Genomic DNA, 72,089 nt, shown 5'->3' with positions numbered 1-72,089 from the left:
GTGAATATAATGTAACCCTTCTATTAATTATAATAAAATATATGAAAAAAGAGAAATGATGAGACTCAGGGTAAACTAATTCAGCAGTGAAACCCACTAAGCACTTGCTGGAAATGAACTATACAATTTGGGGGAGGGGAATTAGGAGGGAATAAATTTGGAGAGGATGAGGGCGGGGTGACATTGTTTAAAAGGAAATGTACTCATTATTTGACTTGTACCTGTAAGCTCTTTTGTACTGTCTTTATTGTAAGTTTTTGTTAAAGAAATATGTTTGTTATAGTAGAAGATGAAGTAAGAAATCGATAATATTTTGATAGCATTCAAATTGATCAGTAGATATAGAGTGAGGGTGATTATCACTGATCTATTTCTTATGCAGATACAACAGATGTTTACTTAAATCACCTCAAAAATGTGTTTCCTGCTGAAGCACACAATCAGTTTTGAAAAGAACAAAAACTTGTGAAGAATGCTGCCAGTATTTCTGGCCATCTCAGATGAAAATAAATTAGCATTTCCAAAGGTGAACAAAATAGCTTCATCAATTTGTTCTTGGACTGGTTTCCTAGATAGGAGCACATAATCTTTATAGTAACAATTTAAAAGTGCATGAAAGAAAAATAAAAATAGTGAATGTGCCAGGTTTTATAGGCTTCATGCTGTCTCAACAAAATGGGTAAGCAGCTAATTAATTCTGGTAATAAATCATTCTAGCTGAGCTGGGCACTGGTGGCTCATACTTGTAATCCTAGCTACTCAGGAGGCTGAGAGCTGAGGATCTCAGTTGAAAGCCAGGCCAGGCATAAAAGTCCATGAGACTTTTACCCCTAATTAAATACAAGAAAACTGGAAATGGTGCTGTGGCTGAATAGGTAGGGTGCTAGCTGAAGAGCTCAGTGGGGCAGAGCCCAGGCCCAGAGTTCAAGTCCCACAACCAACAAAATAAACATCATCATAGTTGAAGTAGCTAAATCTAATATAGTACTTTAAAAACAAAAACAAAAGTTAAATGTAAAGGCGATGAACACAAGAGCTATAGTTACATATGTAAAGTAATGAGTATTTTTGAATCAAACATTGTTGCCCCCTCCCTTGTTTTTTTGCTACTTTCTCTCCTCCCCCCATCGTCTCCCTCCCCATGACTCCCTTCAAGCATTAGAGTTCATTTCCAACAGTGTATTGCATTAGTTCATCCTTTGTCCTTTGCTCACCATTCTTTTTCTTCATTTGGGGCTTATCACCTCAGCTGTTCTGCTGCAACTGAACATCCAAAGTCTATCACTCATGATCAACCTTTTTGTTTTGGTGCTTGAGGGTGCAACACCAGGGGGTCTGTTTCTATAGCCAGAAAGGGTTGTATGGCATGGGCCTCTCTGCTCTAATCAGGGCAGTCACCTCCTGCCAAAGAGGGAATGTGTTTATACCACTCACAGGGACTGTGTGTATACTGTGAGGCCTCCATCAGGAGTGCTGCCCTCCTCTGCTCTCCTCTGCTCCCCTCTCATCTGGATGGAAAAGCTGGAGAGTCATGTAGAGGCTTGTGAGGGCCAAGGTCTGTTTGCTGGGACCGTGCTTTTAGGAATTTTGGTTGTGCTTTAGTAGCAAGCATCTCTGGTTGCCACATGGCTTTGGCAAGGTGCTGGTGACTTTTCCAGAGCAGCTAGGGACATCAGGAGGACAGTGTGGTTGTCTGCTTGGCTAATAAACCTCTATAAAAATTTCCTGGCTCTCAATATTTTAACTTATATAAAGAAATGAAATGAACCTATGAAGAGGGACTTACAATAAAGGAGTATCATTAGCAGTGGTCTAACAATATTCGAGTTCTCTTCTCCTGCTCCAGGGAGAGGCAGGTCTTTTCAAATGCTCTTAGTGTGGATCTGAATCTGGACACCGGAAATCAGGATTAAGATGTGCTCATAAAAGACAGAAGCACTCATTCTATCTTCTTAGGGGGAAAGTTCAGAGGAATACTTTATTGCTTCAGTTTTTCCTGTACAGAGCAGGTTTTCAATCATAATTTGTGGAATGAGGTGAAGAAACTCACAGGCTTTAATCTGAGATGAAGGCTCAGGATACGGAAGAGTTCTGAGTCATATCACTCTTAAAAATTTCAGGTCTACTTAATTGGGTGTCTGCTCAGTTTAGAAGTATTCAATATATATTTTAATAATAAACTTAAAACAGTGGTGGACACACAATATATTAAAAAGAGAAGTATCTGCCTTGGATGAGGCTAGAGGGAGAGGGGTCTTATATCAACTGACCCATTCATGCTTCTCTTGCTTCCTGTCACCCTCTGCCCTATTCCATCTATAAGGGGCAGTTGGTGCTAAACAGAACCAGATTGCAAAGAAGGGGTTGTTACCTCAGATGTCTAGGTTCTAAATCCTACTGAGTCCACAAATGATAATCTTTTAGAAGTGAGCCCATTCACATTAAATTGGGAGAAAAAGAAAAAAGAAACACCCAGACACTACCCTTCCCAGTCAGGGTCTGGGAATCTGGGTTCCTGTGATCTGAGCTATCACTTTGGAGGGAAACCACATTAAACAGGTGTTGGAATAGAAGGCCAGAGCACTGGGGATGAACAGCCAATACAAGCAAGGAATGAGATGAACTCAGGCTGTCTGATAGAATCCAGGAAGGAACAGGAGCCAAGGTAAAACAATGTAGGGAAACAGAAGGGCTCCTATAGCTTCAGCACTCAGTTAATGCACCTATAAATTCATGAACAGAGTATGTCCCAGTGTCACCACAAAGAAGAGGAATGTGAAGGAAGAGATCATGAGGCATTTTATTAGCACAAGAGGCTTCATAAGTAGCTACCAATCAGGGTTAAAAGGGCACAAGGGTTCATAGGGACAGGTAACAAATACCTGTTATTACCCTGAGCATTGAACAGTGCAGGATACATCTGAGATCTTTCCAGGAAAAGTAGATTTCTCTAGGGCAAAAGCCCAGGTTGATTACTGTGACCTGATGATGACAAATAGGGAAAGCATATAAATCTTAATGTACTATGTTATTTCTCATCTTTTTCATTGTCCCTTGGTTATTTTCATATTGTTTCAGTATCTTACCTTGTAAGATACTGGGGACAAAAACATGAGAAGGGGTATCAATGTGTGTGAAGTAATGCACTTCTATTTGGTGACTATAACTGTAACCCCTCTATTAATTATAATAAAAAAGAAATTTGGCCTTAAGAATATCCTAGCTTAAGTTTCTTATCACAGGTAGCCTCTAACTTTTAAAAAAACATCCTTCAGCCCACCCTTCTCCCACATGAAAGTAATTCATGTTCTGCAAATTGACCAGTTTGATAGAATGAGTGAGCTTGGTTGTTCAGTCAGATATTTTCAGGGACAAGGAGGGATCAGTGCAAGCCTTTACCTTGTTTAACAGTAGAGATTTTGAATTTTTCTCCTCTAGAACAAGATGGTCACTTTTGGGGGATATTTGGGAGATGTGTGTGTGTGTGTGTGTGTGTGTGTGTGTGTGTGTGTTTGAGGGGTGGATAGAGTAGTGACTGATATGTACTATGCCATGTCTTATAACTGTTTTATATAATCTGTTAACACAATGGGTTGAGTACCATCTTTAACTCCGCATTATAAATAACATTTATGGATTTAAGTTTTGCATAATAAGAATTGGTGGAAGCAGGGTTTGGACCAATGACTACCTATTTTTTTTCCTTTTAGCATTATCTTTAAGAGGTTGTACAGAGGATTTGGCATTTAACAAAAGCCATTCATGAATACAATATGTCCTAATCTCCCGACCCGCGGGTTCAGCTATTCATGCGGCTCGAAGAGGCACCTCCTAAAAGAAGAAAACCAATGGGGGAAAGAGAGGAAGGAGACCAGGCGCATAAAGAAAGACAGAGACAATCTGAGTCGCGTCAAGGTCTCATTTATTAAAAGTAAAGCAGGGTTTATATACCCTGAGTGTAAGAAAGGGAGTATAGAGGGGGGGGGATGGAGAGTTTTTGTGATAACAAGAACGGGAAATCTCAAGGTTAGGGGTGGGTCAGGCTGTTCTTTTGGCCGTTGTGCTAACCCAAGCAACAACCTGCGGTTATTCCGAGAAGTATTTTGTGCAGATGACTCAACCAGATGCGATTTGCTCAAGGCTAGAGGATCTTTGCTTTGTTCCGTTTAACTCCTTGGTCTCTGACATCCTAATCAATGTTACCCCTTTTGACACTCTTACCCATTCCTCCACTATTCACCCCTTCCCTGTCTCTCCTTAATTTTGTAGGATAGACATTGGAATTTTGACTGCATTTTCCTCCTCTTCTCCTCTTCAATTTTCTAACCCTGTTTTAAAAGTTTCTGTTGAAATAAAATTCATCTTTTGTTGAGGAAACTTTCTCAAGTGGGTTTTGTTTCATTGTCCTTGTAATAAAACCAATAGTGGTCACAATAACTGGGGAGCTGGGTGTGGTAGTGTAGGCTTGGGCAGGATATTCTTTTGAATATAGTCCTTGTGGGTGTGAAGGTTTGGCTAAGGAGAGGGCGTTGAGTAGAACATTAAACAATCATATAAAAAAACTACAGTTAATAAATAAGTGAATAAATCCATAAAGGAAGGTATTTGTTGGTGGAAGAAAAACACAGGAGGACAGAAGAAACACATTGTGTCACCTTTAGTGATTTGTTGTTACTCAGGGTTCTGATGAAGGAAATCATCAAGATTCCTGCCCTCCTCCTCTCCATTCTTTATATTTGACTATCCATTTGCTGTTCCAGAACGAACAGTGCCTCTGTGTGTGTGTGTGTGTGTGTGTGTGTGTGTGTGTGTGTGTGTGTGTGTGTGTGTTAAGAGAAGGGCTTGTGCATATCTTTGAAATCTTGTTAAAATGTTAGGTTTTTTTTTTGTGGGGGGTGAGCAAGGGCTTGAACTCAATGTCTGGGACTTCTCCCTGAACTTTTTTTCTGCTCACCATTACTTCTGGTTTTCTGGTCATTCAGTGGAGAGAAGAGCCCCCAGGACTCCCTGCCCAGGCTGGCTTTGAACTGTGATCCTCAAATTTTAGCCTCCTGTATAGCAGGGATTATAGGTGTGAGCCATCAATGTTTTACTAACTCAGTTCCTTTTGAAATCATGTCAAACAGGGTTGGATTTAAATGTTAATTTCACAGTTATTGGGCTTCTGACCTCAAGGTCCTTGCTGTCCTTGAACTTCATTTCAGTTCCTTGTAATTTACCAGAATGAGTAGAAAATTGTATAGCATATACACATACACACACACATACATATACTGTGTGGTCCCAGGCCTATTTAATAAAAATAGCTGTCATTTACTATGAAAAAGGAAAACAATAGAATTTTATGGACATGATATGCAGAGTAGCAACTTCTTTCACATAAATTCTGGTATGGCAAAGTCTTAATGTCCTGATTTTTTTAAGTGAAAGGTAGGGACATTTGGTATTAAAGGTGCATGTATTTTCATCTTTGATTATTTTTATTTCATTATGATCTTGTTACATTCTTAGAGATTTCTAAATATTGGCCATATATTCTTGGGGACTTACAGAATCTTGTTACACAGATGGGTTGCTGGTAGACATGAACATACTTACTCACAGATTTAGGAATCCTAATTGGCATTGAGGTAGCCATATGAGTTTGCTGGTTTAATTATAGATGTGGTACATCACAAGAAGCTATATCCTCATTTTAAGAAGAAATGAACACCCAATGAAACTCAAACCAAAAGACTCCTTATAACTCTTTCGATAGTTCTTTCTACATCTTGTGGAATGTGGTTGCTATAGTGACAGAAAGATTGAAATAAAGTACTGTAAAAAACAGCTGAGCTCATATAATATTTAGGAATGTGTGTTCTTTTGATCTGGTTTTGAGATATCATGATTTTTTTCTTGTGATGCAGGCAGGGTTGATAAATCTGGTAAGATTTCTCAAGGGTTTGTAAGCTGGACTGGATATCTAATACATTTCTCTTCCTCTTATCTGTTTCTTTGAAGTACCTGCCATGAAGACTATTTATTGCAGGTAGCACAGAATGTGTATACACAATACATATTAAAGATCTGTCAAGGGAGTTGTTCGAAATTCTGTCAAGCAGGAAGACTGAATTGTAGATATTTTAATGGCTTTGGGAGTAATACATTTCCAGGCATAATAAAGAAATATGACTTGATGTGGGAAACAGATAGTATAAACTCCAACAATGGAGGTCTTTAAAGAACCAGAGAAAGTCAAAAGTCATGAAGCAGCAGTATCAGCCATGTAAAATTCATGTAACTTTGCTTCTTACTTTAATTTTCAATTTTTCTTTTTTTATAGGTCATGGGACTTGAACTCGGCCTGGGCACTGTCCCTGAGCTCTTCAGTTCAAGGCTACCTCCCTATCCTTGAGCCAAGTCCCACTTCCTTTTTCTAGAGGTTAACTGGAGATAAAAGTCTCTGGTCTTTTTGTGCCCCAGCAGGCTTTGATCCTCAGATTGCAGCCTTCCGGGTAGCTAGGATTACAGGCATGAGCCAGAATGCCTGGCTTCTTCTTCTTCTTTTTCTTCCACCTAATCCTCTCTCCAATTTACCTTTTATTCAACAAGTGAATAGTTTTCCCAGCCAGCTTTAAAGGGAAATAAATATGTAAGCTTATGAAAGAAAACTGAGATGATCAGTTTTTACTCTTTCCTGCATAAGCAATATTTTTTTTTTCAGCATGGGACCTTGAACTCTGTGCAGAATGCTTACTATAGCATATACACCTTTATCAGATAAAAGTTTGAGTAAGCTAGAGGATGAATAGTAGTATCTTTGAAAAAAAGTGTCACTTTAAATAATAATAATAATAGCAACAACAGCAATAGCAAAACATGAGACTTGACATACTTACAATATTGAATTTTACTTACAGGTATAGGGAACTTGTCATATCTTGAAACAGAAGGGAGCAGTTCTATGTCATAACTCCTACTTTGTACTGCTATCTCCCTCAGCTAATACAATCTAATTATATTCATGACCTTCTATAAAGTAACATGGTATCATCATAGAACACTGATGAACCTTTCCCTTTTCTTTAGATCATCTCTAGATTATGTAACTGTAATATTCAGGTAATAACAAGAAAACTGTATGTACATAGTCATTAAAGATTGGATTCATTTTTTTTGCCAGTCCTGGGGCTTGAACTCAGGGCTTGAGTACTGTCCTTGGGCTTTTTCCTCAAAGCTAGCACTCAGCCACATGAGCCACAGCACCACTTCTGGCTTTTTCTGTGTATGTGGTACTGATGAATTGAATAGGTTTTTGTGCATGTTAGACAAGCACTCTACCACTAGGCCAAACTCCCAGCCCTGGATTCATTATTTTTATGAATGTTTTTGATTCATAGATATGGAATCCTTACATGTGGAAGGCTAGCTACATAGGTTCAGGAAAAGCAGAAGATGAAACATCAAGCTTTTAAGTCTCGCTATTTTTTTATGCTGGGTGAATTAGCAATTATGTTTCATAGGTCTAGCCATTGTCTTGGATATTGCTCTGAGTGGCTTAGCTAGGCTATGTGCCTAGCCCTGTGTAAATCCTTAGTCCACAGGAGGTAAAAATTCTATTTGGACAGATATGGATTGTAAGCCTATCCCTGAAGTTAGAGGACCACTTTGATGTTTCCAAACCATATGTAATGAAAATCGAAAAAGCAGGTTCTTCGAATGCACACTAAGCTGACAAAATGAATGGAGTTGCCAACTACTTGTATACCTGTACTGCTCATTGTACTTCTAATGAAGTTGCAATATTTAATGTTTAGAAAAGTGCCAGGTTGCATGATGCCAGGAAGTGGCTCAGTTTGTAAATTATTAATTAGATGTGAGTGAGCATGCATCCTAATTGATAGCAAGTTGACTAGCAAATGGCAAATTGGCAGCAAATGTTGCACAGAAGCTCTCAAAGTGTCCATACTTAGTAATGATAAGCTTTAGCCAAAAGGTACACTAAAACACTAAGTATTTCTAAACCTATTCCTGGCCCAGGAAGCTTTCTGTGTTTCTAGTGAGTTTTCTTCACTTTCATTTAGTTCTGACCCCTTCCATAAACTTAAGGCAAAAAACCCTCCCTTACAAACAAAAATCTCTCAAAAATTAATTGAAATGAAGATAAATTATGGAAAGAATTTCAGTGCTACTATATTGCCAGCAGAATATAAGCATACCATAGCTGGCTACATTCCTTTGCATATAACATAATTATCATCATAGACCCGATAGAACTTCCAGAAGCTCAGGAAAATCATTCTTTGCTTAAATGTCACCCATTGGCCTGGGGCAAAATCATATTTATTTTTCCCCCCTCTAGCATCTAGTTCAAAATGTTTGGAGATGAGTGATAAATGAAGCTCTGAGGAGAATATACTGAAATCCTTTAAAAACTTCACCATAGCCATTTTCTGCCTATTTTTATTGTAATATATAGAGGGGTTACAGTTATATTCACCAGGTAGTATGTGCATTACTTCTCACACACTGATAACCCTCCTCATGTTTTTGTCCCCACTTCCCTCACCCACCCCTCCCAATCATCTTTTTTCCCCCTTTCCCTTTTCTATTTCAAATTCTGTCTATTCTTGTAGTTTGAGATCACCAAATCTTTGGCAACCTCTTAGCACTTCAAGCCAATAGAGTCAGGACTGTCTTTTTTTTTTATGTTGTTTGGAACCTGCAATTCTTCCACAAGTATGTTGTAGCGAAACATTTTCCTCTGTCCTCTTTCCACCTGGGGTCAAGGCAGTGTAGACCTCTCACTTTCTGTTATATAACAAACCCCCTAGATCAGCCAGGTCTGGCGCTTTTATTTTCAAAATGTTGTGGTTATAAATCTGGTTGGAGGAAGTTCTTTGGCTCTTTACTAAGGATTGTTATGATTTCCAATATTGAGTTGTAGGAACGATTCAGAAATTGCTGTACCATCCCAACTGCATCACTACTCACACTTTCTTCTGTTGCTTTTATTATCTGATAAACAAATAAACTTAGATCATGTAGGGAAGAAGAAACACTGAGTTATGTACTAGCTGTACTTTTCAAGTTACTCTTTCTGTTCTTGTCCCATCTCTCTGCCCCCATCCTTCATGCTTAGTGTAAAATGTGATGAGAACAAAATCAGAAGAGGGTAGACCATGAACTTTTGAATAGAAAGAAGAGAATATGAGAATGACACCTGTGTGGGGATGACTTTACTTCATTTCAGTGACAAGCATGCTGCTACTTATTTGTATCTGTTTTTTTCCACGCAGCTTCTCCTTAAACGTAGAACCTCCTCACTGCCCTTAAGCAATGCCTTCCTTTTCCTTGTAGCCTTTCTTTCTCCTCTTCCTTAACCAAATACTGTTTTTTGCTCTATATATTACAGAGGGTCTTCTCATACTACATTTATAAGGAAAAGGAGGCTTGAAAAGTCAGCATCAAAGTCCTGCTGTCTGATAGACTGGAGTAATAAGATCAGATTTCAGCAATATTTGCAGTATTAATCCACTTCTCTACAAACTTGGACAAGTCAGCAAATGTCATAGAAATTAAATGTTCTCCAATTTCCTGCAGAATAACAAGTCCATGCCAGCTCCACATGAGTTATTGACAAAATCAAATCTAATCATGTGGGTAATAATGTCTTACAAAACACAGCAGCCACGTTGAGTATAATGAATGGTTGAGCAGTTGATGACTGAGCAGTTACTCCCCATGATTCACATAGCCAGGCTGGATTGGTTAGATATTCAGAGAGTTTCTTACACCAATTAAATATTTACACCGGATAAGTCTTACAATCTTTATTGATGAGAAGAAAGGGAAAACTTCAGTTGTTATTTTACCCCAAGTAAAAGCTGGCTCCATGCAGCCAATCTGGTCCTAGTTAGATTTCCTTCAGTACTTTTCCATTGTATTTTTTTCAGTTATCCATGTGGCTGGCTGTGTTAAGAAAATGTACCTCTGATCTGATTAATCTTGTCTATCAGCAGCCTGTGCAATGATGAGAAAAATGAGATGTCTAGTGGATCTAGCTCCCACTCATTCTCCCACCTCAGAACACTGACATTTGTGCTTTTTAGTTATCTCTAGATTCACAATGTTCAGAAGATCAAAGAGTAAACGTCAGAGTCATAGAAAATCCAACATACATACTTCACATATTTCTAAAATAGGACTAAGGACTAGCCAAAGAGATGAGGATTTCATAATATAGATTTACTCACTATGGCTTTTATTTTGAATACTCAATAAACACTAGAATACACACATACTAGAATAAAAACTTAAGAATATTATAAACTAAAAGTATAAAATCAACTCTCAAGTGTTCATTTCTTAGTTTAGCCTATGAGGTGATAAAATAACAAAAAGGTTATTGAACCTGAGAACAATAAACTGTAGATGAGAAATCACGATCTAGGCCACGAGAGAAAGCCAGATAGCTAAACAGAGACAACAAAGAGGAGAGAGCTATCTTTCTGTCTCTCTCTGTTTCTGTCTCAGTCTTTCTCTCTTTCTCTTGCTGGAATGTCTGGAATTTGACTCCTGACCTGGTACTTGCTAGCGCCCTGCCACTTAAGCCACACTGACTGCCTCATTTTCTAATTTTTTTCCCTAATAACTACATGGGGATCTATAATTATTTAATTTTTAAAAAAGCTTCAACAAACTCAGTATTTATTCTAAGGTTCTTGTTTTTCTCATTGATGAATTTCTGTGATTTCATTTCAGATTCAAGATTTCCAAGTTCTTTCTCCAAGACACCTGTCTTGCTATCTATTCTAGCAAAATAAAAATTTCATCTTACCAATTTGGGTCATTTTTTTTTGCCAGTCCTGGGCCTTGAACTCACGGTCTGGGCACTGTCCTTAGGCTTTCTCAAGCTACAGCTCTACCACTTGAGACATTGCACCATTTCTGGCTTTTTTCCTATGAATATGGTACCGAGAAATTGAACCCTTGCCTTGGTGCATGCTAGGCAAACACTGTACCACTAGGCTAAATTCCTGGCCCTTTCTGTTTTTTATTTATCTCTCTTTCCCACGACATGCTTATTCCTTTATCTAATCATGTTTTAATTTTACTGGACAAGTACTTCCCCTTCCATTAAAAAATATCTCTGGAAGGAAGTATTTTTCTGCCTTTTAAACAATTGTGGCTTTGTTTTCTTTCAGTGTAATGATACTCTGTTCTTTCTGTCTTTTATTTACGTAGTTCTGCATGTATTTTGCATCTTCTACAAAAACAAAAGAAATGTGTGAATAGGCCGTTTTGTTTATTTGTGAAGCACATAAACTCTCAGTGTCACCTAGAAGTGTTTTCGGACATGACAAAATATTATTCCATTGTTTTTGAGTTTTGTTTCAGTCCTCAGAATTTAGTCTATGACATTTTAACTCCCCACTGAAAATTACAGGTATGTAGTGGATTCTCATTTTTATATTGAGATTATCCATTTAATTTTTGTCACTAAATTTTCAAGAGTATTTTGAAAATAATAGAAACCAATTTGCATTATGTTAGAGCTTGACTAAGTTTTCATTTAGCATTCTTAGAAAAATTAAAATTCCTTTTAAGAGGTAAAATATATAGGAAAAGAATTTACCTTTTTTGATACAGAATGAGTAAGACATCATGAATAAAATATATGCAAATAAAATATGCCAGTAGATGTTGCACATTCAGTCAAAACTCAGATAAATGCCTGCGGTAAACATCACATGGTACAAGGCAGCAGTAAAGACCCAAGGAGCAGCAAACAAATAAAACACTGCCACTCATCATTTAGCAACCTTTCAAGTGCCTCAATTTCTCCATGTGTGCCTTTGTAAAATGAAGTTACTGAGCTAGAAGAACACTAAGTTCTTTTCCTGCTCTGACATTTGTGGTTACATGAATGTGGGATGACTGCACAGTGGGCACAAATATTAAGCCCTGTGCCTTCCAGTCTCTTAATCCTTCTCATTGAATTCATGTGGCTGAGTCTCCAAATCAATCAACCGGTGACCAAGAACACTGTGGGTTCCTGCACTGCTTTTGAAAACCAGCTTCTTCTGTTTGTCATTCTCTTAGTTTGCTGTCTCTAACTATTAGCTTAAAGATTATTGACTATGACTAGTAACTGGATAAAGGCAGCTGAGTTCATTTAATTAGAGCAAAGTCTACCTTGGTATTTACATGTATTTACATTTCTAACCTCAACTCTAAGTCAGCTTTTTGGCTCACATTCTCCACCCTTTGTCTTTCTTTGATTGTGAATTCTAACCTTTATCTGACAAGAGTAATGAAAAAAAAAGCCAAGAATAAAAGGGATAGGAAAATCTTCACAGTATGATGGGATTTTAACTGTGATTAGCCTGCCATGTCAAAGGAAGACTAAAATAAGGAGAATGAAGGAAAGAGAGCTAAAGTCAATGTCACAATTTGTTGAGATAATTATTAGGTCAAAATATTAAGTAAATCATTTATACTCAATAGCCATTTGTTATGACTTAGGACTCTTGCTAAACCTTTTACAAACATTGCTTAATATCTTAGAATAGTCCCCAAAGAAGTTATCATTATTTATTTTTTTTACAGATAAAGTAAAACTTAGAAAAATAGAGAAATGTATGCCAAATCCCAAAGCCAGTGAGTACAGAGATTTCAAAACATTGCTCAGTTCCAAGACCCAAAATGATGTAAGTTAAACATTTATTGATTTCAAAAACTCAAAACCTACCACAGACTGTTGTTTGTTTACTATGTGGAAATGGTTTAATAATTGTTTAAATTCATACCGCTAGTGACTATTGAAACCAGGACCTAGCATCTGTTTGATACCAAAGGTCATGATGTTTGCAGCACAAATGCACTCTGACAGAAAAGTACAATTTCTAGGTGGCTAAAGGATTTGTAGCTAATTGTTTTCAAGGTGCTTCTCAGATGTGATTAGACTATAGATAACCTGGTATAAGGGAAAATGTCCAAATAAGTAAGCCAGAAAATGAAATTGGAAAAGAAATAATTAGAAATATGCAAAAAATTATAACATGCACAAAAATGGTTTCCCTCATTTGTCATAATCAGTAGAAACCTTGGGCTCTCCTAGCAGAGATTTGCAATAGAGCAAAACCTATATACATAAGGCCATATAGTATGACGCTAAATGAAAGAAACCTCTAGGATATAGAAACAAAAGCCATATAATGAGTGATTGTTGTCCTTAATGTACTATGTTATCTCTCATCTCTTTTGCCGCCTGTTTTTGTCATATTGTTACAGTATCTCACTTTGTTATCTGATATATTGGATATATTTGTATTTGGTTATTTGAAATTGGATAGGGAAGGGGGGAAAACAAGATGAGGGGTAAAGGTAGGGGGAGGGAAATGGGGACCAAGACATGAGAAAGGGTATCGATGTATGTGAAGTAATCCACCTCCTATCTGGCGAATATAAAGTAACCCTTCTATTAATTATAATAAAAAATATATGAAAAAAAATCACACACATTGTCCATGGAAACGATACGGAGAGTTCATTACCCTTTCCTGAATCATGTGAAGAAATGACTAACTCTCAAATCTGAATTCATTCTGTTTTGAGTTGACAGAAAGAATTTTTTTTTTTTTGCCAGTCCTGGGCTTGGGCACAGGGCCTGAGCACTGTCCTTGGACTTTCTCAAGGCTAGAGCTCTACCACTTGAGCCTCAGCACCACTTCCGGCTTTTTTCTATGTATGTGGTACCGAGGAATCGAACCCGGGTCTTCATGCATGCTAGGCAAGCACTTTAACCACTAGGCCAAACTCCCGGCCGACAGAAAGAATTTTAAAATCATTTCTAACCCCTTCTGTTTCTCTTAGACTAGTTAACAATAAATCCAGTGGTGTATATCATTTAGAAAAGCTATTTAAGAAGGAGAGAATAAAAGGGACTAAAAGAAAAAACTCTCATGAGATTAGACATTTAAGAATATGCATTGGAAAACGAGTGGTTTTTGCATTTCAGTTTCTGCTTAGTTTGATATTCTTTGAGATGAAAACATTTTCGACTGTGGGCAGTGAGGATAGTGAGATCATACTCATGACTACAAAACTGAATTCTTCCTAAAAAAATTCTTACACTTCAACTAATAAGAAATACTTTTCAGCCAGGAATTTGGTCTAGTGGTAGAGTGCTTGACTAGCATGAACAAAAATCCAGTTTCCATTCCTTGGTAACACAGACATAGAAAAAGCTGGAAGTGGTGCTGTGGCTCAACTGGTAGAGCTCTGCCCTTGAGAAAGCCCAAGAACAGTGCTTACGCCCTGAGTTCAAGCCTCAAGACTGGCAAAAAAATACACTAAATTTTCCGTTTTAAAGGCTATTGCCAGTATGTCTTTTATATAACTAATGGGATGAATACAATAATGTCCAGAAATTCAGGATGAGCTAATATAAAACAGATATTTTTCTGTTTAATCCTATAATGTCTTATTTATACAACAAAGATTTAATTTTCAAATATTTAACATTGCTTCTGGTTTTTGTCATGTTTTGTGTTCAACACTCATTGTTATACATTAGAAGATGTCCTGGTGGAATTCTATTGCAATAGTAACATGTAAACCTACTAATTTATTTTCATGTGGTTTTAAACATATCTTTTAAAATGTAGATCCTATTTGGTTTTAGGAAAACTCAGCCCTTCTCTGTATTTAGATATCTTTCTTTCTAAAGATATAAAGAGTTGCAGTTCTGGTGAATGCTTTAGATTTTCTAGTTTCAGATGACAATTGTGTCATAAATCTTACAAGATAGTTCAAATTGGAGATTTAATAGATTTGCATAAGTTTGAGGAACTCAAATTATTTCATATCTAAGATGTGAAAGTATTTCACACATTCTTACATTGCTCACCCTATCTATCAGTCGCCATTACGGTGAGACAATATCAGAGTCACTAGGGCATTAATAACTGTAAAATATTAAAAATAAATAAGTTTATTTTGTGAATGTTGATTTTGCCTTTCAAAGGAATTTTACTAATGTAGATTAGAATCAACTGTATTTCACTTAATCCATTTGTGTATACTTGCATACCACCTTATGTATTCCCTTCCTTATATAAGGAAAAACAGACAGCCTTTGTCTCACTGGTTCTGAATTATTTCACTTAACATAATTTTCCAGATCTTTACATTTCCTCAAATGGGGTGAGATGGGGTCAAGGTATAGGTAAATAAAGAGGAAAAGGAGAGAAGACATCCAAGATGGGTGAGAATGTTGCAAGAGATGACACTGATCAAGATATATTGTATTTATAAACTCCTTTGTTAAAAGGCAACTTCTTTGTCTAATTAAATAACAAGATCAAAATTAATTTATATAAGCTCTGAATTTGGAGTTAAAGCTATTCTAAAGATTACTTAGCTTAAACTTTAAGTGGTTGAACTAAGACTATGTCATAATTTGTAGAAGAATACATAAACCTTCACTTGCTTTTACTTGGGTCTAACTTGCTTCCTGCAGAAGACAGCAGAATGAACAGTCTTTGTTTTGAGGGTATAATAGAAACGTGCAATAGTTAGGTTTACAAACAATGTATGTGATCTTCATATGTGACCACCATCAAAGCATCATTCAGCATCATTCAGGTTTCCTTAATGGTCAAGTGTGTTTAAGGAGGCCAGGGGAAAGATAATCTCACAACTAAGGGGAATTGTAGAAAAATTTATATTAAAACAAAATTCAATCCAACATTTCAATCTATTGCCTGCAAAATTAAGAAGAGAGAGAGAGAAGGAGCAAGTAGGAGAGGGATGGATGAAAATGGTAAAGGTGTGACTTTGATAAAGACAAATTACATTCATAAACACTTTTTTTAATGGCAAATCCTTAAATAAAAAACTAACTTCAAATTAACAAAAGTTAAACAGGTTTTAGGTCTTTTCAGTACCTAGAATATGTTGTTAAAGAAGGGATTATGTTGTATAGAATGATACAGCTGTTTTAAAGAAATGTATCCTGATGGGCTATGTTGCTGTAAACCACAACAACACTTAGGGTAATATCTGGTATAACAATCTTTATTAAACCATTCATAATTACCTAGACTACACTTTATCATTACTCTTTGGGCAGATCACTCAGTCTTATGGTTTATAGAAACATTATTTTGTTTATGCCTGCTATTAAGCATAGTAGGGATTGCGTCTTTTTTCTCTAGTAAAAGAATTCACTTCCATTGAACAGATCACTTAGTGTTTGTTTGTTTTGTATACTATTTCTGCCTAAAGTGACATGGAAAGGCACTGTCTACAAAGGACTCATCCCAAATGTGCACTATTGATTTTCAAGGATTCCTCTGGAAATTAAAATATTTCTTTACCCACGTGAAGAATACTGGATTGGATGTTTATTTTTCAATGCAATTGTATGCTTCATAAAATGATGTTTTCAGTGACACCATAATTCAAACTTTTGTATAAAAAAATCAAACTGAGAAAAAAATCATGCAGAATTATGTTTTATTATGCTTTGCATTCAGATACAGCTAAGTATTTCATTTGAGAAACAGACATGACATTCTACAAAACATTTTGAGCAACTTAATGTGTGATTAATGTGCATTAAGTACATCAAGAAGGCAGGATGGGATACAAAACCTGAAGAACTAAAGATCTTTTCCTATAAGATGATTATTTTAGACATGTAGCTATAAGGGAATGCGTATGAGCTATCTTATACTCAAATCCATCCTTTTTATTTAGGATAGGAATCAGGATCGTAAATGAAAAGGAATACACTACATGGTTTCATGGTTTCAGAATTCACAACATGGTTTCCATGTGTAGTATTAGCACTAGTGATTAGCTATGTTTTTTTTTAATCAAAAACAAATGAGTTTATACTTAAATCTCACTATATTAGTAACTCTAGGATATGCTTAGACATTGAAGGAGTGTCTTTACTTTTGTAGTGGTTCTCTTAGGAATTCTTCTCAGAGATTTTTATGGCAACTGTCTTGACTTCAGTATATTCACGTAGACCATATTCTCCCCTAAAGAGAAGGAAAAATATCTTTAAACACCACTGTGGAGAAAGAGCTAGTTCTCAATACTGCATGTTTCTTTTTTGCTTATTGGGCTACAGACAATGGAAGATATGTTCTCTGTGCAGAGAATTTCATACAAGAGCTAGCTGATCAGAAGTTGTTCTGAGAAACATGAATCTATTTGTATAGGAAACTTCTTTAAAACATATTTCCTCCTAGATACTTTCAGTTGGCTTTCCAACTCTGAAGACCATTCAATTCAAAAAGATTGCATCATTCTTGGATTAGGTTCATTTAAACAAGCAAGAGATAATACAGGGCAATTGGGTTATGTAATCACTCAGCAGTAACACACACAAAAAAAACTGCAAGCTAAAGTGAAGCTTATATTTACAAATTCCATCAGCACAGATTGTAAAGGGGAAGAAACAATGTCACTTTCATGTTCCAAAATGTCTCTCATCTTTTGCAGACATAGTTTGAAGAATATCATTTGATTCACAGCAAAAAAATAAAATAAACCTTAATGCTTACCCATAGGCTTTTATTTCTTTTAGATTGCTTACATGTTTTAAAGGAAAATGAGCAATAAAGATAGCCCTAACTTCTACCTATCATAGTTTTGCATTTTTCCCCACTTTAAATGACCTCTTTCTTCTCAATCACTTTATCATATATCTCTAATTCTATGTCAAGTACCAAAAGTAACATGTCAAGCTGCTGTATCCTGTATCTTCTCATCAGATTTATTCCTCTAACCAGTTTTAGAAAATATGTTTTACACTTCGTTGAAGAGATAACAAGAAGGACTGAGTTCAGCTATCTCCTATATCATTTTGATAAGAAGATGAAATGACATTTACATACAACCTTTCTTAAAAATCATAATAGCAGCACACATGTAGGTTTGCAGAGGAATAAGATCTTGATCCTTTCCCCCCTCTTTCTTTTCGTGCTGTAGCCAGGTATGTTGAAGACAATTCACCCCCCTACACCTTGGCCCCAGAAACCTAATCTCCTTACACCGATTATTTTCTTGGATAATTAAGCTTTAGAAAATACCTTTGTAAAAGCTTCAATGATCATGTTTTTCAAAATAATTAAAGGGTTGAGACTCAGCTCTCTGAAGTCCATTAAAAGGTAGTATTTTATTTCTAAAGGTACATACATTCACCCTTGATTTTTCAACAATAGGTTTTCCATTGTAGTTTGAGTTATAATAACATTGGAGACTTTTGGGAGAGTTATAAAGGAAATTTGTCACATTCATGCTGCCACTAGGTGCTCTTCATTAGGATTCCTGTGCACACATTTTATCTGTGTTGGATCACAAGAACATTTGCTGCCATTTTGCTTTATCTTACTGAGCCTAATTAAGAGTTAATTGTTTTGTGCTCTAAAAGTCACCTGGGACTTTATGCAAAGGCTGATTTGAATTCAGTAGTTCTGGATGAGACCGCATTTCTAATAGGATTCCACTTTCCAACTTATCTCTCTTTTCCCCTCTGTGCCTAGAAGTGAGCTTTGTTAATGAAGAAAGAAGAAAATGGAAATATTTGCTGAACTGAATTTTCAAATATAGACACACAAAATTGCTCATTTGATATCTTCCTATAAACCCAGTTATGCACAACATTACCTTACACTACCTTTTTTGAAAGAAGCAAGGGAAAGTGATAGCTAGCTGGGTGTTGGTGGCTCAGACATGTATATTTCTAGTCACTCAGGAGTCTGAGATCGATCTAGGATCATGATTTGAAGCCAGGCAGGAAAGTTTATGAGACTCATTCTGAATTAAACACCAAAAAGGTGAAAGTGGAGTAAAAGCTATAGGATAGCACCTAAGGTCCTAATTTCAAGCACCAGTTCCTGCACAGGAAGGAAGGAGGAAGGAAGGAAGGAAGGAAGGAAGGAAGGAAGGAAGGAAGGAAGGAAGGAAGGAAGGAAGGAAGGAAGGAAGGAAGGAAGGAAGAAAGGAAGGAGAGAGGGAGGTAGAGGGAGGAAGGGAAGGAGCAAGGAAAGAGGAAAGGGAGGAAGGGAAATTGTGGAAAGGATTGAGGGTCATAAAATTTGAAATGTCCTCCTGGCCAAGCTCAAGTGACTGAAGTTAATCTTCATGAAAATATCAGGATTGTACCAGGGAGTGTTTTCTGTCATTCAGCCCAGAGCAATACTGGGTTAACAATCTTTAACAATGGTTAAAGATTCAAAAGTTGGTCTAGGCCTTCCATATGACCATTAAACACTATAGGATCTACATGCCATTAGTTTTGGCTTCTTCAGGACTCTCCTCACAACTGATGAACTCTGTTTTTATACCTTTGAACTTACATTATAATTTAACTCTAGAGGGTTTGAGGTTATCAGTTAAGTACTGTTTAAATATCAGTAAATGACTGGTTTATTTATTTCTCCAATTTTACCAGGAAGACTCATAGTAGCAATCTCAGTTGGAATTTCTGAAGTAAAAACTATAATTTAATATTTTTCTTTGTCTATTACCAAATGAAATTATTTAGACCAAAATTGTGAACTTTAAGGAAAATATGGATGGCAGATTCCGGCTTTTAGTCTTCCTATTTCATTTTCTTATGACTTACGTTAAAGTCTGACAAAATTCTTTATAACAAAATGGATATATTTTGTCTAATTGTTTATCCCTTTTATATTTTGCCTTTATTCCCAGGGAAATTTGTTAAATACCTTGGCCAGGAATGCATGAAATGCCCCTTGAAGTAATCTAATCTTTTTAATAATGTTTTGTAGAAAGTAATTAGTTCTGTCCAGGAATCCTGTATTAATAGAAAATATAAAGAGTAGCAATGAAGAAAGAAAAGAAAAAAATGTCTTCACTTGAGTAGTCGTAAGAGTAGAAACTGAGCATCTTAAAATCAAAGTGGCATGCAATCTCCATTTGAAATATTAAGAAACAGAGGCTCAAGAGTGAGACAACAGAAACTAGGCCATGAGGTTTGCCAGTGTTTAGTCAAGCCTGAAATACAGTCTCCTATGTCTTCTGTTGCCTGTATGTACACTGCTTACCAGCTGAATTTTCAATAGGAGATATTCATAGCTTTTCATTATTCCCATAAGCAGATCCAAGCCAATTTTTGTGGATTCTGGACTTTCTAATATATTTAACTATCTCTTTAGCTCTCTACCATTTGAGCTTTAGCTATATACCACTTGAACCACAGTGCCACTTCTGCATTTTATTGACTTCATCAACTTTTCTGCCCTGGCTAGTTCTGATTGTGATCCTCAGATCTCAGCCTCCTGAGTAGCTAGGATTTACAAGCATGACCTATCAGTATGCAGCTATCACTAACAATGCATTGTTATTGAAGTTCAAACCAGAGAAATTTTAGCATGGAAAGAATCTCAAAAATTGGCTTCCTTTTTTTATTGTCACATAAGCCTTATCCATCTTTAACAGATGCACATCATGATTGTTAGAAAAATGTTGTATCAATGCTCTATTTATCAGAAGCCAGATTTTCTAACCTTTCAACAGTTTGGACTTTAACTTCTTCCCAAACTTCATGAGGTAAACTAGTCCATTATGACTTATTTCATTCTGTGTGTTGTATATCCATGTTCCACTCTGTCTTTTTTTTTAACCTAGTCTTTCTGCCAACAAAGTGATACAGAAGATAAAGTGTAGTCTCAGGCCTCTGAGATTCCTAGAGCTTTATTCATAGCAAGTACACAGTTAATAAATATTGAGAAGTGGATAGAATATTTTGTCATCTCTCTGGCTCAAAACTAAGATTTACTTTACTTGCTATTATCAAATGGTAAGCATTCCTTTGTTTGATTTCATATCTGACTACCTCTTCTTTCCTTTATGGTTTCTTCATTTATTTAGTAAAAATTCTAAGAGCAGAAAGGTACATGCACATTAAATACAATGGCAGTGATTTTTTGTGTACATATGAGTGTGTATTTTAAGATATCTATATATCTTGGTTTCCAAAGCAACCGAAGGCTTATAAAAACATTTATGTACCAATATTCTTAATCTAGTCATGACCATAAAATCAGTTTTCCTGAATCAAATTTTCCTCTGGATTTATATTGATTTTTTTTTAATTTTATTCTGTTTTTCCCTGGGCCTTGAACTCAGGGCCTAGGCACTGTCCTTGGGCTTTTTCAAGGCTAGCACTCTATCACTTGAACCACAGAACCATTTCTGGCTTTTTTCTATGTATGTGATACCGATAAATTGAAACCAGGTCTTTGTGCATGCTGGGCAAGCACTCTACCACTAGGCCAAACTCCCATCCCTATATTGATTTTTAATATCCTAAATAACTCATTCAGGTAATTTAAATTTTAGAGTCTATATAAATAATCATTTAATGCATTAAAATAATTCATCTGAATATTAAATAGTTTTTGGGATAAGGGAGAAAGTTGTGTTATTTAAGGAGTAAATTTAAGGAACTAGATCATTCTTCTATTTATATCCTCCTTTTAAAGTTTCACATCCGTTCTGGAAGTATTTCCAGATGGATTACATCAGCTATTTAACAATAAATTTGGAAAATAGTTTATTGACCACCAGGAACATAAAGTATTTAATATGGCCCCTATCAACCATAGGACCTTAATAATAAATTACCTTTCCATTCTGTTATTGCCATTCTGCACATCAAGAGATAAACAACCTGTAATAAGCTATTTATAAAGTTGCAGGAAAGAATAGAAGCACACTTATTTAAAGAGACAAACATGGATTAATTCCCTGAGAGTTACAACTATTTTCATCAAAATTAGTATTTATCTTCATAAAATGTTATTCTTACAATTCTCGTCCATTTCCAGACATCTTGAAACCACCAAAGGGGCACTGGGCGGATAGTATAAGATAGCAATTTACCCTAAAAGAAAACAAAAAAGTATTTTTTTCTATAATGTATAGGCAATACTATACATATGAAATAACTTCTAAACAGTGAGTTGTAGGAATTGATAAAATTTTATAGGAATTTCATTTACATGAATTTCAGTATAACACAATAATATGAGAAACATCATGAAATATAGTACAGATTGTATGTATATGCATATATTACTCAAACAAATACAACCACATATGGGGATAGACTGTAAATGACAATTATGATATCAAGGGAAGGATAGGCTTTTATTAGAGAATGAAATTTATTGTATTGTGTTCTAACCACCAATAATCCATAAGCTTTATAATTATCTTAATGTTTATATACTTAGTAGGCTAAAATCAACTTTTGTTGTAATTATAATCCAAATGACACTCAATTTTGTTTTTATTACCTGGCTCAGTAACCTGCTAATACAAAGATGTTAACAGGAATTAGACTGCTTATCAATTTATCAGATATCCTAAAGTCTTGAAGATGTTTATACAAAAATTGAATTGCAAAATATGAATAAAATCAAATTTTTGAAACAAGATTAAGACAAAGGATCTTCTTTGGTGAGAAGATAGTTGTTTAGCTTCAAATATCCTTGTATTCTATGTTGGCAGATAAATCCATCTAGATAAAGGACTTTTATTTTCTTATTTTTTGGCTGTTTCAGGGACTTAAACTCAGGACCTGGGAACTATAACTGAGTTTCTTTTTCTTTTTTTTTTGCCGGTCATGGACAGTGCTCAGCTTGAGCACTGTCCTTGGGCTTTCTCAAGGCAAGAGCTCGGCCACTTGAGCCACAGCACCACTTCCAGCTTTTTTCTATGTATGCGGTACCAAGGAATTGAACCTGGGTCTTTATGCATGCTAGGCAAGCCCTCTAACACTAGGCCAAACTCCCGGCCTCCCTGTGATTCTTTTTGTTCAAGGCTAGTCCTCTACTGCTTGAGCCAAGGTACCACCTCTGTCTTTTTTAAAGGCAAATCAAAACTACATTCATATTCCACGTCACCATTGTTAGAATAGCCATTATCAAGAAAACTAACAATAACAGATGCTAGTGAGGATGTGGTCAAAAGGGAACATGAATATACTCTTGGTGGGAATGTAAATTTGTTCAACAACTCTGGAAAGCTGTATCAAGGTGATTATATAGAGATTCCCTGTGACTCAGTAATTCTATTCCTGAGCATTTATCCAACAAAATACAAATGAGACCACATTAAGCCTACCAGCACAACCATACTCATTGCAGCAGTATTTACCATAGATAAGAACTCAACACAGATGTCCCTTAGTGAACAAATGGATCAAGAAAATGCAGTATATAGACAATGGAATTCTATGCTTCCATCAGAAAGAATGATATTGCACCTTTCATAAGTGGAAGACTTGCAAAAAAGTATAATAAGTGAAGTAAACCAGACCCAAAGGACTATAGATTGCATCATTTTCTTCATCTGTTGTAACTAGAAAGTATCTATAAATCTACAAGTAAACACACTGGTAAAAGACAAAAAATTCACTTGGACCTGATAGCTACAATAAGACACTAAGTGTTCACACAGTGAAAGTGAAGGAGGATATTCTTAGAAGAGGATCATGGATTATATGCTTTGTGCATATAATCATATAGGATGACGTTTATTGATATGAATCCCAAGAAATGAAGAGTTTTTTGTTATTTTGCTTTATATTTTTGCTTTTCATTATTTCTTCTTCCTTGCTGTTTTTGATTTCTCTACTTCCTGTCTTGTATGCATGTTTATCTGTTTGGAGGAGGGTAAAGGGAGCAAACAAATGGTGGGATGAAGGATGGACAAATGTGGAAGTGATACTCACTAGACACTATGCTGAAAATGAAGCATATAACTAGTTTGGGAGAGGGACAGGAGTATACATTTTTATACTTTGACTTACCACACTACTCCCGCTTGCAGAGCAGAGGAGACGGTTAGAGCTTTATCAAGGTCTTTGGTAAAGATCCCTGCGGCTAAGCCATAGCTAGTATTGTTTGCTCTCTTGATCACTTCATCTACAGTTTTGAACTTCATGATCTGTTGCACTGGTCCAAATATCTATATCAGGAAAAATGAAAACAATAAATAAAAGCAGATTTAAACTCAGTATTTTAAATGAAGGCATAGATAGGTTCCCCTTCTCTGTGTAGGATTTGTGTCAAACTATTTCTGTGGAAATGATGGTTTCAATTCATTTTTTCTTTTGGATGACTCAGAAAGTGGTTATCTCAATTTCTCTCTCTCTGTCTCTCTCTCTCTCTCTCTGTCTCTCTCTCTCTGTCTCTCTCTCTCTCTCTGTCTGTCTCTCTCTCTCTGTCTCTCTCTCTGTCTGTCTCTCTCTCTCTCTCTCTCTCTCTCTCTCTCTCTCTCTCTCTCTCTCTCTCTCTCTCTCTCTCTTCTTTCTTCCTTTTTTTTGTGAGTCACAGGGCTTGAACTTGGACTGGGCACTGTCCCTGAGTTCTTCAGCTCAAGGCTACCACCCTTAGCTAAGCCCCACTTTCTGTTTTCTAGAGGTTAACTGGAGATAAGAGTCTCAGGTCCTTTTGTGCCCAGTCTGGCTTGAAACCTTGATCCTCAGATCTCAGCCTCCTGATTAGCTAGGATTACAGGCATGAGTCACTGTACCTGGCAAGTCTCTATGTTTCTGCCTTCTGAGAAGATAGGATTCCATGCATTAGCCACACAACCTGGTTTCTATTTGATTATTTGATTATACCTTATTCCTTAGTTTGACAACATGTAAAATACAGAGAAAATAACTTCAGAGCTGGGTATTGTGACACTTGTCTGAAATCTCACTTATCAAGAAGGAAGGCAGTTGACTACTCAGCTCAATCAAGTTTGATTCATGTGTAAGTACAGCTATCTAGGCATAATAGGAGGAACTGGTCCAAAACTGTCCTTAGGCAAAAACACAAGACCCTTTCCAAGAAATGACTAAATGAAAACCTTGTGGAATGGCTAAGGTGATAGATTTCTTTTTTTACAAATGAGATGTTCTCAGTAAAAACACCAGGTTTGTAAAACAAACAAGCAAATCATAAGTAACAACAAAAACAAACCAAAGAGCCAAAAGAAAGCAAGGAAAAAGAAATCACACACACACATACACAAAACAAATAAATAAATAAACATAAGCTCTCTTTCATATTATGAACATAAAGTACAAAGTACAACTTTACTTAATGGAAGGATTATGATTTCGTATCTTTGAGCTGCTGCTGTCCTTATCTTAGTGTATGACAGAGCACATTCACAATACAAAGCCAGCTTATCTTTATCTAACAAACTCTGCCTGTTTCAAAGTCCTCAGAGTCCACAAGATAAATTACTTACTTCTTCTAAATGCAATTTCATTATATATTATATCTCTAGAAAACATTTGTCCTCAACTTATTTAATCTCACCTACTATTTAACCAAAACAGACAATGTGTTAAACAATATAATGATATATCATATATACTAGTAGACATGTTATTTGTATATTTAAATCTTCTTCTTTCATATATAAATGGTTTCAGGTATGTTTTTTAGCTAATTAGACTTCATAATATTGTGAATGCTATTAAATATTTGTCAACTAATAACTATATAGACATATACATCATGTATTTATAATTTATACACACATAGGTATAAAGTATACTGTTGAGAACACGCAGAAGGTGGGGATGAATGGCTCACATGTACAAAAAATGAGAAAGGAAAACATGGGCTCTTACCTCTCAGAAAATAGAACTCAAGCATTTTCTTATTCATTTACTTGTGTTAAGAATACTTAAAATCTTTCCTCGCAATGTTCAGAATATGACAAATTGTTGTTAATTATAGTCATCATACTGTACAGTATGTATCTGAACATATTCCTTGTGCCTAATTCAAATATGTGTCCTTTAGTCACCATCTCACTACTTCCCCCGTCACTTCTCTCACAAACACCCTGGTAGCCACCATTCTCCTCTCTGCTTTGGTGAAGCTGGCTTGACCATATGCCACCCATAATTGAGATAGATCATTTAGCATATGATTTCCTATGCCCCACCTATTTCATGTCAGATAATGTTCTCTGTGAGTATTTGGTTATTACATATGTAACAGGGTTGCTATTGTACCAGTTAGTTTCAAGCTCTGAACAACACTCAGTGACTGTTGGTCATCTTGCTCAGGGTTTGACTAGAAATTCGTGTTCCTTATTACATGTGGCATTAACCATAAATAAGCCTTTATGGATCTAACTTTAAGAGTATTTACTGAGAAAGATATAAAAGACATGAGAATATTTTCAGAGAGAAGGGGAGGAAGAGAGAAAGAGAGAGGGAGAGAAGTATATAGCAACAAGAGAGAAAGAGTATCGAAAGGGACAGAGCAGAAAGAAACAACAGACAATTTACCTCCTCTTTGGCAATGCGCATCTCATCTGTAACATTAGAGAAAACTGTGGGCTGGACAAAATAGCCTTTATTCCCCCAGCGTCCTCCTCCACATTCCAGTTTGGCTCCTTCTTTCTTCCCACTCTCAATAAGCTCAAGGATTTTATTATGCTGCTCCTTGTCCACCTATTTGAAAGATTATCATAGGCATAAATTTAAACTTCAATGGTTGGACCTTGAAAACGTAGGATTCTTGTTAATCATTCTAATGTTGAATCCCCATAGAATTCAGAGCAATTCCTATTCATTCTAGGGTGCATTTATTTCTCATGAATTTTTAAGGAAAAACATGGAGAATATTTACATTTAGGATATAAGATTATAGGAAACACATGTTGGCACTAGGATCACATGTGAGTCACACAGACGATTTTAGCTCAATTTGAAAGAAAGGTTTAGTCATGATCTTACTTCTTAGACTGAAAAAGTTTTCATTATATAACTCCACATAAAGCTTCTATTACAAGTTGTTAATCAGACTATGACTTTAAAATCATGACATTTTCTATTTCAAGTCACAGGATTTTCCTGCTTGTGACCAGTATATACACTGATAAGAATCTAAATCCTGTGTGTGTATCAGAAAGAAACTGAAAAAAAAATTTATTGGGGCCTGGGAGCTTAGCCTAGTGGTAGAGTGTTTGCCTAACATGCATGAATACCTGGGTTCAATTCCTCGGTACAACACACACACACACACACACACACACACACACACACACACACACACACACACATATATAGATAAAAAAAACATAAGTGGTTCTGTGGCTCCAGTGGCAGATCTTTAGCCTTGAGAAAGCCCAAGGAAGTGTTCAGGCCCTCATTTAAAGCCCCAAGACTGAAAAAAAAATGGTGGGAAAGCCTGTAGAATTACTGAAAAAAAGTATGGACTTTACATTTGTTTTAGCCTGGTAAATTTTTTTTCACCATAATCACATGGGGTTTTTAGACCTTTTCAAATAGGCTTAAGAATTTGGCTTTTTTTTTAAAGCCACTATTCAAACATGTTTGCACAAAGCAGGAAATCTTACTACGAGACAAGTCATCAGCTTGTGTACTACAGTATAAAATCCAAGAGCTGATTACATAGTTCAGATAATCAATTTATATATTTTTCTTTTTCTTCCTTTCCTCCTTCCCTTCTTTTCCTTCCTCCTTCCCCCTTTCTATCCTGTCCTCCCTATTTCCCTCCCCCCCCCCTTTTTCTGTTCCTTTCTTCTTGTCATCCTTTTTGTACTGGTGTATCAGTACTGAAGCTTGCACTGATGGGATGAAGTCAGGGCCTGACTGCTATCTCTTACCTTATTTGCTCAAGAGTGGCAGCCTACCACTTCAACTACACTTCCACTTCTGCCTTTTTGGTGGTCAATTGGAAACAAGAGTCTCACTGTTTTTCTTGCTGGGGTTGGCTTCAAACCATTAATTTTAGGTCCCAGTCTCCTGAGTCGCTAGAATTTCTAGTGAGTCAGTAGTATCCAATACAAACTGTATATTTTTATAAGTTTGATTATATATTTTCTTTGTTTCCTTATACTTGATGAGTTGAGAAGGAAAGAAATTTTTAAAAAGACAAAGAAATAACTCTCCAGTTTAAAGAGAATAGGTATATAAATCACTCATCTCTATATCTACTTATTTAGCATCATTTATCATTTACCATGATTCCAAAATCCCAAGTTTTATATTACTGTGGACACTCATGGAAGAGGAAACTGACTATGAGAGAAGTCCAACTTTAAAAAATGGCCAATATTTAAAAAATCTATCACTCAAAACCATGAGAAAATAAGAAAATACTATTTTGCTGAAGTCAGACATTTTATGTAGACTCAATGCCTTTTTAAATTAAAACACTGTTTTCAAGGGGTTTTTTTTTTGTTTGTTTGTTTTGTTTTTTTTTTTCTTTTGCCAGTCCTGGGCCTGAGCACTGGTCCTTGGACTTTCTCAAGGCTAGGGCTCTGCCATTGGAGCCTCAGCACCACTTCCGGTTTTTTTCTATGTATGTGTTACCGAGGAATTGAACCTGATCTTTGTGCATGAGAGGCAAGCACTCTACCTCTAGGCCAAACTCCCGGCCCCTGCTTTCAAGTTTTTAAGTATATACTTTGATCTATAAAGTCAAATAGGAAAATCACTCCAAAAATAGAGGAAATATACACATATGAATACATATAATATAAGTAATACACAACTATATTGCAGGTGCTCTGAAATTCAAATACCCTGAATGTGTTAGGCCATGATTTTCTCTAAAAAATGATTTTCTTCTCACATTTATGACAAAGAGCCTGTAGCTGTATTTTAAAAGACTATTAGTAAATCACAATAGATTAAGCACTAGGCTAACGCTTCAACAAGTATCTTTTTCCATAAGTGCCTTCTTACAACAACAAATGGATAACTGTAGGGTGTTTAAGTCCTGAAGAAGTTTTAGTCTTTTGTTCCTCATGGTTCTAAAATACCTATGTATCCTACTTAGTTAGATCAAACTGACATAAAACTATATTCACTTCCAGAGATTAAAATCTTACGTTAGAAAGTTAGATCAATGGATTATTTATTTTACAATTGTATAAACCAGGATTATAAAATATGATTCTAACTTTTTCTCTTAGAAGGGATTTATTTCAGCTCAGTTTTATAAACTGTGGTTTAAATATAAATATATATATATATATTCTCCATTGGAAGAAAATTTTGGCCAGTAAAACTTCAATGTGAAGGATCTTGGAGTTTTCTCTTCTTATTGTATATAAGTATGTATGTTTGTATGTATGCATCATATTTGTCTGTCAAGACATAGGGCTTCATATTTACATAAACATGTAGGTTTTTAGAAAGACAGAAATAATTATAGCAGAAAATATAATAAAATTCTTTTGGGGAAAGTGATATTAATTTATAGTGGAATTAGGGTCCTTGACATTGATTTGAAAAGCTACCAAATATAATCAAAATTGGCAATTAAAATAGATTTGTTTTGTTCTTGTCTCTTGAAATGACATTCCTCCTGTTAGTTTTCCAAACTCACCTGTGGCCCTTGACTTATTCCTTGATTCAGAGGATTACCAAGAACATATTTCTTAGCCCGTTCAACACTCCTTCTCACAAACTCGTCATAAATGGATTCTTCCACAAAAAGCCTGGAAGCAGCTACACAGCACTGGCCCTGGTGGTAGAACACCCCCTGGTGTGCAATTTCTATGGCAGTGTCCACTATAATAAAAACAGTCACAGTGAAGAGGAAATACTTTCTAAAGATTTTATATATGTATATATATATATATATATATTTCTCACAGGCAATACAGTGTTACAGAAAAGTGAAATATGTAGTCAAACATAGAATTAATTTAGCCCACTTCTTGTAAGTAAGGTAAAAATTAATTATTATGATCCTGTATTTACTATGGAAACAAGAGCAAAAAAATACTAGAACCTGGGCAGGGAGTTTGGCCTAGTGATAGAATGCTTGCCTTTCATGCATGAAGATTTGGGTTTGATTCCTTGGTACCATATACATAGAAAAAAAGCCAGAAGTGGTGTTGAGGAGCAAGTGGTAGAGCTCTAGTCCTGAGAAAGTCCGAGGACAGTGCTCAGGCCCTGAGCTCAAGCCCAGGACTGACAAAATAAATTACTAGAACCTGAAATAAAAGGCAGTTATTATTATAGCTTAATATGAACATCACTAAGAATGTGAATTTTTATACTAAAATTGAATGTTATTACAAAGAATTATTTTACAAATTATATTTATAACTATCTAGTGATAGGTAATAAAGATGTTCATACTCCAGTGCTGTGAATATACTCTATTCTTATAACATGTAAGTTAACTAAGCATGGATGCAATATTGTTGCCTAAATATAAGTTTACTTGAGATTCTACTTTTACCTAGCTAACAAAAAATCTGAACTGCCTAATGTCTCAAATAATTTTAAAATATTCTTGAACATTTTGATGATTAGCAAAAGTGATAGGCCTGAAAAAGTAACAGCAATAGCAACTGATATTTACAATCCCTCTTCCAACTTACAATTTTATTCGTAAGGAAAGCATTTTCAAAATCAGTGTAAATATATGTGAATTAATACACCTTCGATCTGGCAAATATCATGTAACCCTTTTATTAATTACAGTAAAAAAATAAAAAACATCAGTGTAAAATCACTCATGTTTTAGTATGAGTACCTATAAACGCTTCTTGGTTTGTTTTACATGGAACACTGAGCCTAGTGCTTACCTGTGAAAGTGTGTGTGTGTGTGTGTGTGTGTGTGTGTGTGTGTGTGTGTGTCTTGATCAGTCATCTTGATCAATGACGGATTTCTTGATCCTGATTCTGCAGTCAATTCAACATTAAAGCAACTAAGGTACATAAAAGTGTTTTATAGACAGGTTTGGCGAGTTATAATTCTTGTTACATTTACAGAATGATTAACATGGTAGTATTTATTTAAAATAAAACCCTTCAACTAATATCACAATAGAATCTGATTCCACAAAACACTTGAAACCTTCTACTTTTAGCCTCATATCAATAATGCACAGATATTTGACCATCTATTTTGACAACTGAGTTCCTATATACAAAAGAATTATGAAAATTCTATCTGGTAATATAACAACAATGAACCTACAATAATAAATGTTGGATTGCACCACCACTGTAGACTTTGAATATGTTGTTGGGGAATGACTGTGGGGTCAGTGACTGACTGTGGGGGTCAGTGACCTTGGACCTGCACAATTGAGTACACAGGAAGTAAGCTCTTATCATGATTTTGGGCTGTGTCAATCACTTCTAATTTAACCTGTTTGGGACTTGATACTGTTTTTACCAATGTAGCCCCTGGCAGTTCCCAAGTTTAAAGAAGTGTATTTAAGGTCAGAACTTGAAATAAACGGGGCTACAGTCTGGGGCTACAATCTTCTTAAGCTGTGGCTGCTGATTTGGGCTGTAGCCCTCCCAAACCCCATCTGTTTGTCTCTCTCTTTTATTTTTTCCTAGCCCCTGCCCCCTATTTCAGGAATCCCAATTTGCTGCCTGCTGGCAATTATTGGAGATAGGAAAAATGTTTGTAAATAGATTTCATTTACTTTTGGCCTTTTCATTTAATGCACACATGACCCAGGGCAAATGGACCAAGAAAAAATGTGAAATCACTGTCTCCCTGTTCTCAACCCAATATGTCTTGTGTCCCTCATCTTACCTAAAGCAATGCTAATAATTAAAGACTTAGAATTACTAAAAGTGCAACACTTATTTTATTTAAGGTACATATGATGATATCACATCCTATTCTCCACATGATTATATGTGTGTGTAGGTGAAAAACTTTTAAGTTGATATGGACTATGGTTAATTTGTTACATTTCCAAGAAACCTCATTTGTAACATTCAAATTCACTCTATTGTTTGATCTGATTCCAGGAGAGGAAGAAAGATGAAAAATGAACAAAGGGGTGGCTACTCACAGTCTGCATCAGCAAACACAATGCAGGGGCTCTTTCCCCCCAGCTCCAGGGTGACCCTCTTCAGATTGCTTTTCCCAGCAGCTTCTTTGATTAGTTTGCCAACCTGAAATGGATCATTGCTAAAGGTTTAGTCCACCTGTCTAAAGAAAGGTTCATTTAATATTTAAAATTTATATCATGTCTGTGCCATTCTAAAATGTGTTGAGACTCATGGAGTAGCATTTTCAAAGATTGAACACCTTCGTGTATAAAAGGCTCCCTCTTCCAAGTTTACACACATAAGATGAATGAGAAAATTTCTCACAGGCAAGAGAGTGGATACAGAACGCAATAGTGAACTATATGTGTGGCAGGACAGGAGGTTATTTCATTGTCATTAGAACTTCATTTGAACATGCATTTTGTTGACATGACTCATGATTTCCCAAAGGACCACATAGAGATTCTGACAGAGCCTGTATTGAATTGTATTATACATACATACATACATGCATACAACACATATATAATGTTTCAAATATATTTATGCTTCTCTAATTGCCCACTGTTTTCTCCAACACAGTTTAGGTAAGTGGGATAGAAGAAAAATTAGATCTGTGCTCTATGTTATTACTGAATGAACTGCAATCCTGTAATTTTGGTTTCTTCTTTTATGCTAACTATTCCTTTGCAGAAAAAGACATATTTTCTATTTCTGTATTACTTTTCATTAAGAACATTTTTTCTGTTTTTGCTTTTCTGTCTCTAAAACCTGATGTGTTTCAATAATTACGTCTTCTTTATTGTATTTACTGACAATCTAATAACATGATTTTTGCCTTGATTTTTTAATTTTTAGGGCCAATTATTTTCCTTTCCTTCTATTATTCTTAGTGTTTATTCCTAAATCTATATGTATGATTTTTAATAAAATGGTTTTATTCCAACTAAATAAAAATTTACAGTTTGCATGGGTACTCATCTAACTGTTGCTATACATTACAGAATGAATCATTAATATTTTGTTTTATCTCAATATGTCATGGGGTTAAGTCAAATTCCAAAAGCTAGGTTTGTAAGAATAATATAAAAGTAGATTTTTGGAAAAAATCCGTTTGAAATTTACACTTACTTTCACAACTTATGTTTTTCCTTCTTTTCCTTCATTTATTCTTCCCTCCTTTCCTCCCTCCCTCTCTCCTTCCTTCTTCCTATCTTCCTCGTCTCCCTTCTCTCCCTTATTTCCTCTTTCCCTCACTCCCTCTTCTCTCTCCCTCTTCATTCCTTCTCTTCCATTCTTTATTTGATGGTATCTTTCTCTATAGCCCAGGTAGACCTAATACCTGTGTTGCTTTGATTTCTTCCTCCCTAGTATTGGCCTTATAGGAGTAGATCAACACACCCAGCCTCCACAATGGGTTTCTGAGGACCATTTGCTAACCAAAATAATGAAGAATTTTCCATTTTGACATGGAATATTTTGTTTTTTCCCCTTTTGGAATGTCCCTGATTTCTCTCTGCTCCCTACCCCTCCCCCCTGCTTTCTACACCTTTCCTTGTTAGAGTTAGGGTTATCAGAAGAACCCTATGGAAGCAAATCCCCTTTGCCTTGGCAAAAGCTACAGCTGTCTAAGAACTAACACAAAAGCTGGACAGAAATAGGAGCCAAGAATAAGGGGCATTTTACAAATGAAACGTTGGCTTGAATTTTCCCACGAAACTAGCTAGGGGAAGAACAAGGCAATCATAACTTTCGTACCATGATATCTTTCTTTTACTTGGCAAAAAGTCTCACCATTATTTTCCTCCACTGTGTTGAAGATAAAGATAAGAACTGAGAATGGAAGGTAAGCAGGGTGCACCAGGACATTATGGCCTGGCCTTGGAGAGCAGAAATACAAGCTCTGTTGCAAAATTCTAACTCACTGTATCTTATCTTATGTCATCAGGGTTATATTTTAACCCAATCTAGTGCTACTTTGAAATGATTAACTTACTAGAATGTGTCTCATTGATAAAACGATGCTGATTTATGTTTTTTCTTGGAAGAGAATTTGGCAAGTTTCCTAATGTAAGCCAAGCAACAGACTCAAAGCCAAATGAAAACCCCCAAATAGATGCATAGGAGTATTCAAGTGGGGATTAGGGACAATGCACAGTTTGATGTGTGTGGCTTCTAAAATCAGTGTTGGTATTTAAGTCTTCAGTATTTCAATAAGAAATTCTTATCCTGTTGCTTTCTGAAGAACAATGAAGGTGGCCTTTGAGAAGACTCAGGTAAGAGATAGAAATAAGTAGGAGTGGGCCAAGAGTTTGGCCTAGTGGTAGAGTGCTTGCCTAGCATGAATGAAGACCCGGGTTCTATTCCTCGGCACCAAATACATAGAAAAAAAGCTGGAAGTGGTGCTGAGGCTTAAGTGATAAAGTGCTAAGCCTTGAGAAAGTCCAAGGACAGTGCTCAGGCCCTGAGCCCAAGCCCAGGACTGGAAAAAAAAAAAAAAGAAAGAAGTAGGAGTTGCTATGCACTTTCAAACTGTTTACCAAAGACAACAGAAGCACAAAAGAAAAGACTCCATATTTAGAATGATCTTAAGGTTACAGAAACAAGGTGTAAGCTGGAGAGGGAAACATGGGGTAGTCATGGTAGAGTAGTTTTGGCTTACGTAAAAGTGAAAGCCTAGGGAAGTGAAATGATATATGGAATAATGAGGAAGTGAGAAGGCATGTAGAGTAGAGACACTTTGCTGTCATACTTGCTAAACTAATGTAAAAAGTAAAGACTTTGGGGAGGAAAGAAACAATGGAAATGAGTTCTTAAAATGTAAGAGCCAAGCAACTAGAATGCTCTTTTTCACCCCCTCCCATCCTCTTCCCCGACTTTTTTCTTCTTTTGTACTACCCATGGTTGTTGTCTTATTTTTGTCTTTATATCTGTCAAAATGGGAACCAGGCAGAAAAGGTAGGCCAGGCCATTGGCAGCATCAAGAAAACTGGGTTTCTGGTTCCCTTTAGGATATACAGGAAAGAGAGAACCCCAAATAAGGAACTTAGATTGAGGTGTTACTGTTTAATTTTCGTAACTACACAATGCAGTTGCCTTCATTCATTAAAGTCTCTGTTGCCTAATTGATGTTTTCTATCATAAACTTCACCAACCATTACATAGGCTCAGTGGCTTTACTTCTCCCAAGAGAAACTAAGAAACCTACTCAGATTACTTCAGTCCTTCTGGCTTTGTAAGAAGTATTTCATTTTCTTCATACTACTGCTGTTTATGCAGTGTAAACATATCTGAAAGCTAGAAGCAAGAACAAATCATTAAAAAGAAGTTTCGTTTGAAGGCAGTGTCCGCTTAAATATAGTTACATGGAACACCCTGGTGATGGTTAGAGGTATTGACTGATTACATGGTAACATACCTCCGTTGATCCAGTGAAAGCCACTTTGTCAACATCCATGTGAGAAGAGATGGCTGCTCCTGCAGTAGGCCCATAACCAGGAACAATGTTTACCACGCCAGGAGGAAACCCTGCCTATGAGGTAAAATGAAAAGAAAGAACAAAAAAAAACCCTTCAGATTTTCATTGTAAAATGAATATAGGGTAGAGATAACTTTTATATGCCAACATTCTGCCTTGTTCTACTGAGAAATTTACATGTATGTGTTTATCTTTCTTTCTTCTTCATATCTTATTTTTTAGCTCACATAAGATAACTTCAAGGGATGCATTATTGAGGCACACTTTCTCCTAAGGATAAATCTGTGGATCACTGTATCTTTATGTGAATGATAGCATCTCTGAAGTTCATAATACAGTTTAAAAACATACTCTAGGGAAGGGAGTATAACCAAAATTGACTAGTAAGTACAAGGCTTTGAATTCAATTCCCATTTCCTCCTCACTTCCAATAAAATAACATATACAAAGGGCATTATTAAAATACTTAAAAGAAATAAAAGAGAATGCACTTATCCTCTGCTACAAAATTAAAAGTTTAAAAGGGATCCACATTTTTAGCTAGTAGCTGTCATTGATTAGTGTTTATATTGTATATGTTTATTTGGTTATTTGAAATAGGATAGGGAAAGGGGAAAACAAGATGAGGGGCAGGGGGTTGGGGAGGGAAATGGGGACCAAGAAATGAGAAAGGGTATCAATGTTTGTGAAGTAATACATTTTCTATCTGGTGAATATAATGTAACCCTTCTATTAATTACAATAAAAATATATGAAAGAAAAAAGACTTGGGTTGCAAATCCCCATTTATATCATTTATTCAGTAAAATATTAGGCAAGCACGGTTATTTATTTAGGATGGAAGGTCACAGACATCAATCTCAGGCTCATTAGCAATTTCTTGTTATCTAAATTAATTTCCCTGATTTTGACATCTCTTTTGCTTATTTTTAATTTGACATACAGAACATTTTGAAGTCATGTGTTAAGAGTTCCTGCATAGTTTCTAAATTTTATGCTTCCAGTGATGACATTGTTTCGGTTTTGATGAAGAATGAAAAGGCAAGAGATTGCTTTCAAGGCATGGTATATCCTCTCAATTAGGACAGTTGATGATAATCAGTTTCATGTGCCCCTTGTCACTTTGAATAAGAGGTAAAATATAAACAATGATGGGAAAAGGGATCTAAATTATTGTTTCATTGAGACATATGCACATACAAATATGTGGTTGAGACTTATAAGCAAGCATATAAGCATATTGATCAAATATTCCTTTAAGTTTAAACTATCCTTAAACTAACTTGTAAAAGCTACCAGGCCCTCAGTGGTAGACACAAACAAGCTTAACATTAAAACATTTTAAAAGAATGGTGCTTTCATTTCACTATGAGTTTATGAGTATGACATCTAAACAAAAGAAAGAATTGGTCACCAGGTGATTGACTCTAAGCCTTTGAGTCTACCCTCCTATTACGCCTTTGGACAGCTTTCATTGGGCTGGCTGCCAGAAATTCCAGCCAGAGCTCTTGCTACATGAATCTCTACATGTACCACATAGGAGCCATTTGTAAAAAGGAGAGTTTACTCTTGCACTCAGCGAGGTCTTTCTATTAGTCACTGTGTGTGTCTATGCAGGAAACTTACCTCTTTTATTAAAGATGCCATGTAAAGAGCAGTGAGGGGGGTTTGCTCAGCTGGTTTGACAACCACAGTGTTTCCACAGCTCAGGGCTGGCCCTATCTTCCAAATGAACATAAGCAGCGGGAAATTCCACTAGGAAACAATATTTCACAATACAGCGTTGTGTTACTCAAAGCCACATGTGCTGATGACACTTCTAACATTAGAGGTATTCCGTGTAGATGTTAAATAATAATTTCCTAGTTTGGTGTAATCATCCATTTTATTCTAAATTATGGTTATAACAAATGGTAAATGATAACTAGTACTGCTGAAATCAGATAGGAAAAAAAAGGAGGCGAGCCCCTAAATATACTCAAATACTGTCATTTTTTTCCTAGCATGAAAATTTTCTGCATGGTTTTTTTTTGTGTTGTAAAGTATCTGTACTCAAAAGTACGAACCCTTTCCTGTCCTTCAGGTGAGTTATAACAGATGCAATATTATTATTAGCAGTACTGATTGATATCTAGGGCAGCATATGTGTGTGTGTGTGTTAATTAAAACCAGGGCCTTTTTCATTCAGATATGTGCTTTTCCTCTGAACAATACTTAGGACAAGTACTATTAGAGACAAAATGTAATATCTAGGGTCTAGAGGTAGAGTGTTGTTTGAATTCAGATATTAGCAAAATCACCACCAGCTATGTGAATAAGAGAAATGACTTGTTCTTTTATAAGAGTTTATTATGGATGATTACTGATAAAATATTGAGGATTATTGGAAACAAAGAACTAGGCGGTGCGGGTGACTCATGCCTATAATACCAGCTACTTAGGAGGCTGAGATTTGAGGATTGTGGTTCAAAGCCAGCCTGGACACAAAAGTCTGTGAGACACTTATCTCGAATTAACCACCAGAAATCTGGAAATGATGCTGTAGTTCAAAGTGGTAGAGTATTATCCTTCAGCTGAAGAGCTCAAGGACAGAGCCCAGGCCCACTAAAGTTCTAGTGCCACAAGTGACAAAAAAAGAAAGGAATGGCTCAATCTTCAACACATTGCATAGCTTTTGAATTAATGAGCAATTTCATTAAAATAACAGTATAGTTATACTGCGATTTCTTGAAATTATGAAACTATAGAATGCTTCATCATGTCTGATCTTTAGCTTTTTTTTCAGTATGTCTATCATATTTAGATGGTGCCCTTATCATTAGTCTAAAAAGTAAATCATCATGATTTTACAAAAACACAGAGAGACCGTAGTATCCCACGTCTGTTCTCCAAAGATATATTCTATACAGTATTTCATCTCTGGAATTCTTTCCTCTGTTTTAGTTAAAAATGTATTTCAGGACCTGAAAACTCTGCTTGTTCCTGTTGTCCATGCTAAGGAATGTTAAAGCAGAAACAGAGTAGCTGGCCACAGAAGGTTGCACTGAAGTCGCACAGGTGAGGAGTCTGTGTGAACACTGAGGGGAATGCCTGTAATGTAAGCTCTTAATAATGAGTATATAGTACATGTTTTAAACAGTGAACTGTTCAGAAACACTAAGTAATGCTTGGGTATTTTTCTGGATTCCCTAATTAATATCCAAGATTAGTAAAGCCAGACAAAATTCAACATGTCCTATATGTTGAACATATCAGCATGAATTTGAATTAAAAAGAGCAAAGGATCTTTATCCCTTCCCTTCCTCACCCCCAGTGAAAATCATCTGGAAGAATAACTTACAGGAATTATTTGGCCACAAACTCCAATTGGTTCACGTCTTGTATAACTGAAAAGGTTTCCATCTGGAAAATAAGGCATAACCCACTTCTATAGGCAAATGCATTTGACACTCATGAAAGGGGTTTAAAATTAATGTCAAAGGACTATGTTAACACTAATTTAAAAGGAAGGAAGGAAAAGCAATAAAGAAGGATAGAAAGAAAAGAGAGATAAAGAGAAAGAAACAGAGAAGGAATTTTTGCTTTGCCAAGAAATATATGACACCTTCCTACTCCCCCCAAGAAAAAGAGCGCAAATTGGAATGTTAGAAACCACATGCAGAAAAAAAGTGAAAATAAAGATAGAGGACAGTAAGATAAACTGAACAATAACTTAATATTTATCCTTATTTTCAAAGTTTATCGACAAAGAATGATAGAGGACATGAGTTATCTCCAGGTAAGAGAAGAACCATATTCAGCAGCTCAGTGTTCTGATAGTGATATAATCTCTCCTTAAAGGGCTCTATGGTTTTAAAATAGTAAAATGTGTCTCTATCAGTAATAAGAATTCCTGTGGCTTTATTCTAAAATGTTCCTTTTTTTAATGCTGAAAGTGAAAGACATTTCTATGCTTTCCAATGTCACGAATTCATGGGAATGGTTCATAGCCATTCTGAGAGTTTTGTTTTCTGTGTTCAGTTTGGGTTTTAGTTCCCATGGGAGATTCTTGCTATTACAATAATTCTTCTTCTCAAGACCTATCTCTTTCAGTAGCTTTCCCATGACTTTGGAAAGTAAAAATTATGAACATAATAAAATTATCACACGAAAATAAATACACTTTTTGGCACAACCATTGTCTTCTTCTTTTAACTTTCACACTGGCACTTCTAACTGAATGTCTAATTAGATTAAAAAATGCATACCAGATTCAGTCCTGGAGGAATGGACTTATATTTACACAGCTTAAAATCTATCCTTAATGTTTCCCAAATGCTTCCTTATGTGAAATATTTTTATATCGAATTTGTAATGTACATACCCCACTAAATACCAGATAGGTACACAGTCACATACAAAGATTATTAAGTCTTACTTTGGACTACTTGAACCAAATCAGGAGTTTGCTTAATTGGTCTGGTATACTTCTACTGAGTCTGAACAGGCACAGTGGACCATGACAGACTTAAAATGGAACATGAAAGGAAGACTAAATAATTACATTAGAGCAAGGATGTAAAAGTCACTATGGAAATAGAATTCAAATAATTTCAGAAGGCAGTGTTGAAAAGTTCTGGCCCATCGAGGGACAATTTACTCAACTCAGTAATTGAAACTATAAAGAATATTCTCACCAGGCATCTGTGGTTCATATCTTTAATTCTAGCTCCTCATGAAGCTGAGAATTGCAATTAGAAGGCCTCTCAGGCAGGGAAGTGGGTGAGACTTTTCTCACTAATTAACCACCCAAAAAGGCTGACAATAACGAAAGAATCTTCTTAATTGAATGTTTTCTAAACTACCCATCGTCCTGTCTTCTGCATGATTATATCCAACTTTAAAAATAATTTGTTTAATCTAAATTTAACTAATAAATTCAAAAATATGGGGCCAGGAGCATGGCCTAGCAGTTGATAGAGTACTTGCCTAGCACCCACAAAGCCCTGGGTTCGATATCTCAGTACCACATACACAGAAAAAGCCAGAAGTGGTGCTGTGGCTTAAAGGGGTAGAGTACTAGCCTTAAGAAAGCTCAAGGACAGCGACCAGGTCCTGAATTCAAGCCCCTCACCCTCCCCCCCACACAAAATGTGTTGGCTTAAAATAAAGGGGAAACTAATTTAGATTTATTTGGTTAGCATCTTCAAAGAATTCAGGTCTATAACAGTCTCTCCACTACATACAACTCTGGTGGTTTCCCCAATTTACTTACCACTTGGTATGGTGGATCCATGGATTTTATCAGCCCAGCCAGCACAGTAGCGCAATGTTTTGATGCAGCCTCCTAAGTCCATCAGGTAAGCGTTAGAAAATAATTTTCCTCCATTGATGGACTCTATTGTCTGAAAAGCAAATCCTTCCATAAGTAAAATTTCACAAAAAAATCAGAAGAAAAACTATATGGTCAATATTATGAGTCTTTATGTGTTAGAGCATTTTGGAATTGGAAGGAATCTTAAATCATCTTGTCTAAGTCTTTTTTTAAAAAGGGAGATCTTAAAAGAGTGACATATTAAGCTGCTTTTGGTCAGAGAGTAAGACAGTAGTGGTGTGGGAGAATAGTAATTTCTATCAGAATCTTGATTATCTCCAGATAACAACTTTTCTAGATATTCTGCAGTGATAGTATTATTTGGTAATCCTCATTATTTGATAATGAGGAATTTAAACATTTTCTGGTCTAGTAGTCATTTTAGATTGACTTTCTTCTTTCCTTTTTCTTTTTCTCTTGAGCTCTTTAGGGTGTATGTTCTTTGGGGTGGTCACTTCCAGAAATGTACAAGTGAGTAATTATTAAAGTTATTCTGCCTCTGTACTAAACTATCCCAAAATTTAAACAAAAATTATTTTGTGTGTCTGTGTTTGTTGTTCCCATAAAGGACTCATGCTAACAGAGGTAGTTAATACTTACATACTATATATTAGATAAATAAGGGAAGTAAAAATTTATCAAAGCCTTTCTTCCTTTTAAGACATATTAGCCCAGGATAGTTTTATTGTAAGTAGCATCTGGTTTTATATTTTGGCTTAATTTGAATTATTCTGTATATCTGAGTAAGAAATTATCTTTTAACTGTAATTACTAATTTCTTGAAATATAATAAAGCGCTCCTGTTACTGCCACTTTAAAATTCTAAAGGTAACATTCATTTTCCTGAAATTGACGCTGGGTATTAGTTTGTGTTAAACTGGCTCTATTATAGTGCCTGGCTCAAAAAGTCAAGGAAGAAATGCCTTCTCCAACCCCTGTATTGTGCTGATTCATATAACTGAGAAAATTAATAAACACAACTGGTAGATATTAAAATATAATTTCTCTAAATTATGATTTCCTGTCTTTATTCTTTATTTTGCCTGTGAAAAGGAGAGAAAACTATTTTGTGAACATTGTATACAGACATACCTTAGGAAAAGAAAAGATAACATTTGTGAAATCTTTTGCTGAATTAGCCAAACAAATGTAAAATTCATTTTGGAGGAATATGTTAAAAAAGTTGATGACATTCTCAACAAAAGGTTTTTGAGGGCCAAATTCCGTTGAAGAAACTCAGTACATCACCTTAGGAGATTTGGATAGCATTTGATCTTGTCAAAGCTTGTGGATTTCAGTGACTTGACAATTCAAATGCCTAATTTTTTTCATTTTTCATTTATTTTTATTGCAAAGCTGGTGTACAGAGGGATTAAAATTAGGTAAGTAATATGAGTATATTTCTTGTTGAATGAACAGTGTTGTCCCCTGCCCCTCATTTTTCTCTCACTTTTCCTCCTTCCTCCACTACTCTAGCCCCCCCTTCAACTTTTCTTCTTTTTTTGTATTTTATTGTCTGGATAATGTATAGAGTTATAATCATCAGGTGGTGGGTACATTATTTCTCAAACCTTAATACCCTTTCTCATGTTTTTGTCCCCCTTTCTCTCTCTCTACCTCCTCCCAGTCATCTTGTTTTTCCCCTTCCCTTTCCTGTTTCAAACAAATAAGTGTGTATACAGTATATCAGTATACAAATTCAGACACAGTAATGTCATGAGATTAACCATAAGTGGGAAAAAAGAGAGAAAAGAAATAATTTTACATAGTACATTAAGAACAGCAATCATAAAGATAAACCTCTTGTTTCATTAACCTAGAGTTCATTTCTATTATTCTCAACCTGTATGACCTTATGTATACAGCTTTTGAGCTATTATGATTCTCTTTTAAGAGAATGTTATATATGTGTCATTAGATGAGGGAAACCATAGAACCTATGCTCCTTTGGAACTGGCTTACTTCACTTAATATGAGTTTTCAGTATGAGTTTTTCCAAGTCTTTCCATTTCCTTATGGATGGGGCGATGTCATTCTTTCTGAAGGCAGCATAGAATTCCATTGTGTATAAGTACCACATCTACTTGATCCATTCATCTACTGAGGAATACCTAGGTGATTTCATATCTCAGCTATGGTAAATATTACTGCAATGAACATGGTGGTACTAGTAGCATTAGTTTGGCCTTGCTGCTGGACATTTGGGTAAACACCAACGAGTGGGATTTCTGGGTAATAGGGGAGCTCTATGTTTAGTCTTTTGAAGAATTTCCATATTGCTTTCCATAGTGGTTGAACAAGTTTACACTCCCACCAACAGTGTAGTAGCCACATCCCCACCCGCTTCTGTTTTTATTAGATTTTTTTATCATAACCATTCAAACTGGAGTGAGGTGGAATCTCAGAGTTGTTTTGATTTGCATTATGTTTATGGCCAGAGATGTTAAACATTTCTTCATGTGTCTATTGGCCATTCTAATTTCCTCTTCAGGGAAGTCTCTCTTCAAGTCTTTAGCATACCTTTTAACCAAATGGTTGTTTCTTTGAGGATTTTTTTTAAGAGATTCAGTTTTTCGGAGCGGTAGGTATATTTTAGATATGAGGCCCTTGTCTGCTGTATGGCTAGGGAAGATTTTCTCCCATTCTGTGGGCTTTCAATTTAACTTGCTAGCTATGTCCTTTGCCAGATAGAAGCTCTGCAGTTTAATGCTGCTCCATTTGAAAAAATTCTTTAATTTGTTATTTTTCTGGACATTTATTAAGAAAATTTTGACCTGTACCAAGGAGAACTAGTGTATCTCCCATACCTTCCTGTAAAGTTTTGATCCCTCCAGAACTTTTAAAGTTCATTTCCAACATAATACCTTGTGAGTATTGCTGTTGTATTGGTTCACCTGTTTCTTTTTTAAATATACTACATGAACTTATTTTTTCTTTTCTTTTCTCCCCTTTGGTTTATCCTGTTTTCACTGTTTTTTTTTTTTATTTTGGTGCCCTGTGTTTTGAACATGTTTATCTGATTTAAGGAAGGACAATAACAAAAGACAAAGAATGAATCAATTCTGAATGTTTTTTGAGAGGTCCCAGTTTGGATATCATCCAATTTGAATTCTACTCACTGCTAGCACCAAACGATCTCTTTCAATCAGGTCAGCCAGCTTGAAGAGTAGGCGTCCCCTCTCTGAAGCATCCATAGTACGCCATGGAGAACCAGTCTGGAAAGCCTGTCTTGCGGCCTTCACAGCTTTGTCCACATCTGCCTGTAAGTTATCAGGAATTCAATTCAATAGGCTTGACATATTGATTTGTATCATGTAATAGCAACAACACTATAAAATAGACTATGCTCCACATTTAATCCATTCCCTACCACCATTGTAAGATGGAATGATTCCTGATGAATAAATAATTTTAGAAAGATAAACTCCAAACCTTTATTAATATTTGATTTCCTAGATTATAAGTGTTAATCATACATCTATAAGATTCTTTGCTACAATTTACTATACATATATTTAGTCATTTAATTCTCACTAATAATATAAATTTATTCCCTAAACGTGTGTGTATGTGTTGTGTATGTGTGTGTGTGTGTTGTTGGTGTGTGTGTGAGAGAGAGAGAGACAGACAGACAGAGACAGAGACAGAGACAGGGAAAGTCAGAGACAGAGAGACAGAAAGAGAGAGACAGAGAGAGAGAAGGTACATAACCCAAAAGTTGTTGAACTAAGTTTTAAATGTAGGCCATTTATACATGATTTCTTTTTTCCACACCCTATTCTTTTGGTTAAAAGGGTTATGTAGAAGGCTTTAGATCCCAAATAGCAAATATAGTCTGGTGACTCCAGAGACTCTATCATCCATACATGTTCTGGAAGAGCACACAGAAGAGTGAATTTGAACTTTACTGTAGTAAAGGATTATGGCCACGTACTAATTCCTTATATACAGAGGGAAAAGAGATAAATGGGTACTAGATAGAACAGATTAATCTATAGAAGGGTCTATGTGTGTTAAGCCCTCGTTTCCAAATTGGATGCCTAATCCTTTTCATTTTCAACTAAGTAAAGCTATTTTTTCTAATAATATTCAGCTTAAAACTACACTGATTTAAGAAAATGTCCAACAACAGAGTAAGTCCGCACTTATATTAAGAAGTTGGAATTTCTTATTGTTTTTCTAAATTAGGTGTACATCTTTACTTTGTCAAACTTTGCCTTGATTCTCTCCTCTCTTATAGACCTCTGTTCACACTCATCTCCTAAAGAATGTACTTACTACTAGTCTAACACTTCTTTTATTACTACTAACATGGGATTTCTACCATCAGGTTAGCTGCAAATATCTTAAAGGCATATATCATTCTAGTCTTATATTTTTGTACATAGGATTGACCAATACATGGAAATCTATCAATCATAAAAATAGCATAGATCAGTAAGTGGTAACTTTTGGCAGAAGCATAAATTATGATGGGAGAAAAATAAAGAACTAAATGTTTGAAGTAGTTTACAATGAAGCATTCCTTTGGAAAGGCATCAAATTAAAATTTATATACCTGTCCTTAGGTTATATTCCATTGGGAAGTCTCAGTCATACAAGTTTGCAAATTAAAGTGCAAATAAATAAACAATTTTTTGCCAGTCCTGTGGCTTGAACTCAGGAACTGAACACTTTCCTTGGACTTTCTCAAGGCTAGAGCTCTATCACTTGAGCCACAGTACCACTTCCGGCTTTTTCTATGTATGTGAAACAGAGGAATCAAACCCAGGTCTTTGTGCAAGCTAGGCAAGCACTTTACAACTAGGCCAAACCCCTGGTTCAAATACACTTTGTTATAACATAGATTCTCCTTGATTTATAACTGAGTTAAATCCCCCCCACGCAAAAAAACAATAAGAAATGTGTATGTAACACACCCAAACGCCAGATATTAGCTGTTCTGCTCATAGAGAACCAACATTTATGATACAGTTTTGAGACCCTTACTTAATTTGAGTATACTACATTGTGTGTCACAATATTGGTTTTTACACTTGTGATTGTGTGGTCAAATGGGAGCATTTCCCCAGCAACACAAGGGTACAATACAAGCCAGGCTCGCTTGTTCACCCTTATAATCCTAGCTAATCAGGAGGCTGAGATCTGAGAATCATGATTCAAAGCTACCCTGGGCACTAAAGTCCATGAGACTTATCTCCAATTAACCACTAGAAAATCGGATGTGGTGCTGTGCCTCAAGGGGTAGCTCAGAGACAGTGCCCAGGACCAGAGTTCAAGTTCTGTGATAAACCAAAAAAAAATGTACAATATGACATATTACTAATTTGATTAAAGCTAAAAAATTGTGAGTTGAAAGAAGCTTAGTGAGTCAGAGACCACCCCTGTTTACTATCAAGTTCTTATGAACTAGTACAAGAAATATTTTCAGGAGTATAAACTGGTTTGATGTATTGATAATACTTACTGACTATATGCAAAGATTTTGCTAATACTTACTGAATATATGCAAAGATTCTTTCATTATGCTACATCAAACATTGGTTTATATCACTGTCAAACTTTTGGGAGAAAAATGAGTACTTGCAATAAAATAGGTGTATTTATCACTTGTTTTGTATAAAATAAATAGACAGCACATGTTGGGCTTCTTCCAGTAATTATAAATATTTTTGAGTTTTGTATTTAAAGATTGTTCTGGCCAACATGTTTTAACCTTTTCCAAATTGAATTCAAGACAGTACTATTTGGGGATGGGGAAATGACCAAGAATTCGATTGCCAGAATGATTTGTGGATTCCTTGGCTTATAAAATACATACAGCTCTTTGTTTAAACAGAACCCTATGACACAGATTTCATTTGAATTCTTCTGCTATGGGCCTTAGCCAAATATGGGCATGCTGGTTACCCAAAGTGATGTGGAGAATCTGGCTCTAAGTCAAATAATTCTGCTATATAAGAAACACATCCATAGAGAACTCTGGTACAAATGCAGGTTTTCTTATATCTATGTCATTTGAATTTTTCCTTTTCCCACAGTTTTTATTTAAACTTACAGGACAAGAACTGTGGTAATGACATTGTTTTAGAATAATACAATGCAGTTCTGAACTTTGGTTGCTTCTGCTCATTTATCCATTGCAGAATTTTATACCAATTCATTTTGTAACATTATTCCCAGTTTTCTAATGAAGAAATGGTAGCATGAAGAGTCTCCTACAATGTTCAATCAAATGGCAAAAATACAGCCATTCTCATCATCTAGGAGGCATTTATTTCAAGATCCCCTTGCAGATAAACTAACTTGCTGAATGATCAATCTTTTATATTGCATATAAAGTACATGTATCCTCTCGCATGTTTAAATCATGTCTTGATTATTTAGATTACCTAGTACTATTCAAAAATTAGTTAGATGTCATAGTATATTACTTTGAAAAAAAAGACAAGAGAACATTCACACACAAACACACACACATAGATATATTTACATATATTTTTGCATATACACATATACATTCATTATCAACTCAACTACAGCAGGCCTAATAACTTAGTCTATATGAGTAATAGGAAAACTGCTGGTTTTTTTTTTCACTCTTCTTGTGGGTCTTGGGGTTTGTACTGTGGGCCTGAGTGCTGTTCATGAGCTCAGCAGCTCAAGACTGCCACCCTACCTCTGGGCCTGGGCATTGTCCCGGAGCTCTTCAGCCCAAGGCTACCACCCTACCCTTGAGCTAAGCCCCACTTCCCATTTTCTAATGCTTTATTGGAAATAAGAGTCTTAAGGTCCTTTTGTGCCTGGGCTGGCTTTGAACCTTGATCCTCAGATCTCAGTCTCCTGAGTAGCTAGGATTACAGGTGTGAGCCAACTTGCATGGCTGGTTATCTTTCTTATAAACCTATCATAATATACTGTGGCAATGCAAGTGTGCATCTTAGATAATTTATTTATATTTAGTTTTGATCAAGCTTTACTGATCCCAATATATAGGCACAGAAAAGGTTTTGGTTTTGTTTAATTGAAAGGCTATCATTTTATTCAAAGACTGGCATTGCCAAGGAAATAGTTTTTGAATTAACCATAAATAAATTTGATACACTGGCTATCATTCTAGCACTGTGGTCTATGGTATTTAAAATGTTTTTATTTTAAAATAAGTGCCCATAATCACAATCTGATAATGTGAAGGTGGTTTGGATATTTATGACAGCCAATGGTTCTTAGGCCTAGTTAAGAAAGGACTGAATTTTTCAATCATTCCCGAATTAAATTTATTCATAGACTGAATGGAGAACATAGTTATCAGACCAGTTTTACTTTTACACCTGTCATAAGCACTTACTTTAATAGACATTTACTTTTATCTCTACCAATTATTTGTTATGTTATGCTATATTATTTAAAAAAGCATTTTCAGGATTAGCCAAAAGAGCCACTGAAGTGAAAAGAAAACAGTTCCCACCCACATTTGTACTTTTTCTTTGTAACCTCCATTTCTTCCGGCTCTTCCCCCTTTCTTTATGATACCACTGAAACATGAAGAGTAGAGGCCTTTGTTAGCTCCACTGCACTCATAAATCACTACAACCCTTTGGCTCATTATCTAAAGAGTCAATTTCAACATATTAGGTTTACCGTGACTATATAATGTATTAGATTTTTGCAAGACATTTATTTCCCTGCTGGCAAATTTATGTGAACTGTGTTCAATTTCAAAGACAAAGGTTTACCTTTTATTTTTTGTAAATGCTTCATAAAACACAGTTATAAGAATGCTTCATGATAATAAGAAAACTACCGCTTACCATGAAGAGTTTGTACCATCAACTAGGTATGATCAGATGTCCATCCACCTTGGATTAGCATTATGACCTGACTTGTAGCTTTTCTGGGTGTTAACAAGAGTCCTCCATTCCCCCCACCCCCACAGACAGGAATAATTATCAATAATTGCAGATAGAATCACTGGCAGTCATTTCTATGAGTTCTAATGTGATAATTAATTTTCTTTCATTTGGGGAAAAAACTGTGCTAAGAAAAGTCTTCAGACTTGCCTGATGAAGTTTCAGCTGCAAACAAACTATAAAGATTTGTTCACAGGTTGAAAATCTAGCAGCAATGCCAGCTGTTTATCCAGAAACTAAGGGCAAATCTAATGGCTAAAGGCCTTCGAGCTAAACATTAAGAATATTATTTTTTCTGGGTGTGGGAGGCTTACACTTGTAATTCTACCTACTCAGGAGGTTGAGATCTGAGGGTGGTAGTTTCAAGTCAGACCAGGCACTAAAGTCCTTGAGCCTCTTATCTACAATTAACCACCAGAAAACTGGAAATAGCACTTGGCTAGTGTGGTAGCATAAGAGCCTTGAGCTGAAGAGTTAAGGGACAGCACCTAGGCCCAGAATTCAAACACCACAACAGACCAAAAACAAGAGAGAAAAAGAAAAAGAGAATATTGTTTCTTTAATTGTCAATAATAAATAACTCTGTAGCCTTTTTATTTATGTTTCTGGGAATGATACTTATACCTGCCATTTTGTCCACATCTAGTCTTTTATTTTATTCATGCCTCTATAACTTATTAATATTCAACAAAGATATCATAAACGTACAAAGAAGAAAGGATGGATTAACTCTTCAATCAATGGTGTTGGAAGAATTGGTAATCAAACATTTAATCATTCATTGAATACAAAAACCAACTCAAATAGAAACCTGAATAAAAGATCTAAAGCTATGCGACTACTACTAGAAACTATAGGGATATTTACTCTGATAGGGGTATGAGCATTGTTTGTTTTTACTCTCATACTGCAAAACAAGAAAACAAAATAAATGTTTTTATGGCAAACTCAGAGTTTGCAGAGCAAATAAATGAAGAGGAAACCTGTAAAATAAAAGAAAAAATTGCAGACCATGTGACAATACTTAATATCCAGAATATATAGCAAAATGTACCAAAGAAAAACAAGTACGTGAAGTTGTTGGGTGTGGGGAGGTATATTCCTGTTCCCACTATATGGGAAGTGGAGATAGAAAGATTGTGGCTTCTTCAATGGATAAACTACAACCACTAGAGATCAGAGACCAATACAATGTTATAGGATGATGCAAGAAAGAACGACTCTGTCCAGACAGACTTGGAAAAGGTTTGAAAACATAATGATTGAGGCTTGAGGCTTCCTGTGCCTAGTATTCTGAAGATCTTCCTGTATTGTGTTCAGTGCTCCAAGTATCTTTTTCTGTTTTCTTGGTTTATGCAGAGGAGAGTACAAAGAAACCGAGTACAAAACCAATGTGGGACCTGTGAACTCTTTCTGCAGATGGTGACTTGGCCCTGTTGCTGATGCCCACACTGGATCGACACAGAGGCAGGGACAAGCAAGTAATACTTGGGGTGGGACGATGGGCGGGATGAAGTTGGAATTATTTGGCTGATGAGGTGGCCTGGGACTGAAGCCATTAAAAACAAAACAAAAAAAGGGATGAATAATAGTACAAAGAACCTTTGTCTTAGAACTTTTCCCCTGAGTCAGTGAGAACCTGAATGAAGAATTTATATTCGGGTGAATTCTTCAATATACCCAGAAATAAAATTGGAAAGTGAGTGACACATGACAATTAGATTCCATTTCTCACTTCTTTACTTTGTTGATGCCCAAGGCCCAGGTGTCATATCCTGATAATGCTGAAATCTGAATGAATCTTTTGCCTTCTCCATACCAGGAAAAACTCCCTGAGTTCTATGGCTGAGAGTAGGCCTGTCTGGCTTAGTCTGTGTTTGTGATTTGAGATCTCAGAGATTCACATTGACAGCAGACAAATCATAAGAAATTAGATACATTTTGACATACAGTTGAAATCAAAGTTCAGGAGGCTTGCATCTTCTTATACCTCAACGTATTTAATACTAGCCTGCCTTACTTTTATGATAATCACAAGGCAAATTAGTAATCTTCTCATGATAGGCCCTTAGCTTAGCAGAACAATGTTCAGGTGTTAATTTCAAGATTTATTTTACAAGGTCACTGAGTAAATTTATGTATCCCACCATTTTAATATCATTTTAAAATGCAGCTAAAATAGTATCTTCTTTGTATGATTGCCTTAAGTACCAAATCAAAAAAGCACTGAGAATAAAATTAGTGACATTAAATGAATTTGACTTTAGTTTCTGTTATGATTATTAGCCCCAAATATAACAAGTTCATAATCACATATTCACTTTCAAGGCATCAATTAATGTTAATTCAATGACTTTTATATAAATAACTTGGTATGCTATTGTTTCAAATAGTTCTATATTTTTATCTAGCAACTTAAAAAGGATAATTTCATATAAATGAGAAAAATTTCTCATTTCATCAGTTCTCATGTGATCACTTTTACATATATAAAACTATTTCCTATTATCAATTTATATGATATGAATATAGATTATCATCTTATTTTATATAATCTCATCTCATCAGCTTTCATAAGATCAGTTCAGTAATATATTGTCTGTTGGAAAAAACAGACAATATTTGAATGGAAAAATAATCAGGAAAAAATAATTCCTAGTCATGGTTATTACATGAATGCTATATGTCCTTTCTGTATCAAAGATGCTGTGTAAAATTTTCCCAGACTGCCTGTTTATCTATCTTTTCATGATATATTCAACTTCTACTGGGGTATAAGAACTTAGAAGGGTGAGAAACAAAGAAACCAGGCATGGAATAGAAATCATGTTCTAAGCTTACCTTATCCCCCTCTGCTACCTGGCAGATCTCCTCTTCAGTTGCAGGATTGAAGACAGGAAATGTCTTGCCACTCACAGAATCATGCCACTCATTGTTGATGAAGATCTGTTGATACAAAAGAGAAAGGAGATAAGCACTCATTTAAATGGATCCACAAAATTTTGGAAACTATTATGAACTTAAACTTGGATAACTACCACAACATGCCTTGATATTGCATATCCCTAGCTCTCTCAAAATACCTGGTTGTTTCTGACATTTTACGTATAAATATGCATGCTTCCAACACACAAGCACACACACATCCACACAAAAACACATGTTATAACACACTCACTACAGTTTGTGACTATGTTTATTTGGGCCTATGGGTGATTTGATACAACAGCTAATTATTTATGTAATGCCTTCCTTATGTTACTTCTTTAAAGCTTTGACATGATTAAAAAAAATAAAACCTTGCTTAGGAAATTTGTGCTGATTCACTCTAAGAAACATTGTGTAATTTGGCACTTTCAGCAGAATTTATCTTCGTCAAAGCTGAACTAAAGTACCTTTTTAAATTCTAGGGACAGAACAAGATGAATTTTCTGGTCATAGCCTATATTCAGTCACTCTGCCAGAGAAGTAAGGATTGACTTGGAGTTATTCCTTCCACATCTGGGTATACTCTGTATTTCCCCACAGCACTCCCTGCATCTAAGTATATTGGACTCTGTCCTCCTTTCATACCCTTTTCTTCTTCTGGCCAAGTCTATGCTATAGTCCCTGAACACTTTAACACACAAAGAAGAATACTGCTGTGCTGTAAATAGTTATTTTGGAGCAAACAGGCAAGCAAAGAAGCTTTCATCAACCTCATTTTATCATTTTATAACCAATAACAAATATCTCTGCAGAATGTATAAGCCTGATAGCTATTACTGGGGAATTTTTAATAACTATATGATAAAATCCAATAACTAAGTGATTTGCATTTAGCATAGTAACCAACTTAAGCCTTAGGGGAGTGATATCTTACTATATTTCTCCTCAGGGTCAACTATGAATAAAGTATTCTTTTTTTGCTGGTCCTAGGCCTTGAACTCAGGCCTGAGCACTGTCCTTGGATTTTCTCAAGGCTAGAGCTCTACCACTTGAACCACAGCACCACTTCTGGCTTTTTTGTGTGTATATTATACTGAGTAATTGAACCGTGGTCTTTGCGCATGCTAGTCAAGCACTCTACCACTAGGCCAAGCTCTCAGCAAGGTATTCTTTTTTTTGATATTTTTTATTGTAGTTAATGAAAGGGTTACATGATATTTGCCAGATAGAAGGTGCATTAGTTCACATACATTGATAGCCTTTCACATACCTTGGTCCCCATTACCCTCCCCTCCACCCCCCCATCAGCAAGGTATTCTTAAATATCAATGAAGAGAGGGGGTTTCCGAATAAAAAATTAACCTGCTAACCGAGGGCATAAGTCAAACCGTCTTTAACAATGTATGTTTTTTAATGAGTTAATTAATGGATTGTTCATAAGACTACCATATTTGAAACTCACACTGTAAAAATGATCTACTAAGGAGCTTTTTTAACCTTCCTGTTCTTTTGTAATGCATAAAAGAACCAATATTCTTATTTCTGCTTTCCTTTCCCCAGTTTCTTAAGATACATGTCTCTTTCTCATAGGTTTCACTAAGGAATCTAGTAGCTAATCTCATCTGAAGGTAAATTAATTATGGGATACTCTTGTTTTGAGAAGAATGGAATCGCTGTTTCTTAAAAACTAAAAACAAATAAATAAAAAGTATGTCTCTAGCTACCATAAGCAAACTATACACCATCCAATTATATCTCCCAACTTATTAACATGTAGTATTTTTCTTACCAAGGGATCTCCCAGCCATAGAAACACTGAAAGCTCTATGTTCACTTTAAGCTTCTTCATCAATTGTCTCCTACTTTGTCTTTGTCTCTGTCTGCCTTTATCTTTCACTCACATATATTGACACACATACATATACACACACTTCCTTTATCTGTTACTAACATGTGTAATCCCTGTAATACATAGATAATTCTTTGGATTAATCTTTCTTTGTTCCTTATCACTACTAATTTAAATTTAATTTTCTCCCTTTTACTGGAATCTTCTTCAACCATGAAAAGTTTATAATTTTCTCTTCGATTCTCCTTAGACCACTTTATGATTCCCTTAGGACTGCATTTGAGATGATTTATTACCTGACCTCTGCTTGATATTTCAATATTTGCTCTAGTTTGCCCTTTGCTTTGGGCTTGTTCTGCTGCTTTAAACCCCAAGCCATTTTCTTCTCTATACCTTCAGTTGTACTATTCATCTTAGTAGAATTTCACTATTTTCTTCTTATAGCTCAAACTCCAGCTTAATAATACAGTGCCTCTTCATCTGATTTAGACAGATGCTCCAACAGGATATAATTTATATTTTCCAAAATATGATGCTAGCATTCAACTATGAATGCTTATGATATTCTGCTTTATGTTAAACATAGGCACATGCCTACACATGAGATCCCAAATGAACAAGAGCAAGAACAACAATATAAAAAAGTCCTAGCGATATCATAGTACATGCTCTGTATTTTTAAGTCAGTCATCAAATTTGGATCAAATTCACTCAAGTTTAATAACCTTGTTTGTCCCTGCCCTCTGAACTCCCTCTGAGGAGGTTATATTACCTCCTCATTACCTCCTCAGACGTTCTATATCTTAGATTTGAGAACATAATTCTCATCAGTTGAGAGATCAAGTGGTTTCACGTTTTAAATCCCATTTAAAAGGAAATAAAACCAAATTGCTGAGCTGATTTTGTGTCACTAGACCTACTCTTATCTGTACACATGTAATTATTTGTGATTTCATTTTCCCAATACAGTATAATTTATTTTATTTCATGTGGTGAGTCTTTAGTAAAAGACTGTTCATGAAGTTTTCCCTTTAGATTAAAGTTAGGGAATGATTCATAAAGGAGAATTACCCTAAAGTGATAACATGATTTATCTGGTAGACTTCAGAAGTCAGTTACTAGCCACTGTCTCATATCATTTTGTTTTCACATTTAATAGAGAATAATGTGAAAATGGTTTTCAATTCTACTTATGCTTCTATTTAACATAATCCTGATTGGTCATTTTGGTATAATCAGAAAAGTTTTGTCAAGTAATGAGCAAATAGTTGTGACATAATCTGGAGATTACTCTGGGAAAAGAGAAATCTGTTAGATGTGGCTCTACCCTTAAGGGATTTAAAATCTAAAAGGAGAGTATATTTCTATCAAGATTTCCAGGGAAGACTAAAAGTTATTGAACTCAATAACAAAATCACATCATGAGACTTGTATATTATACTATTAAAGACTTCTTAGGTGTCATACTATTATTAGCTTGTTTCTTCACTTTAGTTTTATTTTATCCAGACCTATTAGGAGAGCTATGAGGACTGGAAGAACAAATAGGAATCGTGGAAAGAAGAGAAACCACCTGCAATCTACCAGTGTAGGTATCTTCATCATGGTGAAGAAACCAGTTGTACAATAAGGGATCGAATGGAAGGAACCTGAAATGAAGTCTGTTTATGTTGGCTATTGAAATACATGGTGAGACATTAAAGCAATATCTGTGATCAAATGGATGTTTTAGAAATACTGATGAAAGTACCCCAAACTGATTTGCTACTAGTAGATCAGTGTCTAGATGATAGAGCAAAGACTACTTTCATGAGCTAGAAACAAGGTTCCTTAGCTTCTGAGTATGTAGCTGTGCCTACTGCAAAGCAAGATTCTGAAAATTGCATGTTATGCATTAAATACGTTCCCCCACAAATAGACTCTAGCACTTAAAGTGAAGTCAGCTTAGATAATAAGATGAGAAAGACAGCCCTAAGGGACACGTATTGCACCATACTTTCCTTCCTCTTTGCTATGGAGAATTTATTAGTAGGAACTACCTTAATTATCTTTTTTTCCCCATTTTTACTGTTTTAATTTTCCTAGATTTAAATTTGGTATTTGCCTTCTAGCTACCTGTGGGACCAAATGTATTTGAACCATCACCCTTCCTGTAATTATAATAAATGGTATATGGAAATGTCTAAGCCAGGGAAGGCTTATTATAGTAATTATTACATCTATTTTTAGGCCTACTGAAATGTTCTATCATAGCAGCAGTTATTGCATTTTCCATGGATGCATTGGCAAGATTGGGGAGAAAAGAATGATTTTATCAAAGTAAAATATTCCCAATTCTCACCAACGATTACATTAATCTAGACTATTCAAAAATCTTGGAGAGAGGATGCTTTTAAATAATGATGATGTATGATATACATTAACTTTAAGTTTGTAGTATTAGTGGAAAATTATAGATGTGTATGCATATTCAATGAAATTATTGAGGGAACTTAAAATTAATTTCTATCATCTACATATTTAAAGATGTATTATATCCATTTTGACCCAGTCATTGTTTTCTGTGTGTGGTGCAGTGTACATGTTCTAGTTTTGAGGGGGAAATAACTGCGTTTCCAAAGTAAAAATTCTGTGTTTAAATGTTTTTAGTATAAAGTTAAAATTCTGAACTTATAAGTAACTTTATTTCAAAAATATTCCTAGCTTAGCTTCATTTTACTACTGGGCAAAATGAAGAATCTTAGTTTCATCTTGTGATAAGGAATTTTGGGCCTTGACTCTTCCACCAAGCTGAATTCAGCTCATATTTACATTATCTTTGCAGGGTTTGTTAACCGACAGGGCCAGCAGCTCCTGCGTTTGCTATGGGAGGGAAGCCAATGCTTTCATAGTGGCAGATAATTACAGATCACATTTGCAGTACCCCAAAGTCTCTTTTATGATTTTCCAAGTGAGAGGGTGGGTGATGACAGTCCTTACTTTTTGTCACCTATGTATGGCTTTCCACCCTTGAAAGCCACTGTTACAGCCTGGAGAATGGTGGTTGGTGATGGAACCATGTATGGAGAGATGTGTATTGTAAGTGTACAAACCTTTTTCAGCCTGAAAAACCTGGAAAGGCACAGAGACCTGGAAGAATGTGAGAGTGAGGAGAGGGAGAGATGAAAGACAAGGATGAATAAACAATAAAAGGAGATCAAACTTCGGTAGATTGTTAAACATTTAACAGAATATAAGTTCAATCTCTGGCACTTTCTTTTCAACCCAAACCCTGAGGCATCGAAAGGAAAAGGCTGTGACTCAAAGAATAAAAATGTAAAAGGAAATTAAAGCGGGAATAACAGATGGAAGGGAAATGCTTAACTGCAGTCAAATAAATAAATGTAAAATGAGGTGACCAAAACAAAATAGAAGAAATTAACTCTCCCCATTTTTGTTTTATAATAACAGTCTAACTTCAATAATATGAATACATGAATATGCTTTTTGTTTCTTTAAAGCTCCTTCAGTCTTGTTATTTCAGACAGGGATAGGGAAAAAACAGTACTGCACTTACCAAGGTCACACTGTCATTGCATTGTACAGACATGCTAGACCACATTTACTCTGTGTCATAGAGTTTTGACTATGGAAACGTGGAAGATTCTATACACAATGTTCAGCAGTATTTCAAGGAATGCCTGGAGCCTATAGATGCTAAGACATTTTCCCATAGATAGGGAAATATATATCCCAGAGATAGGGATATATACTTATATAGAGAGAGATATAGATAAAACACTGTATATATTCATATATATGTATGACAAATTTCCATTTAGAAATTAGGCAAAGGAAGAAATTTACAATACAGAGCAATTAAAGAACTACCTTCACATAAGAGTTACATGGATGTCATCTCTCAAAATAACTCACTTCATTTTCTACTGTGTACTTAAAGGAATACCTTTCTAATCATTTTTCCCTCTTTCTTTTCTTTCTTTCTATCTTTTCTCTTTCTTTTCTTTCTTTCTTTTCTTTTTTTCATTTTTTTCTTTCTTTCTTTCTTTTCCTTCTTCCTTCCTTCCTTCCTTCCTTCTTTCATTCTTTTCTTTCTTTCCTCTTATCTCTTTGTTGGCACTGGGGCTTAAACTCAGAGTCTCATTGCTTTTCTCTGTGCTTTTCTGCTCAAGTTTAGCACTCTACATCTTCAGTCACTGCTCCCCTTCTGGTTTTCTGGTGGTTAATTGGAGATACAGTCTCATAGACTCTCCTGCCTGGGCTGGCTTTGAACCATGATCCTTATATCTCAAACCTCCTGAGTAGTAAGAATTACGGGTGTGAGTGTGGTACCAGACTCTGTCCTTCCTTTTGTACCAGGAAAACTGCCAGCATCATGGCCTTTGCACTTTGAGACCATTTTTAAAGCAAAGCAAGGGCTTCTTGCACACTGATCAGTGATCTGGTGTACTGGGTGGTGGGAAATGAGTAAGTGCATGTACTGTATATAACATGGACACCTAAGAAAGAGATGAGTCACTTCTCAAATGGGACAGTATAAAATGATGCGGGATTTCATCATACCTCTCCTATAGCTATAAAATTTAAACATGAATCTTTTACTTTTAATATTTCTTACGTTGGCTAACTCCAGATAAACGAAACTGCAGAAATCAAACTTGGGACTAAGGGAGTCCACTGTATTTATTTTAAGGATTTTCTTTGTTAGATTATTACTATTAAACATTTAATTATGATACACCTATGTACTTGAATTCCTTGGATTATGGCTCTGTCTGGGTTGCTATTTAAGGTTAGAAAATGTCTCATGAATCTCAGAAACCACAATCTCATCGTAAAAATCCAAACTGCCTCCACATTTCACCACCTTGAACCAGATAATCACATGTATGTCAGGGAGAGATTTCTTATTTCATCAATGTCTGCATTCTCACAACCTTTCTTCCTTATCAAATAGTATTGTCATGGTACACATTACCTGAGCCTTTTTTGAGGTCTAAAATCTAGCTTGGATTGCTCTTCAGTGAGTTTGACACACTCACTCTACTTTATATTTCTTTAAATCAGTCCTGAAACATGGGTGCTACTTGAGTTCTTTTTCTCATGGCTAGTACTTTACCCTTTTGAGCCACAGGTTCACTTCTGGTTTCCTGAGAGTTTATTGGAGATAAATCTCACAACCTTTCCTGCCCAGGCTGGCTTTGAACCATGATCTTAGCTAAGATTACACATGGGAGACTGCAGCACAGCCTTGTCACACTGTTTGAGAGTGTTTTTCACCAAGTCTTCTCATTGAGGCAAAAAGTGAGAGATTAAGTAAATGAACTCCAACAGTCTGCCAAAGACTTCTAATATGGAGAACACTTATAGAATAGGAATAATGTATTTATTTTGAGATTTCTGTTCATTAAGTTTTCATGAGTAAGATTATTATTATTTTAAGGAGTTAAGAAAAATAGCTATTATGGAGAAAAGTGTGAGATCTGAAATGGCAAGGATCAGAATTCAGTCTACTGAGCTTTCATATATAAAATGCTGAGCAATCCTTACTAAGCCAGGCATGCTCTCTGAGTTCAGATTGCTGAGCTTAACAATAGCATTAGAATAACATTAATAATATAATAATAAGCAATAACAATAGCATTAGAATAGCAATCACATTAGAATAACATTAATAATATAATAAGAATTAACAATAGTATTAGGATAATACTATCTTTCCAACTACTTTCCATAAGTTAATTCTGAACCTCTAATGAAGTTAAAACATGAAATTAATTTTGAACAGTGATAAGTACACATATAGACTCCTCTAACAATAAGAGCTGAATCATGTCAGAACTCCAGGAACTCTCTTATAAAAGAATGTTTAAGAATGGATCATTGGTCTGAAGTGTAGCCTAGTGGTAGAGTGCTTGCCTAGCATGCACAGAGCACTGGGTTTGATTCCTTGGTACCACATACACAGAAAAAGGCAGAAGTGGTGGGTGCTGTGCTCAAGGGTAGAGTGGTTGTCTTGAGAAAGAGAGAGAGAGAGAGAGAGAAAGAGAGAGAGAGAGAGAGAGGGGGGGGGAGGGAGGGAGGGAGGGAGGGAGGGAGGAGAGAGAGAGAGAGAGAGAGAGAGAGAGAGAGAGAGAGAGAGAGAGAGAGAGAGAGAGAGAGAGGGAGAGAGAGAGAGAGAGACAGGAAAGAAAGAAAGAAAGAAAGAAAGAGAAAGAAAGAAAGAAAGAAAGAAAGAAAGAAAGAAAGAAAGAAAGAAAGAAAAGAAGGAGCACATAGATATTGAGGACAATGTATTTCCCACAAACTACTACAAAATGTCCCAGTAAGTTGATTTTCACAATGGCTTTTCAAAGCATTGCTAATATTGTTAGTTCAAAGACAGGGGACATCAAACTTAAGGAGATCAGAACTTGTTGGACAAGCTTATATTAGTAAATAACTATAAAAGGTCAAAACTGAATCCAGTATTAGTTTGTTAAGCTTTTACCCTTGCTGATACTCAATTATTCTTTCTCATCTATCTCCAAGCCACAAACTAAATCTTGCTTCAGTCAGAGGTTATAGAGGATTTCTCAAATGTAATCAGTCTTACAGCACAATCACCTCTGCCTTTAACACAAGTCATATCTTGTCTCAATGACTCATGGTTTCTTGAAAATAGACTCCATCAGCCAATGTGGTCCCAGAGTAAATCTCTAGTCTCATTCCACCTTCTCTATCCTTTATTCACTTGATTTCAGTAATATTACATTAGTGACAGTTCTTTGAACATACTAAGTTCTCATCACAGTGACTTTAAATGTGCTATTATTTCCTTCTCTTTGTTCTTCACAGGCTTCAGGGACACCTCATCAGGCTTATACCAAATTTCCCTTCTAGCAGGATTTTTCTCTTACACCCACATTCAAAATAAGCTCTTCTTGTAGTCTTTGAACTTTTGATTTCATTCCTTTTAAGATACCATTTCTGACTATTCTCTTGCTTGCTTGTGTTCTGTTTCCACACACGGTCTAGGAAAACAACCCCCACACACCTCACAAAGAATTTATACTTCTCTGTTCTTCCCTTCTTCCCTTCCTCATTTTCCTTCCTTCCTTCCCTCCCTCCCTCCCTCCCTCCCTCCCTCCCTCCCTCCCTCCCTCCCTCCCTCCTTCCTTCCTTCCTTCCTTCCTTCCTTCCTTCCTTCCTTCCTTCCTTCCTTCCTTTCCTCTCCATTCTCTCTTCTCTCCCTTCTCCCTTCTCCCTTCTCCCTTCTCCCTTCTCTCTCTCTCTCTCTCTCTCTCTCTCTCTCTCTCTCTCTCTCTCTCTCTCTCTCTCTCTCTCTCTCTCTCTCTCTCTCTCTTTCTGCACTACTAAAGGTTGAACCTTTAACTTGCTGGAGCTGGTCAGGGGCATTGCCACTAGTTCTCTACCCCTAGTTTATTCCACAATTCAATTCAATCATCCCTCCCCCACTATTTTGTCAAAATTGCTGGTAAACGTATTTTGTTTTGCCTACCACCAGGCCAGCAAGTCCCAATACAGTGGTATTAATCTAAATCTATGAGGGTTCAGCCTGCTTGCATACAAAGTATAGTTATATGTGTAACTAAGGCAAGTTATTTAGTCATTGTTTCCCTGAGAATGTCCTTATCTGCTGAAAGAGAACCAGAATTTCCTCAGCAGTTAACATGAGAGGCCCAGTTGAGATCCCTGTAAAGAGCCAAACAATCCCTGGCCGAGTAAACCTGGTAAATTTTAGCTTTCATTTCCTGTGTGTGTATATGTGTATAAAATATCATTCACTGATCAAACCTTTTGCTACATGAACAAGGTAGTTTCATAACCTCAATTCAATAATTAAGTGAAACATTTTGTTTTCTTAAATATCCTTTTTGTGTTTATTTTTAAAGTCATGTAAGAAGAGAATGGAAAATCAAGTAACCAGATTCTTTAAGAGAAAATTCTTGATTCTTGGAATCTCTGCTAAACCCTGGATATCTGGTTCTGATGCAATTTTTGTCAGATGGGACAAAAAAAACTTGAAGAAGGAAATGAGATGTGAGGAACATTTATGGGATTTACAGAAGGTCAGTAGAAGACACTTCTTGTAAGACTGGAAAGAATTCAGAAAACCAACTAAGCTAAGGACAGTTAATGTTAGTCAATCATTCCCCATGTACTAGGCATGAATTCCACTGCTTCACAGGCATTAAATTCATTTAATACTTCCACTCACCTTCAAAAATGGATACCATGGGCCAGGAGTTTGGCCTAATGGTAGAGTGTTTGCTTAGCATGCACAAAGACCTGGCTTCAATTCCTTGGTACTACATGCATAGAAAAATGCCAAAAGTGGTGCTGAGGCTCAAGTGGTAGAGCTCTAGCCTTAAGAAATTCCAAGGACAGTGCTCAGATCCTGAGCCCAAGTCCAGGGCTGGCAAAAAAATGAGTACCTTGATAATCCTCATTTTATTTAAAAGGAAACAAGAAACATGTACTTTTAATGTAGTGCTTCATGTAAAGGCTCAATACCAACAATGAGCTGGTATGGGAATTAAAGGGGAATGAGAACGTGGACACACACATGTGTTTGTGTGCATATGTGTGTGTGTTTTGTATGTGCTTGTGCCAGTTCAAGAGAATGAACTCAGTGCTGTTCCTGAGCTTCTTTTGTGCAATAGCATTCTAACCTGTGACTCACCATTCTGCTTCTATTGTTTTATTAGTTAATTGTAGGTAAGAGTCTCACAGACTTTTCTTCCCAGACTGGCTTTGAATCACAATCCTCAGATCTCAGCCTCCGGAGTAACTACGATTACAGGTGTGAGTCACTGGTGCCCAGCTATGTCTCTCTTTAGAAAACATTTTTGAGGCTCTATTCCATCTACCTTAAAAAAATAAATCTTCCCTTAGTAGAAAATAAGACATACAAAAGCTAAGCATGAATGAATTCTTTTGCTTTTTGTTAAGCTGAAGAGTATATAGCTTTACTACTTTAGTTGTACTTTATTATTTTATTGTTGTTGTCCAATTCTGTTGGTCTATTCTCTATTTCTTGCCCCAATGACCAAAATATTGCAACAATCAAAAAGAATCACATTAAAATAGATGTTTAGAGCATGGTCAGAAAAGCCAATTTCTTAGATATTACAAAAACATTTCTTTTCTTCGTTTGTAAACAGAAAGTTCAATTAATAGTCACCATTTTTCCATGTCCTTTTACAAGTGCAATTTTGGTGGTACACAGTAAAAAGTAAATGCAAAGGCACTTGTAAAAACCACCCATTTATTAAAAAACATACATAACTGGTAAATTTCCAAGTATGACAATATTGCAACCTAGGGTCACACAATAAAATTCCGCTGGAAAAGATCCCATTTATATAGAAGAGGAATGTGTTAGTTAAAATCCACTGGATTCTGCTGTTGAGAGAACAGATATCTTACACTTAAAATCTTCCTCCTTTTAAAACACTTAGGTTAGTTACTTTCCACCAAAGAAAGATCTTGCACAATGACTGACAAAGAGATCTCAACCTTAAAACACAACTTCTCTCAAGGAATCCATAGTTCCTTGTTTACACTTCAGATTTTATGTAACATCTACTTTGTCTAGTGTTTTTATTTATAGGTTTAATTATGGCTGTTAAAAGTAATTAACTGAAAAGGCTATTTCATAATAAAGCTTTCCTGAAAAAAATACATTAACAAGGATGACTTTGCGAAATTCTACAAAGCCAAACTTAATAAAGGGCGAAGGGGCACTTAAACGGTCAAAATTGTTTTCTAGGTAGAATCACAGGAAAATGTACTCCCTATAATCATCATTAATAATTACCATCTTCATGAGATAATGGTTTTAAATGTACCTACTTGGAAATAAAACTGCCTGTAAATGACAAACTTGGGAGAAGATAGGGAGAAGAGTGGAATCCTGGGATATTTTGGACATATATCGGTCAAAAGAAAAATTGTTTGAGAATAGGTCTCACTGTACTTTTCATGTTCCCACTCACAATGCAATCAGTTGGCAAGGAATCTTACTGCTAGTAAAACATGGAGAAGTAATACCAAAATACTCTTCATAACTTCATGTTTACCATGATAAATATACAACTTTATGTTTGCTGACATTGTCCTAAGGAAAAGAGCGAAAGAGCTGAGCAGCTTCCACATTCATTGTGCTTCAAAATGCAAGTATTAGTTACATAAAATGAAGTAAGTATCTAAAACTGGTGATTTATACTTTATCGTGAGGTTTAATGGTTTTAGTTTTGCATTGGTGAGTTCAGAAAGCAAAATAGCACTCCCTTGAGTTGAATTACTTTTACTTTCTTTATGCACACTGTAATGCTAATTTTAAATAGTTTGAGTTAGATTGCTTTTTATTCTATTTCTTTGTTTTGAAATGCTGGGATGTGTGAGGAAAGCAGGCACATAATTGAAGTAAGAGTTACTCTCAAACTCAGCAGAATCTATTTGCTGTTTTTCCCTAGCTGCAGAGTCTGAAGTCTAGTTCTGGCTCTTGGTCTTGTCACTCTAAATATTTATCAGCTAATAACAATTAGACAACCACTCCAATAGCAACAAATTAACTGGAAAACAAAGCATGCTTTCTTTTCCAAATATGCAAAATTATACAAGTTCATTTGAAGTTCATTTTAAAAGTCTTCATTCTATTTTCAGCCTTAAGTCCTCTGATTCTTACAGTGCTTTTATTAAACATATTGAAAAGTGAGCTTTATTTCTCCATTTATAAAAGCTAATATATCTCATTCCTTTGGCTCTATTTAGCAAGTTCTTCTTCCGATTTGCTGACTTATCATAAGTGTATGCTGCACTGAAGTTAACAGAACTGCCTTTCAAAGTCTGTTGACTTCTGGTAGAAGAACCTTTCACACACAACAGATTTACTATCACTTGGAGAAATTATAGGAAATGATTTTATGACAAGTAGTTTGACGGGATTAAAGTAGTTTGTAAGCCTTTTGTTTTTCTTCTTACATTTACAAAGGGCTCTTTACAGAGTTTGGCTAAACTGACCTTTCATGCTTTTTAAAGAGATGGACTTTTTACAAACCCAAGGCAAAGCAGCATGTACAAGTTATACTGACCTTAGTGTATTGATACTTCACGTTGTCGAGTGGAGCAGGTATGTCTGGTTTTGCTGAGGACATTTCTGATTCGGCTCCTGGAATACAGGTGACTGGATCAGCAATTTGTTTCTGATAGAACACTTGGCTTTATTTGTTCCTTTTTATCTGCACGGACTAAGGTTTATTTGCATATTGGGATGGGATTGGATGAACAGAGTCAGGCAGAAGAGAAAGGACACTACTTATTTGTAACACCTAGGGGCAGAAAGCCTTTGCCTTTAAACTTAAATCCTTAAGAAACCAAAAGCTCTGAAGTTGCATCTGGAGACTATTGTACTATTTACAGATGAATTAAATTATAAAACTGAAGGCTGTGATAAGAGAGTGGGGCACAGCTGTTCTGGCCACTAAAGCCAGTTATTATGATTTAGTTTTAGCTTTCTGTGCTTTTTTTCATGCTTTTTTTCATGCTATTTTGTAACATTCAGTTCTCTGACAGACTTGGAATCAGAGAATTTCAGAAGTGATTGTACAGGGGCTCTTGTATAGAGGAGGAGATGATTCTAGAGTCTTAGGGTAAAACTCAGCACATTGATCTATCTATTGATCCATAAAGTTAGCTGAGGGTGGGAAAAGAGATACCCTCTATCTAGACCTGACCCTAAAACAGTTAAAAACAAACAAACAATCAAACAAGAAACCAAAATATATCAGTCTTTTCAGTGCTGAGTAAGTGGGCTGGTGTGATTTCAGAGGCTCTAAATTGTTTTTTATTTTTCATACTGTAAAAGAGACCAGGGCTGCTAGGAAACTTAGAGAACACAGTAATATACAGTCACCATAGGTAGCAATTAACATGGCAGTGTCATTTGAAAAAAATTCAAGTAAAATGAAAGTAACTCATGGTTTGGGAAGGTAATCTGTATTTGCCTGTCACAACTGTATAAGAAAGAATTAAGCCAACACTCCCCAATAACTTAAATGTTTCAAGATGGGAACTTTCAGAGCCAGTGACTTGTAACAGTATTACTCACATTTTAAGTACAATGCTCTCTTGTGTTGAAGCTTCAGCAAAAGTTACAAAGGGAACATGATAAAATTCTCTGGGTGTTCTGTTGAACAATAACAACTTCTTTTTCTGATAAAAATTGGCAGCTCTGGGAATATGAAACTCAGGTGAAGAAACTAAGAATCAAGTGTTGGAGCCTCAGTTTCTCTTTCTCTCTTCATTTGCTACTGTCATTTTATAGATTTTGACAAGCAGAGCAGCTTATATATAATCACAGATGTAAAAAGTTTAATAAGGGCACCATCCCTTATAGCCCAAACCAATTCCCAAAACTTCACTTATCCTTTCCTATTTTCCCTCTGCTCCATAAGTGGATAGCCAGATCCTTAGACATAAGCTTTTATTTCATCAAAGGCTGAGATTAGAAAACTTTCAGGACAGAACAAGTAAATTATTTTCATCTTTCTGGGTCAGATAAGCTCTGTTGCAATTTTTGCCAGTCTGCTTAAAAGAAACTATCAACAGTAGGCAAGTTAATATATGAGTCAGTTTCTAAATAAAAAAAAGTTTCTAATAAAAAAAAGAAAAAATGGTGAAGCCAAACATGAGCACAAGGAACAGTCCTATAGTTTTTAAGGCAATATATTTTCAATGTCCTTGACTATGCTATATCTCATTTAACATTTCCTGTTCTCCCTCACAATTCTTTTTATTTAAAAAAAACTGATTTGTTTCTTTTTCACAAATATGTTTTGAGTTAACTGCACATTTACACAAGAGCTGTTACGTAACAGGCAGAAAAATACTCCAGCCACCCTAACATCTGTGTTTTCTTGTTTTCTTCTGCTCCCAGCCTCACAGTTGTTCGTGGATTCACACTACCTATTTGATGTCTCAGCAGTAAAAGCGTGAGGCTTTGTAGCACACTTGGCATGCCATCTCATTCTTTGGATGAATGCATCCTCGATTTTATTTTGTTGGATAATTATGTAAGGACGGCCTCTTTCATCCAGGCATTACTGAGAGTAGACAAAGGCACCGGCTTTGGACGCAGGCTACCACACCTGTTCGTGCAATTTTAACAAATATTTACTGAGTATCCCTGATGCATCATGCATCAATCATTGTTTAAGTTCTAATTCACTTGAAAGGTAGGTCTTTCCTTCCCAGACACACCTTGAATAGAGTCTATATGTATGTGTGCTAACGTGTGTGTGTGTGTGTGTGTGTGTGTACGCACACATATACATATATATACACACACACATACATAAGCCCATATTGCCTGGATTTAAAGATTATTTTATGGAATAATATATTCCATAATGGGAATGGTTATATTGGTGGGATGCTTCTTTTTTCCTTTCCCTCACAGAGGGAATCATAGCTTTGGTGAGAACAAAGGAGGTATAGATACATATATGCATTTTTACTGATTTTTATGTAGTTTACTCAGGAAACAAATAAGAGGCTAAGGGGTTGATTCTCTAACTTGGGTGCCTAGCAAAGCATATTTGATCTTATTTTCCTTCTTGGGGATAAGCTAATTCCCTTATCTTGTCTTCCACTTTTTCTGTGTGTGTGTGTGCCTGTGTGTGTGACACATAGAAGGAAAGAGAAAGAAATAAGAAACAACATAATAGTTTATTCACATCTTTTATGTGACTCCCTCTAACTCTTTTTGAAAGCTATCATTATGACAAGAAATATACAGGAAATGCCCTCTGTCATTACTGAAACTACTCTCATTGTACAACACGTTCAAGCCTCAGTCTCTCCGACAAGATAGAAGAAGTCTAACTTTCTACTCATGTAACTTGCATTTTTAAATGTCAAATTTCTTTGCAGCACTTGCTTGTGTGGTTAAATAAAAGTGACTTTTGCTGTGGCCTGGATATTTTTGTATATTCAAGGTATGTACTTTAAAATTCTAAACTTCAAATGTAATGGCACTTTCAGCACTTAAGTTATGTCAGAAAAGTAGAGGCCTTCATGAATAGAATCTATGTTCAGGGACCCAGAAGGGTCCTGGCATGGGAAAAAGCAAACCAAAGTCAGCACCCTTCACCTCAAAATACAGTTCTCATAGAGTGTGGCCAAACTGACATTCTAGTGTTTTGATTTTCGGGCCTGTACGAGTGTGACAAATATATTTCTGTGAGTTACAATTCATCTAGTCTCTGGCGTTTTGTTATAGCCTGAAATGGACTGATATTTTTCCTCACATTTTCTTATTCTTCTAGACAACCGATTATAGCTGAGTTTCTCATTCTCTCACATGGAACATCCTCTGATGTTCTCCTGTGTCCTTCCTTCCTCTCTCACCAAATCCATGGCTAGACAAGTCTTTCTCTAGCTTCAGCTTCAGCTGCTTCCAGCAGTGAGGATTTCTTTATATGTTTGAGGACTGTAATTTTTTTTGAAATGCCACATTTTCTCATGTCTTTTAGAGTTTTAATATGGACAATATTGAGTATTTTTTAAAATAATTAAGCAAACAGATCTTGTTTGGGGCCAGACAACCTGTTCTTGGATGATTTTATAAATAGAAGTTTTGAATATGTGTATGGATTTGAATATGTGTGTAGATTTGCCACACTCCTCATAGTTATATATGTTGATTTGTCATTCTTAGTAAATTTTCTTTACCTGATTTCTCCTAATGATTACCTATGATAGCATTTTTTGTGTGTTACTGACACTCTCACATGATCTAGTTGGGTAGGATACTCAAGGGTTAATAAAGTCCCTTAGAGAAGCAGAAGATAGAATCATCTATAAGATAATTTTTGCAAATATGTATGTATATATATTTAAATCCAATTGCATATATTTAATCTCATGGCTAAAGTCATTTTCTATAAGTGGGCCTGCTTGGAAGATAATACTACATATACAACACACTGTATTTTGCCTATGGTTTCCACTTCCTTTCTTTGAAGTAGAGAGAGACATTAAAGACATTGGTTATATCGAGGCAGAAGTTAACAATTTTATGTGTCTTAGGTTTTTCACAATTGACTTTTGCACAGACTACTGAACAATATGTTCTGCTACTTAGCAATGTATTTGAAAAGCACATGGTTGTTTTCTTAAAAATACTTCTCTTTTGGGCTGGGAGTTTCGCCTAATGGTAGAGTGCTTGCTTAGCATGCAAGCACTGGGTTCAATTTCTTGGCACCACATACATAGAAGAGAAAGCAGAAGTGGTGCTGTGGCTCAAGTGGTAGAGCACGCTAGCCTTGAGAAAGCCCAAGGACAGTGCTAAGGCCCTGAGCCCCAAAACAAACCAAAAACACAAAAAACTCTCTTTTCCCTCTAAGTAATAAATGTTAAACAATATCAGTGTAACTATGTAATTTGACTAGTAGGTTCAACTGAATAATCTAGAGCCAGGTGATTGAATACTGGTAATCAAAGAACACTGTGTTCCATAACTGAATGTTCACAAATGATTTGTTACATTGCATTCTTGCTTTTTTATTTTTTTTATTTTCAATAACAAAAGCCAAGTTAGGCATGGGTGGTTAAAGGCCTGTAATCCTAGCTTCCAATCTGAGGATGGAAGTTGGAAGGCAGCCCACACAAGAAGGTTCATGAAACTCTTAACCACCAGAAAATTCGACATGGAGCTGTGACTCAAAGTGGTAGCGCACTAGCCTTAAGCAGAAAAGTTCAACATCCAGTTCCTGAGTTCAAGCCTGACTAACACTAACAAGAAAAACGTCAAATACCATGTATAGAGCACTTTAAAAATAGTAAGTGTGTTACTCAACAAATAGCTTTAAAAAGGAACAAAATAAAATAAGCATGACTCCAAACAGAGCAATATTGGAACTTTTTTTGTCACTTGGAACACACATAGTGTTAGTTCCTTCTTTATTTCCCCTTCCAATTACCACTATACTAAATTTGAATATATACATTTTTTCCCTTTGATTCTCTTTTCCCCTTGATTTTTGGTTTGATATGAGAAAATGGTTCATTCTGACTTTTAGATAGGAAATTCAAGGATACAAATTAATCACACATGTTAGGTAAATGCAAACAAGTTTTTCAGGGAGTGTTTTCTATCACAGTGAATACAGACAGATGCCTACTTTCTTTACAAGAAACACAAAATAAAATATGCAAAATATGCAGCAACCAATAGTCACTTTTTTAAAGCAGCAATGAATATTTCTTAAAAAATTCAACAGTAAAGCTGGGGGCTGGTGGCTCATGCCTGTAAGCCTACCTACTCAGGAGACTGAGATCTGAGAATTGCAGTTCAAAGCCAACTCAAGCATGAAAGTCTGTGAGACACTTATCTCCAACTAATCACCAGAAAATGGAAAATGGTGCTGTGGCTCAAGTGGTAGAGCACTAGCCTTGAGCTGAAGAGCTCAGGGACAGTACCCAGGCCCAGAGTTCAAGCCCCATGACTGACAAAAAAAAAAGAAATTTAACAGAAATCATGGAAAGCAAAGCATGTAAGAATGCAGAGACGGTACTTTTCTTAACAAATTTTTCAAGACACAAAACCATCTTACCAAAAACACTGTACCAAAATATTAAAAGTGTTCTAGAATTTTTGATAAAGAAAATAAATATGCTCATTTTATGATAAAATACATTTTAATGTTTTAATATTTTGCTTTGAGTTAAACTAAAATGTTGTTGTCTGGGTTGAATCTGACCTCCTTACAGAAAATAATCTCCCTGTCTCAGCCTCCAAAGTAGAGTAGATTGGGTTAGAGCTATTGATCACATGCCCAGCTATCATTTTGTTGTTGTTTCGTTTTGTTTTTTTGTGGGTCATGAGGCTTGAACTTGGCCTGGGCACTGTCCCTGAGCTCTGCAGCTCAAGGCTACCACCCTACCCTTGAGCCAAGCCCCACTTACCATTTTCTAGAAGTTAATTGGAGATAAGAGTCTCAGGTCCTTTGTGCCCAGCTTTTAACCTTGATCCTCAGATCTCAGCCTCCTGAGTAGTTAGGATTACAGGCGTGAGTCATTGCACCTGGCTCCAGTCATCAGTTTTAATACTGTTTTCAACACTGGAAAATAATCAGGTGGTTAACTAAATCCTGATTTATCAAAAAAAAAAGCAGGCAATATTTTAAGAGAACCTTTGCAAATTTTTGTGATTATTTTATCAATCTGTTTAAAAGCAATTCATAAACTTGTATACTGTTTACAAGATATGAAGAAATTATGTAACTTTCTTGGTATTTTGCCCAAATCTTCAATTTCTCTTTCGCTTTCAACCTCATTATTTGAAAAGTTAAATATATTGACAAAACGTGTCTGTTTTTCTGTCCTATGTGGGAGAAATTATTCCTTGAAGTGGCCAGATCTGGCTATGAAAAAACATGCCTTGAGTGCATCTCCTGCAGGAAGGATTTGATGGTAGTCACAGCATAAAGAAGTAGGGTGATTAAAGGCCTAGAGACAGGTGTCAGGAGATGAAGCAATCTCGATGTGTGGACTTGTAAAAATCCAGTACCTCATGGCTCCTTATCGACTTAGGGCACACATGAGGGTTGTGATCTGCCACAAAACCAGTGGACTATCAATCACATATCGCTCAAGTGTGTGACCGCCAATACTAGTGATTTTGAAAGCCAACCATAAATCAAGTAACTAAAGAAACAAGTAGAAGAGTTTAATCAGTTTTCCCCTCTGCTTCAAATCACTAAAATTCTACTTCAGTGTTACTTCTGACATTCTAAATTCATGTCTAGAAAAAAAAATGGTGTGATGACAATGTTTAGGTTTTATACAATTTACCAGACTGACTATTGCCCTGCCCCTCTCCAAATTCTAGAAACAGAATGTCCCATGGCAAAATAAAGTTTTCAAATCAGGAATCTAAAGATAACTTGCATTTTCAAGGTATACCCAGCATATAATTACATACATATACACAAACACACACATATATATACACACATGTATGCACATATATATGCACACATGTATGCACACATATATGTGTGTGTACATACACAGGGAGTGAAAAGATGGGGTTTGACTACAAAGGTAATGTTATCAAAAGCACAAATGTATTTATTTTTTTTGGCCAGTCTGTGCTAGAACTCGGGGCCTAAGCAAAGTCCTTGGGCTTTCTCAAGGCTAAAGCTCTACCACTTGAGCCACAGCACTATTTTGGACTTTTTCTATGTATGTGGTAACTGAGGAATTGAACCTGGGTCTTCGTGCATGCTAGGTAAGCACTTTACAACTAGGCCAAACTCCCAGCCCCACAAATGTTTCTTAATGGCTTTGTGAATGGTAGAATTCCCAGGAGCCAGGAATGTGAACAAAACATTGGGAAAAGGCCAAGAAAGGATTTCTTTCTCTAAACCTCAGAAAGGATTAGGCCTTGTCCATTCTTCACTATCATCCTGTGAAACTGATTTCAGATCTGCAACCTCTAAAGTATAAGAGAATACCTATGTACTATCTTAAACCACCAAGATCAATTTCTGCAGTAGCTACAGGGAGCTAATACATTAATGTTCCAGTTCAGAGATTCCTTAAAAGATCTCCTATCATTGATCATGTCTCAGTCTTGCTAATATCATTTCAGCTTATTATTATTATTTGAATATTTATGTTCAAATACAAGTAGGCTTTGGAATCAAGAGGCCTCTTTT

The 72,089-nt window shown here is 35.9% G+C and overlaps 1 protein-coding gene across 1 annotated transcript; it reads right to left on the bottom strand.

Annotated features, from left to right (window-relative positions):
- Window positions 1-16,489: 16,489 nt before the first annotated feature.
- Window positions 16,490-64,575, bottom strand: LOC150065051 (aldehyde dehydrogenase 1A1). Its single transcript, XM_090329633.1, has 13 exons — window positions 64,458-64,575; window positions 51,423-51,527; window positions 43,791-43,931; window positions 40,573-40,702; window positions 38,659-38,720; window positions 36,945-37,073; window positions 35,259-35,372; window positions 31,861-31,963; window positions 29,415-29,599; window positions 26,342-26,506; window positions 23,849-24,006; window positions 21,842-21,916; window positions 16,490-17,039 (listed from the first exon to the last, which is right to left on the bottom strand). Exons 1-13 carry the CDS (start codon window positions 64,518-64,520, stop codon window positions 16,967-16,969), a joined length of 1,503 nt encoding a protein of 500 aa, XP_090185759.1. The 5' UTR covers window positions 64,521-64,575; the 3' UTR covers window positions 16,490-16,966.
- Between the last annotated feature and the right edge of the window lie 7,514 nt (window positions 64,576-72,089).

Source organism: Megascapheus bottae, chromosome 3, assembly GCF_031878675.1.
Source record: "Megascapheus bottae isolate mThoBot1 chromosome 3, mThoBot2.hap1, whole genome shotgun sequence".
Classification (NCBI taxonomy): domain Eukaryota; kingdom Metazoa; phylum Chordata; class Mammalia; order Rodentia; family Geomyidae; genus Megascapheus; species Megascapheus bottae.
Note: the sequence above shows the minus strand (reverse complement) of the source record. Positions and strands in the feature narration are given on the sequence as shown.

Coding starts and splice junctions, on each gene's coding strand:
- LOC150065051 (XM_090329633.1), bottom strand. CDS start 64,520: ATGTCCTCAGCAAAACCAGACATACCTGCTCCACTCGACAACGTGAAG. Junction 38,721..40,572: donor TGGATCCACCATACCAAGTG/GTAAGTAAATTG, acceptor CTTATTTTCCAG/ATGGAAACCTTTTCAGTTAT. Junction 24,007..26,341: donor TGCGCATTGCCAAAGAGGAG/GTAAATTGTCTG, acceptor TTCCTGATATAG/ATATTTGGACCAGTGCAACA.